Genomic DNA, 52281 nt, shown 5'->3' with positions numbered 1-52281 from the left:
AACCCGGTTTTGTGCCAGGCTGCTCACCGGTCCACGTTGGCAGGCAGCAGCCTATTTAATCGTGACACGCTGCTCGGGAAGAGCAACCTTGGTAGCAACCCAACATAAGCAACCCCTCCTACCGATGGCAACACCTGCCATAGCACCTGGCTTGTGCCGCTGCTCACCTGCCCACCGGGTGGCTTACTTGCCAAGGTGCAGTCTGTGGCAACCAGGTGAGAACCTAGGGCGCTGCACCACTGCTCGCCTGCCCACCGGGAGGCTGACTTGCCAATGTGTAACCGATGGTCACTGGGCGAGAACATGGATGCTAATTAGGCGGCACCGCCCCTATGCGCACCGAGCTAAGCGGAATGAGTAGGAGCAGTTAGGAAGAAAGCGTGATTCGAATGATGCTTGCACAGTTGCTGAACGGAAAAAGTTCGAGTGGTAATTAGGCCGTAGCCTGGAGCCTCCTGGTAGGCCATAGCTCCAAGCGAGAATTGACGTCATGCTAGCGCATGTATCCGCAGTTGGCCTAATTACCCAAATTGACTGTTTTTTTTTCTATTCTTGTTCCGCGCAATAAAGGTGTCCGGACTAGTGTTGAAATAGAGTTTATGGTTATTTTTCTGCTACGCTTATGAAGAACCACACTTTACTTACTGAAAATTCATGTTGATTTGAAAATTGGTTTTTGACAAAGGAAATGACACAGTATTTGTCTGACATCTCGGTGGACACTTGAACCGCGCTGTAAGAAAGGGATAAAGGGGGCAGCGAGAGAAGAAAGGAAGAAAGAGGTGCCGTAGTGGAGGGCTCTGTAATAATTTCGACCCTCTGCCTTTAACGTGCACTAACATCGCACAGCACACGGGCGCTTTTTGCGTTTCGCCTCCATCGAAACGCAACCGCAACGGTCTACTGTCGTTTTTTTTTGAGATTCTGTTTCTTTTTCGCTCCGATTGTGAAGCGCCGTTGCTACACACAGCTTTAAAACTAAACATTTTGACAGATTTGCCTGTCTGGTTGGGTTTGAAGGCTTATAATAAACTGCACATCTCCAACAAAAACTTTAATTTTAAACCCAACGTTTCGAAGCCGGCGCGGCTTCTTCATCAGGCGTGACTGAGGGCAGTAGCTTGCTAGTAAATAGCAGTAGCTAGCCAAGAACCACCCATCGCGTCGCTCGAGATTTAGGAGAAAGGGTGTAGCCTAAAGAGATGCCTCGCCCTCTCACTCCTTGCCTGGCCTCATGGATGAATAATTTCAGCGCGTCCATCATGGCGACCGCCCAGCAAATGAACTTCGAAACTCTGAATCTCTGTGGACTCCGTACTTGGCAGAAACAGGTGTAACTGCGTCGAATTTTTTTGGGCAGTCAGCTCGATTTGTCGCTGTACAGGAGACCAAGATAGAGAGAGATGACACGACATAAAGAACCATACGGCCTTTTCTAGCAGATTATGTTGTTTGCGTGTTAACAGTGTGGGTCTTTTGGGCGGGTTGTCTCCTGTTTCTGGAAAAGACCATACCCTAGTCTGACTTTTAACGAGTAGATAAGGAGGGGCGGTTCATGTGTTACGACTGGGATGTATGGCGAGTTGTGGGGATGGATTAATGTTGGCGCTTTCTGTGAGCAGGCAAGAAACGTAGCCTTTAAAAAAAAGAAAAACCTAGATTCTCTTCTTGAATCTGAGTGTCACGCTGGTTTGACGGGTGACCTTAAGTGCGTGTGTAACCCTAATGATCGCTCTGGATCGAACAGAAGTAGCGATAGAAGTTCTGCAGTGCAGTCTAGCATCACTGAAAACGCGGCCTACTATTAAAAGATTTTAGTCCCTCTTGAGTCCCATTCTACCTAATATTTTCACTGGTAGTCTGAATATCACAGTTCTGCTGCAGACGTTTACAAAATGTCACATTGCATTGATACCAGAGAGCACTGATAAACGAAAACTGCAATGTGTAGAGAGGTCCATAGGCCCATTACGCTATCTAATGCGGATAGCGTAATCTAAGTTGTTCGTCTAACTGAGCCGTTCGGCACAGCTTCGGGTGCCCAAATAAACGTTTCCCTGACTTATGGTTGAGGATTGGATAGTGTGGATCTACATCAGTTGAATATGTTGGCGTGGCATGGACGTGTGTACCGCTCAAGTAACTTGGCGTGCCACTAAGCGCATGCAGACACAGTGGTAACTATTGTAAAAATCTCATATCAGCTGTACAGCGCTATGCTCAGACATTTTTCTCAAGTGGTCTGTCAATATTCCGCTGGCCTATCGCCTGTAACTTGTTTCTAGCAACAAAAACTAATACTTTTATGTTTTGTCGATTTTTCACTGTTCCAGGACTTCTATTCATCGCTTTCATAGAGTTTTTGCAACTTTTGTTCGGGTTCTTTCGTGGAAGCCATGCGACGTGATTACCTTTTCTGACCTGTCAGCACAGGTGGGCTAGGTTGGTCCATCTTTGTGGGCGATAGATTGCCGCCCGCATTGTTTTTTTCGTGACATTTCCCACCCAATACTTCTAGCGTTCTTGCAGACAAATTTATCTAATCGTTTTTCCACAACGATTGTGTCCTCTAACTTCATTGACCGTGCTCATTTATGAGGGGTTATGCATGTGGTAAGTATTGCTGTGCGTTTTCTGGCAGTCCGTTTTTCAACAAAGTCCTTATCTTCAGTGTCGCGAGAACACTTGCACAAAGACTTCATTTCTACGCTTTTCCCTCCTCCTATTTATCGCTCGATGTACTTTGGATTGCCAGGACATGATGTCCTTACGCGGGCACAAGAAAAGTTACGTTCACTTTGCATGCCTAAGTCTCTCCTCTACATGTTTCATATGAAAACATTGCCCTTGAGGATTTGGCTTCCGGAAAAGGGCCCTGTCGTGTCGTACGTGACCTGCCGCGTCTGTGACATTCCTCAAATAATGAAACATTGCTTCATCAATTGTGAAGGCGCAATTCTGTTCTGGGATGTCTTGCAACGGACCTTGAAAAAGCGAATTTATTTGACTTCTGATGCCATTCGACACCTCACTGCAGCACAATATGTTGACGAACCTCTTGATATGTTTTAATAATTGGACTACACAGATTATGGAAAACTAGAATGATGGACCGGCACTGTGAATCTGTTGTTTCGATGAAATCGCTTTTCTGCCAAATGACTCCTCAACTGAAGGAAGCGTTTGAACATACCGACTCTGAACCGGAGTAGCACTCTGTCTTGGTGAATTGCTCAGCCTTACCTTCAATTTAATCTAATTTAATTTTTCTTTTACACCACTGTTTTGAACACTGTTGCTGAACAACGTCGACAACGCCCGGTTTCATTGCCAATGTGCCATATAATGTTTTCGCATGAAAAGGAAATGTGCTGCGTATCCAGAGCCATTGCAATTGACCATGATGAGGAGACAACGCATGTGAGACCCATATACGTGAGATCCACCCCGTTTTTCTGAGAGGAACAGTCCGGTAGATGGAAGCACATTGTAAAGAGAACGAGTTAGTCCAGACATCGAAGTGCTATCAAAGGCTGCGATGAGTTCTGCTGTGGGAGTACTCATAAATGCTCAAGAAACGAAAACGCTCCGGGTAGTTTCTCGTGTCGCGATGGCTCGACAGACAATTTTTAAAAATGAAAGCGGTAGAGAGAATGCTGCGTACCGCCCGTCTGCGACCTCCCAGGGCAAGGAAAAAATAAGATAAAAAACATCACCGGTCTGCTTTCATTCGAAACGCTCGCTGCTGCAACCACATGTATAGTTTCGGATTTGTCTCATAAAATGGGCAATAAAACTGTTCTTCACTTCGAGCAGCCCACTGGCGGGCACAGCGCGGGGATTTTTTTGGGGGGAAAGGGGGTGGGGTTCATTCGCGCAGAGGCTCCGGGAACTTGCGCTGGTTGCCGAAGAGAGTGTTTTTTAATTAGTTTTATGATTCTGGTCAGACGGGTGGCTGTCCCACCCGGCGGGCACTTTATTGAGGCGAGGTAGGTGTGGAAACTAAAAGACGCAAAAGCAGCTGGGAACCCGTGCGGCTATTTTAAACTGGCCTCGGAGGATTGCGGTGCTTGGTGAGTCTGGATATCTCAGGCTCGTAGGCGCTCGTTGCGCCTCCCGCTGGGCTGCGGCTCTCGAAAGTGGAGACATTCGCCTCCTTCCAGTCCTTCGCGCTTGCTTGAATTCGGCCTATGAACAACTGGCACTCACTCACTTCAGATTCAGAACAAGTTTCGCCTGTCAAGCCCATCTGTCAGGATGATTGATCGACCGGCGGGCGCCAGCCTTTGTGGAGAGAGGACGCAGTTTTCAGCGCTGAGCCCACTCGCATATGGGTGCATGCATGGATGAACGTCAGCAAGGGGTGAAACGCACTGTTGTCATCTCGTGACTCTCAATAAATTCTAGGCACTGGTGGAGCTGTCATCGTGTATAATATTCCTCGAAACATGCGACGCGCAAGTGCAAACTCGAAAGTTAGCTAGTAGCGTTGACGGCAGCTAAGCGAAGAAAGACCAAAGTGTGTCATGCAGAATCCTGCGAAAGGGAAATTCTGCAGGTATCACAGTTGAATAGATTACAGAGCTATCGCTGATAGAGTTGTTAAAGGGACATGTTTATTTAAGGATAAAATAGAAAAAAACGCGTTTTCATGTTTTGAAATCTCGTATCGTGTACTCGGGCCTTTTATTTGGATAATGGAATATGTGTGTCGAAGCTTCCGAAAACAAACGGCCAGTTTTGTACCAATTTTAATTTAGACCGTTTTTTGCTTCAATTTTTGTTGTTTCTTTTTGGGTGGGGGGAAGTGGGTGTTACAAATCGGCCTCCGTTGACATGAAAAAATAGGGGGCAGCCAATATCGTCGTTCAGTGAAGTGTTTTACTCATGGTGTGCCTTAAGCTGCGCTATTGTCAGATTTTCACAGATTAACGCACTATTAAACGCGTGCGTAGAAAAGCATGCAACTTTATACATTTAGAAAGAAAACTTCTCAATGGACCAGAAAACTCGCTGACAAATTCGCACATACTGCTCTCGCGCGCGCACTGTCGAGTACCGCACGCACACAATGCTTCTCGCTCGCAGCTCTTTCGTAAACATTCCGCAGTGCCTGCTTTTTCTCTGCCAGGCGCGCACTTAAGAACACCGACAAGTACACAAACGCACAGAGTAAAAAATTCTGAGGGAACATAAGTGTGCTTACGTGTAGGAATGCGAAAGCAAAGAACTTTCTAGAACGCGGTTTTTTTTCCACGGCGCCTGTAGGCATTGCATTTTTTCTGTTGTTTCTTTATTTTTTGTTAAATTGGTGTTTATGTATTTTTGTTCCTTTTCATTTTCGTTTAATTTCTTATTTATTTTCATAATTCTCTACTTTCTCGTTTTTAAATTTTCTCTTTAGTTTTATTTTTATCTTTTAACGTTTTGTTTTTTACTATTTACTTATTAATGACTAATCGCATCATTAATAATCACCCATTAGTAATTGCTAAGAGTATATGAGTTATAGCAATTATGCCATTGATGACGTCATAGTGTGACGGATTTCGCGGACGCACGGACTTCAGGGTTAACACGCAAACGCACACATGTAGGGGTTCAGTTTTCAAGAAACGTCGGAGGGCCCCGGGTACGCGGACCTGCCGTCGAACGCAAGGGACGACCGACTCCAGGGACGAAAGAGCGCTCACCGCCACCACCGTTGCCGCCTGTCCGGATGTAAAATGGCGGGGAGGTGCCCAAAGAACACGAAGACGCGAAAAGGACGCTCCCTAACAAGGGACGACACTCACGGAAACAAACACATAACACAAGAAATTCAAACCAGAAATTTAAAAAGAAGTCCCCTATGCATTTGGGTTTCGGTGACTGTTCGCTTCCGTCATGTATGTCATAACGAGCACCGCTTTTCCCTTCACTTCTCTGTTCAATTCATTAACGAGGGACTCGAATCTGGCAGACTTGGCACAATAGGCAGCATAAGAGGGTTCTCGCGCAGCTTCCGCCCTCACCGGTCGATCACGTTCTCATTTCGCCATAGCGTTTCTAAATAGTACCTAGAGGGAAAGCTGGCGCCAAACTAAACCCCCCAAAAACTAAACTAAACAACAAAAAATCCAATCCGTAGCACAGTCATGAAGACGCTAGATGTCAATCCGGTGTGCTGTCTTCCCGCCACGCCGCGGGCACCTATGGGCACCTATGGATGAAGTGAAAAGCCGCCAGCTTTCCCTCTATTATACAGTAAGAAACTTTATGTTCGGGGCACTCCCGGTATAATGGGACGTACCACGTCCGCCGCTATGGACGAGGGCGGCGCTGGTGAACACTCTCATGGTTCGGTTGTAGTATACACATAAATACCCCCGAAAGCAGATTAGACAGCCGTCGTTGTAACTCAGTGTGACGTATTTTTAGCATGTGTGTTGTGTTCTTCGCGTAGATTGGCTTGTAAACGACGTGCTGAAGTTGGCAATAAAGAAAAAAAAAGTCGTCGTCGCTCAGTTGGTAGAACACCGGATGCGAAATTCGGAGGTCGTGGTTTCAGATCCCACCGGCGGCGTGTGGTTATTTTTCTCATTTTTTAATCAATTATCTTGAAGCCATAAAATAATTAATCTCCCGATAATTCACGCCAGAATTAGAAAGGCCCCCATGCACCTGGGTTTCGGTGACGGTTGCATGGCTCCGCCATGTACAGTCTTTGTGAAAAGTACGCAGACCGAGGGGTCTGGTTCTGAGCCTTGCAGCGCGGCTTCTCTTGCATCCTCAGAGACGCTAACCTCATGAAAGCGGGAGGAGCGTAAGTCCTCAACCATCCCAAGTTTAGGACTATCAAATGTGCTAAAGAGCCCCGCTAGAGGGCTTGGGAGCAAACCCCTTGGGCTGGATATTTTTAACGAAGACTGTGCATAACTGAACAGGGCGATCGCTTAAAATATAGAGTAGGCGTTTTTTTTTATGTGTAGTTTAACTCCTGCACGTTTTTTCAGCCTGGCGTACCGCAGTAGCAAATACGGCCATATAGAGGCTAGTTTAGCTACCTTGTGACAAGGTTTTATGTGATATGGTATGCGCAGTTAAGCGTCCCAAAGCAGCATGTCGTCTATGAGGGATTCCGCAGTGGAGAGGTCCAGATTAATTTCCTGCACTTGGAGCTCTAACGTGCACTATAATCGCACAGCACATGACCATTTTCGCATTTTGCGTCTTCAAATGCGGCCGCCGCAGCCGGGCTTCGAGACCGCAACCTTGTGCTGACTGGCTGAACGCGACAGCCATTTGCTCTGAGCAGCGGGTTTTTGCAAAGTTTTTAAAAAAAGCTACAACATGCTCTAGAAGGATTTGACTGCTGTCTGGGATATTATATTTCTTAAATCCGTCTGATTTGCTATTTAGTAAAGCCAAATGAGCTAGCTCTTGTATCCTTAAATATAGCGCAAAATTCTGATTCGTAGGGCGATATGTCATGTTCACAAATGCCCACTACAGTTGTATCCTTGAAAGGAAATCCTGCGCGCCTCCATATTTTGACCTTGCAATAAAGACCTCATGATTTAAAAATTGCTACGCTGTTACGCGCAGAGCAAGACTCGGCCCGACTGACGAAACGCGGTGACGCAAAGCCGCAACGAGTGAATAGACTATATATATACCAACCCCAAGGCTGGTTGTGCGTCGAGCCCGGTGCTTCGTTTTGTTAGGTTTGATTTATGGAGATTTAACGCCCCGAAGCGAATCAGGCAATCAGGGACGCCGTAGTGAAGGTTTCGGAAATTTCGACTGCCTGGTGTTCTTCAACGTGCACTGACATCGCACAGCACACGGGCCGGGCCTGTAGCATTTTGCCTGCATCGAAGTGCGACCGCCGCGGCCGGGACAGAACCCACTTCTCTCGGGGGGTCATTAGCTGAGTGCCATAATCACAGCGTCACCGCGGTGGCTTTGCTAGAATGAGGCTCCAGGAAAAACGCGACCACGTCGTCACCGTATAAAGGCGCAGCGTTTTATTGCAGGGCACAAAGGCTTACGCATACGAAAAGTCCACGCTAGAACAGCTTCTTCACAATGCGCATGCGCCAGACTCTAAGCTGCGCGCGCACTCAAGTTGCTTGCGCTATTTAGCGCAAGCAACTGCGTAAGTTTAGCGTGCGCAGCCCTTGCGTGTGCTAAGAGATAGCATTGCGAACATGGCGACGCGCTTTGAAGCAATATCTGGCATCAGAGTGGATTAGTCCTAGTTTCTGGGCTTTTCATGACAAGTATGTTCACTGGCTACAAGTGGCACATCGCGCTTTCTATTCTTCTCTCCTCGCTTTAAAATACTGCATGAGCGACACATTCCCTTTATTTTTTTGTTTGGTTGATAATTTTGCCGCTCTTATGCCTACCGATAAGTGCCGATGTAAAAACCAGTCGGCGCCGAGTGATCGTGGCGTGTGAGCGCGCGTATATTGAAATATTGAAAACGCTCCGCGAAATGCCTGCGTTTAGAGCACGTATACATGTATACACCATTCTAAAGCTCTCATAACTCCTGAGCTCCGGCTTGGTTGCGCCTGTGCTGCAGAAAAACTTACTGGTCCGGAGTTGCAACTTGCGCTGATCGAGACAGGCATTTGGCCTATACATTCCTGCTGAAACTCACGCGCTCCCCATAGATGCGCAACAAAAATATGAAAAGCAATTTGCCCCTGAGGTGGCTTTGAAAATCTTTTTTTTTTTTGTGGGGTGGGGGGATGGGTGCGAGTGAAATAGGATCCTCATGAAAGTTTTGCCATAGCAGCATGAGAAGCTAATCGTCCTTTCAAATGACACGGTATGTAATACCCTCGTACGAGGACCCTTGGCCGTATTGTGAAATAAAGGAATAAATAAAAATATACTCGGGGACATCTTCAAGCAGGAAACTCTTTGCCAGCCAAGTATCTTATGGAAGTGCCCGTCAAAGGGTTGCAAAAATCAGACGGATACATCATGAACACAGCCTGAATGACCACTGCTTGAAAGTAGTACTAAGAATGGCAGTTTTACTTTTAGCAGCATGAATAGAGAGATTTAGTGTAGCGAAGACTTACCAGTGGAAACGTATGCCGGTTTACCAGACGCCAGCTGCTCACGCGCAGTGGTCCCGCCTGATCGCACGCATGTGACTGCGCATGCGCGGGAGGCGTCCGGTAAACCGGTATACGTCTCCACTGGTAAGTATTCGCAACACTAAATCTCTCCAACAATAGCGAATACTACGGTCTTTCCGGTATTCTCTTTACTTCTTTCTAAGTATGAAGAATCTGGCTTTCCATTCTCGGCAAGCTAAGGCGAACGTATGTTCCGGGAAACGAAATGTATTTAAAGCAGGTAATGAGGACGACCGTAAAGTTTATCTTATCTGAAGTGTTCTGAACCTTTATGCCTGATAGTATCGAGCTGAAAACGCTTTACCCTACTTTTTTCTCTGGCAGTGTTGCAACCATATTTGCTGCAAAGAGAGAAAATTCGTTTCCCGACTCCTTAGGCTAAGAGGCCGTCGCCGCATCCCCTTGCGTTGTGTGGAATTGATGACGATGATGATGACGACCTCAGGCTTAATGGCAGATAAACTCCTGCACTGTGTGTTGGAAAGTGCCATCTTCGTCAACTGCCCTGGTGGTTCTCTGCCGCTAATGTTTGCTACGGCCGTTGACGAGTGGACGAGCGCTGTGGCGTGTGAAACAGTGCCATAGCGCTTCTTTTTCGCTTGCCGTTTCGGCGGATTCTATGACTCACTGACTTGACTGAAAACTTTATTGGCCGAAGTATTTGCAGGGAGCGAGTGGAGCGGTCCAAAAGGGGCCGTTCCTTACAAACGCTAGGTGGTCTGCTCATTACATTAGCCCATTGGCTGTAGCTGCGGCTCTGGCACGTCCGACCAGGGCCTTCTGCATCGCTAAGTCATAGCAGCCGACCAGGGCCGCCTCCCAGTCCTCCCGGGTAGGGTTAGCGATAGAGGGAGGGTGCGGGGTTGATTGACATGCCCACACCATGTGAAAAATGTCTGAACACTTTTCCCCACAGTCTGGACACTTTCCTGTGCACGCAGGGTCGAAAAGATTTAGGACTGCTGGACACCAGTGTTTTAGTACAGAAGCGAGCAAGCAAACGCTCTTCCGTCTCCGTGAGGCTCTTACAGGGCTTAGGAAAGATTGGATGGCCAAATGTTGCTAACGTTGGGCGACTTCCTTAAAGGTAAAAGCCGAATTGGGGTCGGAGTCCACATCGGGGGAGGCGATGGCTGAAGAGTGAGCGCGCGGGCAGCGTCGTCCGCCGCTTCGTTGCCCTCGAGACCCGCGTGCGCGGGTGTCCATTTATTTACTTTTATTTATTTTACAATACTTCCGCTCTCAGCTGAGAGCCTAGCAGAAGGGCGTTAAAAGGATTTCTTGATCGCGTACAAGTATACGTGTGAGTGTCAAAAATAACGGAGAAACAGCACAATTCATCAAAAATACAAGAAATAAGGTAATACAAAATACAATAGAAAACAACGTAGAATACAATGAACAACAAATGTGCACGTCATAGAGATAAGCAGAAACGTGAAATTTGAATGAAGCAACTGGATTTTAATTCCACTTACTGAGAGTACTACTTAAGAGAGTATCGGGAACAAACATCAGAATATCTTAATAATCTTGTGATAAGCTCTAACTGTGAAACGAACCTGGATAATGAATTTGTCGTTGTTAATGACGAGCTAAGTCCATTCCATTCTCTGATTATGCTAGGAAAAAATGAGTACTTAAATGTTTTGTTAAAGAAAGAATGCTCATTTAGCGTATGCTCGTATTCATGCCGTGTTTTTCTTGCTTGCGAATATGAAATGTACTGCGTGGTATCATTTTTTACTGACGATGGATCATTTGAAAAAGGAACTGAAGTCGAGCTTGTTTTGCTCTCGTCGGTAGTGTGTTAAGGCCTGAACAGGCTAACAGACGCGAGGGTGGGTCAGTAGAACGGTATTTGCTGTGAATGAACCTTGCGGCCTTTAGTTGCACGCCTTCAAGTTCAGCTATGTTAGTTGCTGTGTAAGTAAACTAAACTGTGTTAGCGTATTCCAAAATAAGTCTCACAAATGTTTTGTACACCAGAAGCTTAATATTCATTAGAGCGAGCTTTAGGCGTCTTTTTAGATAAAATAGCTTTCGCAGTGCAGTAGTTGTAATATTAGTTGCGTGTTTCCCATCTGAGGTTTGATGTAAATGTTATGCCTAAGTATTTATGTTGATCGACCTTCGAAAGAGGCATGTTATTAAAGTATAGGTGAAGTGAGATGGCGGGTTTTTTTCTTGTTATCGTCATTGACGCTGATTTATTTACGTTAATAAACATTTGCCACTTGGAGCACCACTCGGCTAGCATGTTAAGGGAACCAGAAAAAACAAGATGGTCGCCATGGCTGGTAATTTCTTCATATAACGCACAGTCATCAGCAAGAGTTTGATTTTGCACCCTATATTTTTGGTTATATCGTTAATAAAAATATGAAATAGCAGTGGACCAATAACTGAGCCTAATGGTACTCCAGATATGACAGGCACGATATCAGATGGCGTATGATCGAACAAAAAACAAACTGGAAGCGGTCTGTTAAAAAATCTGTCAAGCGGAAACTTCTCCCTTCCCAATAGCTTGTTCTATTTTCGCAATGAGCTTGGCGCAAAAGCTTTAGATAAATAAAGTAAAATCATGTCAATTTGAGAACGATTATTAAGATTAAAAGCAAGGTCATGAACTACATCTGTTTGTTGAGTGATGGTAAATAAGTGCGATCGAAAACCATGCTGGTGGGGCCTGAGTATAGTTTCGCGTTCTATAAAGATTGTTATGTGTTTTAATATGATATGCTCTAGTACTTTGCATGAAGTGCTGGTGAGCGATATAGGTCTGAAATTAGAAACATTATTTTGGTCTCCTGTCTTGTGGATCAGTACTATTTTAGCCGTTTTCCAATCATGTCGCAGATTAACAGTTGACATTGACTAGCGAAAAATCTGCCCTAGATATCTACTGCACCACTCAGCGTATTTTTTTAGGAATTCATTTGTAATTCCGTCAGGACCGTTTGCTTTTTTAGGGTCAAAGTTGAGGAGAAGATTTTGGATTCCGGCGTCTGTTATTGTTAAGGGATCAAACACTGAGGCACGGGGTGGCGGGAGAGGGGGAAGTGAACCGTTGTCTTTCGTGAAGACTGACTGGAAGAAATTATTGTATTGATTAGCCATGGTACTTTTCTCGTCTTTGGTTAGTTTGGTTGTCGTTGGCTGAGTACTGCGCAGATGTTTCCAGAATTTTGGTGGGCTGTTTTTCAGGAAGCTAGGGAAAGTGACAGTGTAGTAGTATTGTTTCGAATCCTTTAGTTTTTGCTTGAACTGCATTACCGCAGACTTTCACTTCAAAGTTGTGGATAATTCTTGGCTGATCTTGTTAACCCTACGAAGCTGTTTTACGCGCCGTTTAGCATGAATGACTTCACGTGTGATCCATGGATTCTTAAAGCGCGGTTTTTTCTTTATCATTCGGATAAAATTTGTTACACAGTGCAGGATGATGCTCTTAAAAAGTAGCCATAAAGTATTTGAGCCACTAGATACTTCAGAACCTTTTTCCAATTAGGAATCGAATTCATGCGACAGATAGGTTAGTATGCTGGCATAATCTGCCCTATGCAAGTTGAAAAAACTTTACGGTTGACAGGATAGTAGTGCAATGATCAAGCTGGACTGTGCACGTACATGCGTATACTGCGGTCAGCTATCCCTTCAACTCCATTTTTGTTTCACTTATAGGGAAATGGTCGCTAAGAAATATGAGGTCGAGGATAATTTTTGCTAAACCTTGAATGCGAGTAGGACTAGTGACTAGTTGATGAAGGTTAAAATTGAGCATTATGTCTATTTGCGCTTCTGATGGGTGGTGCACTGTGGCACAGTCTATGTCGGCAAGGTTAAAGTCTCCCGCAAGAATAATCCTGGATTGATGGACATGACGCTGCATATATTCTTGAATTGCTGAAAAACATGTTATGTCAGAGGAAGGGCTTTGATAAACGCAGCCGGTTATAACCGACGTCCCATCGCACAATAGTTTGCAGAAAACTGCTTCAGCGTTGTCCACCTCAGGAAGAAGGACGAAGTGAAGAGAATTTTTTATCAGTAAGGCCACGCCTCCACCTCGTGAAGGCCGGCCTTTCCAGATGATTGTGTAGCATGGCGGGGCAATGTCGTGGTCGAATATAGCGGGTGATAGCCATGTTTCCGTGATGGCCACAACATCAGGACCGTAGTCGACTAGAAGGCTTTCTAAGCCTTCTGTTTTATTTAGGACACTGCGGGCATTTACATTTATCAATCTCAATTTTTTGCTAGTGCGGCTTGTGCAGTTTGACGGGTTACTCGGCGGCTTGTTTCTGTGTCGTTTCTTTTTTTTTGCATCGGTACTTTGTCGTTCTTTTCTTTATCCCAAATATATGCGCACTTGTTGATGTCATAACGAAGGGATACTTTTTCCTTTTTTTCGCGAGTTGATTTTGCACTGTCCCAAAGTTTCTTCCGTATGTCTCGTATTCTTTTAGAGAAGTATTCACCAATTTAATAGTCAGTTGTTTTGAGTTTGAAACCTTGACTTAAGATTGCAACTTTTTGTCTGTAGTCAAGTAACTTCATCATTGCTGTCGAGATTTGTCTCCAGCGGGCTTCTCCAACCTATGTATACGCTCGATGGCAACCTTTTCTAGCTCTAGAGTGTCTTCATTAATGACTTTGTTCACTGTTTTCTCTAACGACTCGCTAGTTTTATCTTCTTTTTTCTGGTCGGTCATAGATAATTAGGTTGGATCACCTACTGCGGTTTTCTAGACCGTCAATCCTTTGTTGAAGTGTGTCTATGACTTGGTTCATGCAGGCTATTTGTTGTTGAAAGGATTCAACTCTGCTTTCTCGGACTGCAAGGAGGCCAAGCTTGTTCTCTATGTCTACCAAGCGTTTTTCTTTCATATCTTGTCGACGGCAATATCCTTCAACTGTTTTGAAATTTGGGATAGATCGGGACCCGGGTTAGTTTCAATATCACCACCTAATAGCCGCAATTTTCTCAATGCCAAGCCGACATCAAGAACAAGGATATAAAATGGTGGGCACGGCAGCACTACCAGAAAAGGGTCATTTGAGCGGATGCAATTTCCGAAATGTTTCCTCGCCAGCACGATGAGAGCAAACGGGTTGTCAGCGCGCCGCATGCTAGCAGTGCCACCGTGCCCAGTGGCCGAGTTCATCCAGGACAGGGGCTTTATAGCGGTGGAGAGCAGTGGCGCTGAACGTAGATCATGTGCCAAGAGCTCCGAGCATGCTTCGTTCCGGTGTTGACGGTGCAATTCCCCCGATGTATACGGCGGCGGATCCAGCACGTGGTATTGAGTAGCGTTGAGCCCCTGCGCAGTCCTAGCCACCCCGGCTTGTGCAGTGTCTCCATGGCCGGCACGAAGCAGCAGGCCAAAGGACAGTTGCACGATGAAAACAAATGGGTTGGCAGCGTGCCGCATGCTAGCAATGTCACCGTGCTCATATTATCGTGTGAGACACGCTGGCCCCGAGATAATTGCTATCTTCAAGTATGCGGTACGCAAGATAAGGAATAAAGCCCCTTTCAATGAAAACACACACCGCACTGTCTGTGTGGCTTCGGCGATGAGCAAATAGTCCAAAAATCATGCGTTATACCGGCTCCCGTTACGCTCAGTAATCTTTCACACCGTTAGCGAAAACTTCCCCTTAATAGGCCGAGAACTCATTTGAAGCCGTTTTTCACTACAGTGGCTACAAAACTGCGCCAATTTGGAAAAAAGTGAGGCAATTTCCATTCTTAAAATTTCGGAAAACGCGCAAAATTCTATTTTCGCCCAATTTTATTCTTTAAAATTCCTGCGAAAAGGAAATTTTTTTGAATAGAACTTCAAAGTTTTTCTCAGCATTTGTTAAAGTATAGCACGGAGCGCAACTGTCAGTTTGGCTGCAATTTCGGGCGATGCTATATAGAGATCAATCAAGCGGGAGAAGCTAAAGCCATTTCATGCTTAAAAAGAAACAATAGTGCAACAACTATTGTTCAGGCTGCCGCATTGCACTGGTCCTGCCCCCGGATTTTTTTTTTAATGATACCTAGGCTTCGTGAGCTGCGAGCGCCAGAAGTGCGTCTCGGCCATCCGGTTGTGTATGCGCCGGTAGTTGTTTGGATCTGCATTATCATCGTCACCACAACAAGTATCACCGTCATCAGAGAAGAAGAGAAGAGGCCAACGGCCGCAAAGACAGCTCAGCTCAGTCTGCTTCTGCAAAGTATTTGTCTCAGTGACGCGTACCACGAGTTCATCCTTCCCGCTTACGCCGCTTTTCTCCCCAGACTCCGCCGTCACAAGGAGAGCAGCCCAGTGAGACCGGCGCCGTGTTATTCTGTTTTCATTCCTGGCCGTGGTCAGAGCTGCTGCGGTCGACCCCTCCTGCGCTTACGTCACTGACCATGCACGGCGACATTGATACCTCATTAACTGGAAACCAACTGAGGTACGGTCTCAACGTCTGCATTAGCTAGCAGGTAGTTTGTGGTGCCAGTATGCCGCACAGAAAACAAATCCCTCAAAGTGAAGAGCAGGCGCAGTACACTGCCATTGAATTCTGTGGATCTCGTATCAGTACACTCGGATAATATTTCTGTGGCTGGAGAGCGCTGAACACAGCCCCAGTCTCGGCCGTGGATAACCATGGCCTGCCACAGGCGACCACTTTAAAGCGCGCTGCATTTTGCGTACTCGCCACAAATCGTTCATGGTTCTTTTCCAGACGTTCTTCAGTGAGTCTGCCTCTCTGTGTCTTTTACAGCGCCATTTGATGCAGAAAAATATAAAAAACCAAGTAGCCGACTGACCAACTACAGGCACGCTTTTTAACACATATCCTAAGTTCGCCGGCTCCTGTACATCAGTCTGAGGTCAGGCCAAATTTTTCGAGCTTGCAGGCTGGGAAAGCTGTCCCGCTTTAATTTTGCGCCGTTCTTACACCCGTGTAGTGCATGCAGTTCTGGGGCTAGTCTGCAGCAAAATCCAAGCTCAGTTTGCAACTAGCACTGCACTTCTACCCATGATAGAATCAACTGGCACATTAAGCGATTTTTTTATCACGCGTTCAGAAGGCGTTGAATTATTGGAATGGGCTAACGATTTGTTCAGGTAAGAAACGGGGCGCCTGAGCCCCGCTTTGTATGGCTTGCCGAGTGAGAGCTCAAGCGTCGCAACTACCATGTTTGCTTGCTCTTCAACAAGTTCGCACACTTTTTTTTTCACGGGTGTCACATCTTCCACCGTAAGCAGCCATTTAAATTCTGCTAGAATGGCAGCGCTTGAAGCGGTATACATGGGCGCTGACTGACTTTTCGCCGAACGACGGCCGCTTGCCATATGGCGTGCTATGCGGTGACATCCCATTGTAGTGGCAAAGGATAGCGTAGGGTCCATTCTATTCGGAAATATCATTTTGGGTGATCGGTCACCGTAGCCGGACAAAAATCATCGTAGATGTGACTGATGGGATGGCGGTGGAACTCATAACTGGCATAACGGCAACCTTGCATCAAACATCCTAGTATTTAGCATGCTGCCTGGCTCGGTGGTTCCGTTCTGCCATTAGCGGCGTTGCACCAGACGACGGACGAAGACAAGCATATGAGACAGTTGAGTTGCGTTTGGTTTTTCAAGCGTTTACCAAAGCTACACGTCCCGTAATGACATCAACCATTCGTCAGACAGGTTGCCAGTAACTTATCTGAGAGTAATATTAAGCGCCCCACTCCAACCTTTTCGTCGGACTGGCAGTGTGCGCCTTTATCTGCTTTAGGAAACGAAGCAAGCTCTGAGCCGTACACAGGGCGTCTCCGATCAAAGCCGAACAACATCCGAAGGTCGAACCAGGAAGAACGTTTCCAGTGCTGGCAGCCATAGCCGCGTCTACAGTGTTTCTTTTTGGCGGCTTTGGACGCTGCGTTCGTCGCAGATGTAACATTATTACCATTGCCTAACACTGTTCTATTTAATGGCAGTGCACACAGCCTATGTATACCGTGCCAGTCAAAAGAGAAGTCATCTCAGAAAGGTTGAGGAAGGGGCCAGTAAGAGTGCCAATAGTTGGCCTTGGATGGCCGGCTTTATACAGGCCATTTATAACTATTCAATAGACATTTTTCTTTGAAAATTGCTCAAAGATACGGCAGTGCGGTCTTTGCAGGCTAATTAAACGGCATGGCGGGTGGTAATTAAGCGACTGGCTACAAAGGAAATACGAGTAATTAACGAAAATAGACCGATAAACCTTGTAAAATTCGAATAGAGCCCGGACACAAGATTGTACTGAGAAACTGAAGGCTTTCGACTCAGAAGGCGTGCCCACTTTTTAAAATTTCCTAATCAGCATCGTGCTTCGGGATATGTAGCGTAGACAATAAACGTTTCGCAGGCGTTTTAAGTTGTGGTCGCCACGTTACATGTTAAAAAGAAAGCGTTGCTGTACGTGTCATTGTCACGACAATCACGTCTACATCATCTGCGTCCTAAAAGACGTAAACTTCGTCTGCGATTGATTCAAGAGACGCCCATTTTATCAACAAGGAACGTGGGAAAGCGAACTTGAAGGGTATTCACGTATTTTCTAAGCATGGTGCCAGTTGTGAAATCTCGAAAACTGTGGTTGCCTTCGATTTGGACAGCATCAATGCATCAGTATAACCTTGTGCACTAAAACTAAATATATAAAATTAATCATTTAATTTGTGTTAATTATTAGTCACTTCATTGTACTCTATCACGTAATGTTCACCTTCACGTAAGATGAAACTACAGACACCACAACTAAGTACCTTTCGTAGGTTTTAAAAGAAAAAAAAAATCTCTATTCAATAATATGGAACACCCTGTATAGTGCCGCTTTATTCTGTTATGAAGCTAGTATACTCTGCATAGGGGTTCAGAAATATGCCGCTTTAGTGGCGTAAATCCACGCAAATTTCAGGGGGGTCCACGACTTTCGAGGCCCCACGTACCCCTCGTCCTAACATGTTCCAGATGCGGGTGTAGCCCGAAGTACCGACAGAGCCACCACCGTCAGCAGGAGCATAGCTGATCGTAGGGATGCAGAGGAGCAAATTGGAAAGTCGACGAGAAAAGACTCCAAAACATCCGCTAGCGAAAGGCCCCTTACGTCCAGCTACAAACCCTGTATAGTGCCTCATGCACAGTTAAATGTTGCACAATTTGCCGCTTTGCTCAACGACGCATGCTTTTCACTTGAGTAGAAAGGTACCTTCGCCTGCCTTCCTGACCTGCGAAAAGTTACTTGAAGACGCTTTGTATTTTATGACAACCTTTGCGGAACCCATGCGGATGTGGTCCTTTGGGTTGCGATTCCCGCTTTTTGGATTTGAAGAGTGTTTGGCCTTTTTAAAGCCGCCAGCCTTGCTCAAAGGCGAGCTCTCTTATTTGAAAACGATACGATTCCATATTTCTCACTGCTGTACTAAGCCCCCTCGCCATAGGAGTAGAGTTATAGGACCGCAATAATGCGCTCATAGTGCGCTAGGACGCTAAGCATCCTTGTGCGCTTACGACGGGAACAGGTTACGCTTGCGCTAAAGCCATGTTTTCAAAACTTTTTCCCTAAAGTGTTGCCTTACGAGCCACTGAAAAGGATGGCATGCCGTGCTCTCTTTATTACCAATTTTTTTTGGTTGTGCCGATGTTAAGTGAGCACTTGTCGTGGTATGAAGCCAATGTTACGCTTCTTTTTTCTGCAACTTTTTCAACTGCTACACTGATATCTGTTTACTGCTGTTGTATTCCTCCCCCCCCCCCCCCCTTTTTTTTTAACGAGCAAAATTTCGTGATGAAAAGCAAACGGGCTTGCGAGAGCGCGGCCGAATGAGCACCAGGCCTGGCCGGGCATTAGAAATTGATAGCTAGCCGTGGTCGGGTTCGGAGTTAGGGCGGAAGTAGCGGCGAGTAGGGCCTAGATACCGGCCTGTGCAGACCTCTAGCGGCGAGTGTAAAGTTATGCTTTGCAGCTTTCTTCGAAATTAAAGCCTGCGTCAATTGTGCCGTTTAAGCGTTCCAATTCAGCGGTTGTTCTATTTCTAGAGCATTTAACCAGCGTCGCTTTCTCTCTCTATAATCTCAGTCTCCATACTCCTTTATTTTTGACTCATAGGAGTGTTGGCCTGAGATGGAAGGGGCATTCGCAATTTTCTAATCGGACCGGTAGTTTCATGAAACTGAAAATGATGATGGTGGACATTTCTCAGTGTTTTCCTTATTTCCTTTTTTAAAAATAAATTTGACCAGCTTATAGAAGTAGTTTTATGCATGTCGGCAAGGGGAGAGTCGCATCTATCAGCGCCTGTCTCGCGCACTCTTAAAACGTTCGCCAGGTCTGAACAAGAGAAAGACCCCGAAGAAAGCTTCGAGGGTTTTCCCAGCGCCGTCCCTCGAACGTGCAGGACTAGCTTTTAACATCTGTCTCAATCACAGATTGACTCAATGCCAGAAAAGCACAGGCTTGAAGTAAAGGTAAAAGCAATCATGGGATATGCTTTAACAGTTTCCAGATTTTAATTATGACAGCGCTCTTTTTTGAACATCTGATTCTGCTGAGCCATTCTGTGGAAGGGAACAGGCCTTCTCGCTCCTGCTCCTTCCCCGTAACACATGCACTGCTCGTATCATTCGATGCCGACCGAGCAGTCACGAGACGAATCTCGGGGGGGGGGGGGGCGCTCGCATGCTGTGTCGCCGTCCTGCCCCCCCCCTCCGCGATTAACGCGACTGTATTGCTTCGTTCCCAAAGTCTTTGGAGTTTTATATGCGCTCCTCGGTCGATTCCAGACGTTCTAGACGCCACTTCCTCAAACAGTTCTCCAACTTCAGAGCACCAGGTGGCGTTGCTGTATTTGTGCAATGCCTGTTTAGTCTAGGAATGTAAGTAATAGTCTCACAAAAGTGAACAATACAGCGATATTATATTCCAGCGTATCTGCAGCGGCGTAGATTACTGTCAGCTTTCTCTGGTACACTTACATTAATTCGTTGCACTTCTCTCAGTCTCTCGCAATATCTTAATAACAGCGTCTTGGTGTAAATAACGGCTTTGCGAAGTTCACTCGGCATACAATCCGCCTGTCTTGAGCGAATATGTTCTCAAGCAGGAATGCTGCCAAGGCATCTGCATGGGCCACATCGATGGACAATGGCCCAAGTGGTTCGGAAACGAAGCTGTGGCCGAGGGGCACCATGAGGGGGCCGGCTTCTGCGAGTGGCACACAGACGAACCATATGATCAGCTCCGCCAATGGTCGGCGGCCCCACAAGTACGCTGCAGGTGCATTTTCTGTCCATGCATGATGAACAAAGAAGTTGCTGCACACGTACTTAAAAAAGTTTGGGGTTCTTTTAAGCTAATGAAAAGATGCATAATTTTTATAGATGCATAACATTTATAGGCACTTGTACATAGCGTCTAAAACTTGAAAGTACCTGCGAAATAAAGTGTAGCAAAACTTGGATGCAAGCTTTCGCATTGAGGTGCGTGCCCTTCACACCGCGTTTTGAGTTAGGATCCGCCGAAAGTTATTATAGTTAAAGCTGTTATTTAGGCGTGGAATGCGAGCACTATTTTTCTACCTTTTGATGACTTCCCGTGCAATAGTTAAGGCGAATTGATGTGAGCATGCATTACAGGAGTATGGCAGCACCCTGACAACTGAGAAGGTGACAAACGAGAGGAAATTTTCGGTTGGCTTGCTGCTGTGCTTACTTTTGTAAAGGCTGTTTCTCAACGGTGTCACAAAAACGGACCTGTACCCGTTGCCGTTGGTTTATGATCAGCTTGACCACCTGAGAGAAAAGTGCTGCTCTACGAGTGTAGACCTCAGATTGGTCCACTGCCAGATTCCTATCTGTGAATAGTAGAGACACAAAATTGTTTGTAACTCCGGGCGGCCAACGGCCGTTACGAGTTTGTTTGGATGTTATTTGGTTCGGCAATCGGAGCCGTCCTGGGTTCCCTGCGATGCACCGTGGCACTCGCCTACATGAATGACATCTTGCGGCCGACGACGACACTGAAAGAAGGACTCGACCACCTTTGGATGCTTTAAGATGTCTTCCGTGGGGCGGGTCTGAGGCTGCGTTCGAGCATGTGTCGTTTTTGCTACGAAAAAGTAAACTACCTCGGCTACGAAATTTCTGCCACAGGAGTGTAACCGACTAGCCTGAAGATTCAGTGCGTCGCTGTCTTCCCGAAGCCCATGAACGTACACAGGTGCGTCAATTCTTGGGGCTCACTAGGTTCTTCCGCAGATTTTTAAAAGGGTTCGCCAATATTTCGAAACCATTGACTTAAGTGATAGCTAAAAGCGAAGCTTGGAAGTACACTACAAGCACGATGCCGCGTTCACTGAACTGAAAATGAGATTGACAGGAAGGTAAATTTTGGCTCATTTCGCGTTAGACGCAAGAACTGAGGTGCACACGGATGCCTGTAAGGATGGCCTAGGAGCAATACTTGTGCAAGGACAATCAGATGGAGATTTTCATCTTGTCGACGCAAGCCAGCAAACAACTGAATATAAGGAGAGATACCACTCATATGAGCTGGAAACGCTTGCAGTTGTGTGGGCGCTGAAGAAACTTCGAGTGTAACTCGTCGGGGTTACACTCCGAGCAGACTCCATAGGCGCACTTCAAGCTTACGTGGACGCAAGCGCAAAAGATCATATATTGCACACCATTGTTCTCTGTCCAGCTCTAATGCACGCCAGGCATATGTTCTTGAGTCACAGAGGCGCCGTTTCTCTCCGTGATAGCAGAGGTCATTGCCATTCGTGACGGCTTGTCCACTTTAGAGGACCTCCTCTGTACTCCACCGAACTGTCTTCTCTTATATACCGACCCAACACAAGCACTAGAAGCTCTAAGGCATGTAGCCGCTCCCCTTTGCATTGTTGTCGATGTTTGAACCATCGTGGAATTTTATCCATGCCCTGTTCAAGCGGTGCGGGCTCGATGCAATACGCACCATCCTAGGGAAGCGAACAGTGCGTCCCTTCCACTGAAAGTACCATACCCACTTTTTATACTGAAATTTTCCGCAGGAGACACCGTACTGCCTAAAAATAAATGTCTCCGCCACTCCACGCGTAGTTTAATTCCACCGCATAGACCCAACCTTCCCGGCGATATACCTCACTGTGAGGAGGTGGCGTTGTGGAAAATCCGAGTGGATGCTACATGTGCTTATGCCTGCGGTCAGGGCCTCCTGGACATCACAGACCCCGCTTCGGAACTGCCCCTTCTGCCCCGCTTCTGCTACAGAGCCAACGTTACCTGATTTTATGCTAATTTGCCCCGGACTTAGGGAAGCACGCAAGCGACACCTCGCCATTCAGGGTTACCACCCCAGCTGACTACCGGACACTCGAATCTGGACCCATTGGCCCCGATACCGGCCTTGTTGGCATTTATAGCCGACACCGGCCTACCCATGTACCCATACCTTATGCAGAAGGGCATATTGGCGCAATAAAAAAATCCTCTTCGGGATTAATTTCAGAGTGGTCACTGATTTCAATGCAGTAATGGCGACGATGAGCAAAATTACACTTTTTCCGCGCATTAGTAGATGGTGGCTGCGGCTACAAGTCTTTACCCCCGATACAGGATATCGAGGAGGGACAACAATGACACATTTTGACGTTCTGAGCTGCCCCGCGCATGATAGCGCTGAAGAAGCAGACATTGTTTCTGGTCTCCATGTTTTAGACACGAACACAGCGTTACAAGAAGTCTTCGCCGTTGCACAGCGGAACGATCCAAAGGTTGAAGCGCTGGAGAAAAGGCTAGAAAGAAAAGACCACCTCTTCAAAGAAAACAGGCGCATCAAAACCTGTTTTGGTAGCGTAACAGAACAGTATTCAGGAGAAATGAATACAACTACTAGGACGAAAGATTTCACTGTGTAGTTCCAAAGCAAGCACGCTGGAGAATCGTCCAAACATGTCAGGACGACACTGCCTATTTTTCCGCGGAGAAAATCTTGGGGCAACTGAAGGAAAGATACTGGTTTCCCGACATGAAGCGCCAACATACAAACCTGGAGATGTATTGGTTGAGCCAGAGCCGGCAAGAAGCAGGGAGCGAAGGAAATTGAAGGAAAAATATAGGGGATCATACATCATACGAGATAGACTACCAAACTATCGTTATCACATCGAGCACATGCCAGAGGCAGAGCGAAAGCAAAAGACATACAGCAGTATCGCACCTGTCGATAAGCTCAAGATATGGGGCCTAGATTTGATCGAGACAGAAGAATATGAGTATCAAGATGACTCCGACCGGGACGGTCGGTAAGAAAGGACGACTGAATGTAAAGGCTGGCCTCCTTTTTTCTCTGTGAAGGCACCCTTCGGCATAGATGAAGAGAAGAAGAGATAATAAAAAATTTGATGTGGTTTAGCTCTGGTTAACCCAAGTTGAATTGCGAAAGCTTCGTTTCGTCTCATTCTGACGCTCTCCTAAACTTAAAGCGGTCTCTTCCGCTGTTGGAGTCATTCCGGGACGTGGCACGACTTCTAGCCGCATCTTTGTTGCAACGTTTCTCGAGTCGTGCGGAGCGTTCTTCTGGCGTCTCTTGAGCGCGTTGTCTCTTCCTCGCTTCGTTCTGTCGTTCCAGATCAGGTGTCGCCAAAGTCGCGTCGGCATTGAGAGCATGCATGATACTTGTAGATGCACCCAGATCAAGAGATGTTGAACGCATTCGCCTGGCTGCATAATATGCACGCCGTTTAGCTAAACGTTGTTCCCGCTCTTCATCTGTTTCTTCCGCATGCCGCTGCTTCTTAGCTGCAGCACATCGTTGCAGCTTCACCTTATACGCATCATCCGACATACCGTGAAGGATTCGCTGGGACGATCGTGACGAGCTGAGTTGTGGGGCCACTTTTCCACAGCTGGCATGACGTTACGTACAGCGAGCGCCCTTCGCGGCAGCGGCGCGCAGCTGCAGCATGTAGGATTCGCTGGGACGATCGCGACGAGCCGAGTTGGGGCCCCGCTTTTCCACAGCTGGTATGACGTCACACATATGTCACGCTAAAGGTCAATGGTGGATTCTCCGGGACGACGGCCAAGAGCGGAAACCTCGAGCAGTATTGCTTTCGCAATAAAAACGCCCCGCGCATGAATAGGAAGCTGCCTTCATGGCTCGGAACGGAGAAGCAAGAAGCTGACTAATCTCTAGCGCAGAAAGACGAAGCCACTGTGTCCTGTCCACTTCGTCTCTTGTGTCCTCGTCTTTCTGCGCTAGAAACTTGTCAAATAGGCACCAACAAGCCTCCGAGGATGTACTCAAAGGAAGAAGCACCCGTGATTCGTCTACGATGCGAGGAAGGCCGCTTCTCTAGGTCTCTGCATTACTTTAAATATTTGTTGTCAAGTTTAACCTAAAAGGAATTGTTCGTAATTTCTTCGGTCGCTTGATATGACTCACTGATCCGATCCGGCTAGCTTTTAACACTTGTAACAAAAGATGCAACTGTCTCACGCTTCCGTTCACATCGCCTCAATTCCTAACTGGCGGGAAACAGTCTCGCCAGAATGGTTGCAGTGTTTAGCCGTTCAAGCGTCCTTACGCATAACGAGGCGTTCGTTTTAATGAGAAATTTTTAGCGCCCGTTCTAGGCGCGTCCCGGGTGATATTGGCGTCAGAACGGAGGGAGAACCGAAGGAAGAAAAAGGAGCCGAACCTAGACGAACTTTAGCGAACCTTTCCGTGTGCCACCCGGTGCCTACGTGTTGCGATGTCGTCAATGCAGTGCATGCGTCGTGGAGGGAGGATAGCACGCGTCAATGAGTGCGTATCTCTAGTGCCGTGATGAGCGAAGCCAACGTGCGGCGCTCAGAAGCATGTGCTGTCCTGCAGCGCGAGCGGCGCACGTTCGTCCTGGTGGCAAGTGATGAGCGAGTCGACAGCGCCGTTTGAATTGCCGTCGATTAGTAAAGCGCGCGCAGGCCAGCCGGCGCTCAACGAATCGCGAACCATAGAGCACAGGTCACGTGGCGCTGTCCATCATCAGGGAGAGTAATTAGCTGTAATTTGCTCGTTCTATCACTGCTCGGCCATAGACAAAGTCAGTTGATCGAAACTGGTTTCTGTATGGCTCGGTGGTGACGCTCGGCTCCATAGTGCGCTGACAAGACGGATGCATTGAAACGAGGTTCCGATTGGCTGAGTCAGCTTTCAGGCTTTGTGTCGAGTCGTGGGCGTGTAAGCTTCTGCATCGATCGTTTTGCATTTCAGTGAGATCGCTGTGAGGACTACTTAAACCGAGCAAAGGAGCCAGTGGACAGGAGAGGTAGGAAGCGCCTTGTGTGAAGGGATCGCTTTACGGGTTATACTTCAGAGCAGAAAACGGCTCTACTGTGTCCACAGCGACAGTATTATGCTGTCGCTCAAAACGATGCTGTCGAGGAAAGCCAGCGCCTAGCTAAAGTCTGCCGAATAGCAGGCGATCCTTTCCATGCGACGAAGAGAAAGAAGCAACTTCATGCTTACATCTTTTCTCGATTACGGGAGAGGCAGTTTTGGGATCCGTGGCTGTTTAAAAATAATAGTTGTTTGTTTATGGGAAAGGAAAGTCGCAATGACTGTTGCACTTGTCAGCGTACATTACAGCCGCGCCGGGGGGCAAGGGATGAAGGAGGGCTTCAAAGAAAAAAAAACTGAGAAAAGGGCGCCGCAGTAGAGGGATCCGGATTTTGGACTGAAAACCTTTATTGCCCAACAGAAAGGGCAGTTTTTTAGGCTCCCCTCTTAGACGACGGCCAAGAGGTCTTGACTGCTGGCGGCGGCCTCTTTCAACCGTACGGCTTCTATTTGGATCTCTGAACTGGAGCTGAGTAGGAAAGCCTGCCATTGGTCCAGTGACATTATTTGGCGACTCTCCGGAGGGGCAAGAGAGCATTTCTTATGACCAAGGTTAGTTTCATTTTTACAGAGCTTACAGAGATTTAGACGCTGATTCTGGTAATGAAGGATGCTCATCTCCGGGTTCAGAAATGCATTGTTGGCTGGGGGGGGGGGGGGGGGGGTACCTAGTCCTGCTGAGTCTGTAATGTGTAATCTCTCGGTAACACGCATAAGGCTGTCCTGATTCCTAAACATGGAATGCGCCTTTTGATCGAGGGATCCGGAATAATTTATAACAGCCAGGGATATTTAACGTGCATTGACATTTGAGAACACATGGGTGTCTTTTGATAATTCGCCTTCACAGAAAGACGACCCCGAGACCAGGGTGGATTGTACTCAGCTGCCGAGCGCAGCGCCGCTCTGAGCCACCGTGGCGGATGTTCCTCTCGAAGAGCATGGACAGGACTCAGAGATTCGTGACTAAAAGAGAAATTGAGATTCAGGACAGAAATATTTTGCTTATTCTGGCATTTATTCAATGTTTATTTGTTGCAAGAAATATCGCGCTTTAGGCCTGGGCGCTTGCTGGTGCGGCAGTACATAGAACCGTTCCGCTAACACACTAAGCGCTTGCTTACGCAACTGTGCACGCAGTGGAAACAGGTCGGCTCATCTGCCTCTACTTCGCTGGCAAAGATTAGCATGTTCATCCGCCGTCAAACTTAAATGGAAGGCAACCCTACGAATAAATTTACTTTTCTTTGAATCCAAGGCCCAATGGTCGAGGTTTACTGGCGCACTGTGTAATTTAAACCATGAGAATTTGAATATATCTGTTCGAGGAAGCACGAAATCAAGGCGGTGAAATTGTTTACTATTATTGCCTTCCATTTACTTCTGATATCACTTGTGCTTTTGCGCGGTCCAAATGAATAACACCGGTTTGTTATTTAACCAGCTATGTACTTTGTTGCGCAGAAGGCGCTACGTGTGGATTCTCATGCTAAGGCTGCTATTCTAAAATGTCTCGCACAATATCCTGGTCTTTGGGCTCTACCGACTGAAATAATCGAATTGAAAAACAGTTTTCATAAGAAGATAACAGTTTTTCTCAATTCTTCAGCACTGATATTCCCTCCGTCTATGCAGAAGTTGAAACCTTCAGACTAGAGGGCTACACTGTTCTTACCTCGAGTTTCACTATGCCGCTGCTCTAATAATAATAATTGGTTTTTTGGGGAAAGGAAATGGCGCAGTATCTGTCTCATATATCGTTGGACACCTGAACCGCGCCGTAAGGGAAGGGTAAAGGAGGGAGTGAAAGGAGAAAGGAAGAGAGGTGCGTAGTGGAGGGCTCCGGAATAATTTCGACCACCTGGGGATCTTTAACGTGCACTGACATCGCACAGCACACGGGCGCCTTAGCGTTTTTCATCCATAAAAACGCAGCCGCTGCTCTAACCGAACATTGTCTTTTAGATCTTGTTAAAGGACAGTTGTGGTTGGGAACGGCCCCGTCAAATTAACGCCTTGTATAACAACCAGTGAATTATTAATTATTATGTAAACAAGATTAACAGCGGGTCAAACTGGCGAGCATTCTGACAGAAAACAATGAAAAACGGGCGGCAGGGATGGTCAAACCGAACAACCTATGCCTAATCACTTTTTTTCTCATAATCAATCTTTTGTTGCAACGGTTTTGCAGGGCCTCTTTTCTGTTTGGCTATGTGCATGCGATTTGTTTTTGGCTCTCTCTCTCTCTCTCTCTCTCTCACACACACACACACACACACACACACACACACACACACACACACACACACACACACACACACACACACACACACACACACACACACACACACACACACACACACACACGCACACGCACACGCACACACACACACGCACGCACACACACACACACACACACACACACACACACACACACACACACACACACACACACACACACACACACACACACACACACACACACACACACACACACACACACACACACACACACACACACACACACACACACACACACACACACACACACACACACACACACACACACACACACACACACACACACACACACACACACACACACACACACACACACACACAACCTTTCGCGCCTCTCCATGTTCTAGACCCGAATTGAGAAATTATATTTTTAGTACGTTAGTTGGCAGGGGGAATTGGCAATAGTCAGCTTTAAAACATGCAAGGACGAAGGTATTCAACCGAGCCAGGGTTAATAGAAAGAGCAGGCTGTTTTCATTACCAGCCGCACAAAGACTGCGAACGCATACCCCTAGCGCCTCTGTTTTCAGTGTCAACATATATTTGCTTCCGCGAGGTCAGCAACTTCGCGGTGAAGAAACAAAACGGTGACATACCCTAAGGCGCTTTTTGTAACAATACAAGAACTCGAGCTTTCTCACACTGCGTCATCCCTGTCGGTGATACTGAAAACAAACTTTTTGTTCCACGCGCAGATGGTGTGTACATAGAAGGGGTACAAATATAGCCTGCCTTTTTCAATGCGCTTTTAGTTGATTGTGCGCGCTTCTGTTTAGACCTGTTTCCCTTTGATGCCTAATTTTTCCTGTTTATGATTGATCACTGTATTCAGTTGCTCCCGACTTCGGTACGGGGCTTCAGCGCCGCTGGTTTCGGCTTAGCTTAGGCTTATGGTGATTTAACGTCCCAAAGTGACTCAGGCTATGTGGGAACGCCGCAGTGAAGGGCTCCGGAAATTTCGACCACCTGGGGTTCTTTAACGTGCACTGACATCGCACAGTACACGGGCCTTTAGAATTTCGCCTCGATCGAAATTTGACCGCCGCGGCCGGGATTGAACTCACGTATTTGGGGGTAAGCAGATGAGCACCATAACCACTGAGCCACCGCGGCCGCTTCAGCCTCTGGTTTCACTCATGGGAGAAGCTATTATTTTTATTTCATTTTATTGCCTCGAATTACTTCATGTCTCTCGCAGCCAGGAGTTTGAATTCACCTTCCGGCAGCTTCCGGGCCTCCCGCTGACTACGTCGTCCATGCAGTTGCTGGTCACCTTCGGAGCCATCGTACTCGCCGTGGCCATCACATTAATGATCTTCGGAATGGGTAACCCAGCCTTTGCCGCTTAGTTTTGCTCCTTCGCACGCAAGGTGTCCCAAGCAGAACAGGTAATCCGCCCAATATTGGAAACGCATGGGCAAAGGCCGGTTCAACAAAAGAGCAGAGTGAAGATATCCATTTGCAAAATTTGGCCGATTACCTGTGCTGCTTGGGGTGTTCTTGAATGCGCCCACCGTGAACGAGCGCATCGCTCTCGTAACAGGGCTCAAAGCTGCTTGAGGCGCTTCACGTGTTTAAAAACACAAAGCAAAATATCGGCGGTGGTTTAGCTCTGGTTAAACCTTGAGTGACGCGATAGCTACAGCTGGGCGAGTGGAACTTGCTCCGCTGAATTGCAAAGTCATTATTTCTCCGCACCGTTTCGCTGAACATTCCTTTTTCATCTTGGTCCCACTTGATACAGCGCATGCGCACAGCTGTGGCAGGTCGGTTTCGCCGGCGCTCCGCGCCGCCGGCAGCAGCAGATGCTCCGCACCACGTGGCTGGTCACGTGACCAACCAGGTGACGAACCACGTGATCAGCCATGGCGCCGCGCTGCCGGCAGCTGCTCCGCGCCACGTGACCAAGCACGTGACAGGGTGGCGGCGCCGCCACGCTGAAGGCACCAAATGCCTCCGTAATGTAGCTATCGTTACAAAAGAGAGCAGTCCTGGCGTGACACACGTCATTATGATAGAAGGTGTACTATAAATAGAAAGGAGTAAATGTGGAGTAAACTGGGCCTCTAGCGCACTTCCCTTTTATGAAAGGGAAGTGCGCTAGAGGGCTGGTGTCCTTTTTTACTGCCATATTGGTCTATTCGTGTTCTTGTGTGCGAAGTTTGAAAGGCAGGCACGCGGTAGGCCTTCGGGGTTTAACACCCAAAAACGTCTCATTGACAATAAAGACGGCCTAATAGAGAGTCCCGGACTAATTTGCACCACCTGGGGTTCTTTATCGTACGCTCATATCGCCGAACATATGGGCGTCTATTTTTTTTTTGTTTCATCTGCGTTGAAATTCAGGCGCCGTGGCAGGGGTGCGCACACTTGTTGGCCTGTACAGACACAAGGCTTGAAACGTTATTAATGCAGAATGGAGATGCATACATGTCTCAGGAGCCACCTAAAGAGAATAACCGACAAAGGTAGAACGTAAATTAATATGAAGGTGGTCATTTTGAGCTAAGACTAAAAGACTGATATATTGTGTGCCAAATTTGTAAGGAAATAGCGCGGAGAAAGCTGGCGTTATGGGTTTCTAAATGGTTTTGCAAGTCCGTAAGCATCTCAGCAGACGATGTAAAAGGTAGGACCCGCACGGAAGATTGTAGGGACAAGGAGAAAAAGATGAAACCTTAAAGGCTGAGCGGCGAATAAAACTGCGGTTATCGAAGGCCACAAAGTGAAATTAATCTGCGCTTTGCATCGGCGATGCCACGCTCTTCTTCTGAGAAGGTTATAGGTATACATTCTTGATGTGGCTGCTGCCTGACGCGTCCGGCTTCACTTGAAAAGCAGGCGCCAGGAAGTCAATCCAACAATCTTGCGACCAGTAGTAGAAAACCAAGGGCACTGAGCCACCGCGTCAGGTTAAAACTGAACATATTAAGGGTCATGTGGACAATATTGACGTGGCATCACACAGAAACGTCATGGTTTTGTATGATATGTGACAGAAAACTCATTTCACTGCCTTACCTAAGAACTGGTCACCCGTTTATATTCAGAGCCACTAACTAGAACAAAAGGGGAGCTCTTTGGCATTCTGTCATAAAACGAGAAACACTGCAAGGGCCCTAGAACAGAGCCGTGGTGCTCCTAGAGGAGCACAAGCAAGGAAATGTGGCGGCTGCATTCTCTTCATTTTAATGGCATTAAACAAAGCACCAACGCGTAATAATTGATTTTCATACTTGAATAATTTTTCTTGAAAGATATGTGCGAATAATGTTTAGTCGATTACTTTCAAGTACACGGATGGGTGCTGCATTTCCGAGACTCTCCCTTTAAGCATCCTTATTGATGTTTGCGATAGTCAGCAGCCTTTAACCGACACGGTTTACCGCTTATGCATGTGTGTGTGTGTGTGTGTGTGTGTGTGTGTGTGTGCGTGTGTGTGTGTGTGCGTGTGTGTTTGTGTGTGTGTGTGTGTAGCAGACAAGGCAAATGAAACGAAAGCTTGTTGAGAAACGTGTGAAGAAAACCAACAGTCACCGAAACCGAGCTGCACAGGAGAAAGTTTTTCTTCTTTTAAAATTTGTAATGGCAATCAGTGGGAGAATATATATATATATATATATATATATATATATATATATATATATATATATATATATATATATATATATATATATATATATATATATATATATATATATATATATATATATATATATTGATGTCCAGTGGGCAGGATATTCGACAGCCCCGAACCGGCACCCGAAGCGATGGACAAAGAGAAGCCCTCGATATACGAGACCAGGGTGGTCCCAGCGCTCAGCACCGGTAAGTCAGTTACTTGCATTTGTAGTGCTTTGGTGGGAGAAGATCGTTTCTATACTAAAGCGTGCTGAAGGAGGCACCATTCCCAATAGAGCACCACCACCATCGTTGTAATAGCCCTAATTTATCAGCTGCAGCAGCATCAGCCGCGACGTAGGCTGAAAGACAAGTGCCTCTCTCGATGATTTCGAATTTAACCCACCGTGCCGTAGCCGCTGCCGCACGATACAAAAAAATTCCTAATATCCTGTCCGTCCACAGTTTTCAGGAGCACTGATCCCATTTTCCTTATTTTGTCACATGCAAAATGCCAGAGTGTTGTTGACTCGCGTGGTCGGCCGGCGAGCTGCGCGTGAGTTTAGGTTTCCTGCTTGGTATTGGGGGTCGACGCCACATAGCGCCTTTCACCGCCGCCGCTGATCTGATGCTTTGCCGTCAACGTTCAGCGCGTCACAGCGGCACCCGTAACCGCCGAGCACGAGCACGGGGTCGTTCAAGGTGGCGGGTTGCATCGATGAAAGACGAAGCGTTGTTGGACGCGATAACCACTTTCTTTAGTTGCTAGAATGAAGTCTAACGTTTGTCTTATTCTATTAGCCAGAACATTCTGCTGCTTGGTTTCAGCAATTACCTTCAAGATAATACTTTTGTAGTGTTTTCAAGTATTTCATTTCTCCCTTTTTGAATTAGTGTCCTTTAGCTATTTTTATATACCTACGAAGGAAACATCGCTTCTAAAGAGAAGCAACTAAAAAAGAGCGATGTTTGTAAAATAATGGGCAGAAACGTTGTGCCATTCAGCTCAATTATTTTGCTCTTTTCCCATCTTCAATGTTTTTGGTGCATGCAGAATTTTGTGCCTTATATCTGCCGGCAGTGGTGGCTCCCATATGTCTTTGGTGAGCTGTCGGTGATGACGAATTACTCCAACCGTCTTGAATTGGTATTTTCCTCGAGACTCAGGTAATTTTCATTAAGAAGTGGTTTGTGATGGCTGGCAATCCGTGCTCGATCTGGTCTAACAAAAGGGCATTGGTTCGACTATGCTCAACAATTTAGCTTGTGCAACTTCATTTCATCGACGCACCCTACATTTTCTATGTCGTTTTCGCGCCATTGCTTTTGCTTAATCACGGAATATGCTCAACGAAATGAAACTAATATAACTTTAAAGGAGTTTGTATGAACAAGTTGAACACCGCGTGTAGTTGTTGCAGCTGGAGGAACATCTATACTAATAACACATGTCCTCAATTTCGGGTCAAGCACTTTACATCGCTATGAACGAAACCAAAACTGAAAGTGTGGCCTAAACACTGAGCTCAGACGTTCAGATTGTCCGCGCTGCGAGGTATCCAACATAATAATTCTTATGTTGAGAAATTGCTGGAAATCATGGCGCACAGCATAACGGAGGCCCCAAGATAAGTTCGCTCGGCTTAGCCTCTATCGTGCGCTGAAAGTTTAAATGACCGGGTCGGTGCCCATTTTGCCGGAACTGAAATGTGGCCTTAAGGCAAAACTTTTCCGCAGGTCCGTTTATCTTCTTCCGCAATGAATTCAGACAGTTAGCATTTAATTTTGGTCTCACTTGTCGAACACACTAGCTTAAGGTAAGTCTCAATGCATCCCAACAACCTCCTAATTCTTGGGTCCGAGGAAAGTGGCTTCTCATGCTGAGGCTGGAGAATCATAGGCTGTTCTCAGCCTGCTCGCTCATTGATATTGCCGTCGCTGTGATGAATAATAACGTCCGGTCGTCATGAGCAACCTCATGTAAGAATGGTTTCGTCAGTCTGCACTAGATCTAACGCTTACAGCCTGTGAAGAAAGTTAGCGACAATTCTGCTTTCCCTTGAGAGGCGAAAAGTAAGAAATCCTTCTTGCATAAAGTGAGCGCCCTAGTCCTTGCAAATATCATCTGCACCGTCATGCGCAGTGACTAACGTGGTTCGGGATCGTGCAATACGTGGCAAGTAATTCATCTCAGAGAAGCCGAGCATCACGCCAGACTAAAGCGTGTGCTCACTGGAAAACCGGTAGGCTCCCTCTGAGAACTAAAAACCAACATCGTACTTCCCGCATGCGGGGCGGATGTTCATACACTAGGCAAGATGTGCATTATCCCGGTGCACATCTTTTTTTTTTTGGCAGGCAGTTGAACACAACATCAGGGAGCGGGCTTAGGATGAATAAAAGGCTATAGAGGATTGCAGAAAGATTACACGTATGTTGTAGTCCTCGCGTAAGTGGGTGTAACCCAACTGTGCTGAAGATCGCGATGTCGCAGAGCAACAGAGGCTTGCACACTGCAGACGCTCGTGATGGGTGAATGAGAAGCCGCTAGCGTGAAGGAGCTTCGAGAACGATTGGAGTCTAAATCGGTGAATCCTTGGCATTCGGAATAAGATAGGAAATACAGATTAAGTTATTTCCTGCACGCCATCCGCAGCTCCCAGTACGATGACTGTGCTTGAAAGCAGAGACAGACGCAACGTGACCAAAGCTTCGCGTAAGCACCTGTTGAACGGGCACCGGAAGCATGCCACGCCGTCGCCTACGACCAGGCACGCCGCTACAGGCAAGGCGCACAACAGACGCCGGGCCCCTGCAGTGTCAACCACCCGAGGTAGAGGTACGTACGTATGCACGAGTTCGCGGATGGCTATAGCGCTAGCGGCTGCACAGTTCAACATGTGGAAAATTCCGCAACTCGAAATAACGCCAAGTATATACGCCTAAGATTGAGTAAAATATTCAGGACGACAAAAGAGCGCCTATGTTTATGCTGATTGGTTGCGCGAAATAATGTTTAATAAATATCCTTAACATCTAGTATAGACGCAGCGTTATAATGGCGCCATAGTGAGGGAGGCCCAGACAGCGAATAATAACGCCTCTCAGTGTGAGGGGAAGATTAGATTAGAACTTGATATAAGAACGGCTACATATTGTGTCATATATGTAAGCCGAGTGCGACGCGTGCTCGCGTTCTATGAATCTGACGCAGAATGTCATCATTTCGTGCGAATTACGCCTGGTCTCGAACCCACCGCTCTTGCCAGGTGCGCAGCGGAGACCTGGAGGCACCGGTGAATTAGTTGGAAGCAGCAGAACCTCCAATATCTCTTAGACACCACAACTTCTGAAGTAGCAAAAGGCGTACGTCATTGTGCCTTCTCCTGTGGCTACTCAAACTCAGGTAGAATGGAAAGCAGAAACGCTTCGCACAATGTATAATTAGGCACTTGATAGTAATGTACTTGTGTGCAAGCATGGATTCCATTGCAGTTACACGCAATAAGTAATGTGGTAATCATCACGCCTCCGAAGCGTATGACGCGCTAGCGAAGGGTATGATGCGATAAATGATGGTTTAATGCGCATGCATGCAGAATTGGACTTTCTGTACTTAACATCATAGGTTACTAGGCGTCGTCATACGGTTCCTGGCGCAGTGGCTGCAATGGTTAAGCGGTGCTGCCATTAGTGGATTAGTGGATTAGTGCATTAGTACGATCCCGGTTGTCCCGACCAACCTCGCGCGACCAATAATCAATTTAACCGCCACCATAATGATTGCATGTGGACGCCATCTTTCATGGGTGCCACCGAGCTAATGGGTCAATGCCTATACGTGCAGAATTGGTCTGTCTGTGCTTAGCATCATAGATCCGTGGTAGTCCTCATACCACTCCTGTTGCAGTGGTGCAACAGTTAAGCGAGGCGCCACTGCCCCGGGATGGCGTGTGCTGTCACCGGTTGGACTTGCGGTATCTACGTTGTTCCCAGCAACCTCGCGCGACCAGTGAATAATTTAACCGCCAACTGAACCGCCCCCCCCCCCCCCGGCACATGCACAGAGAGAGAGAGAGAGAGAGAGATGAGAGAGAGAGAGAGAGAGAGAGACTGGCTTTCGCTCCATGGTGCAAGTAAGGCTTACGCCTTAAATGGAGCTACGACCCAAGAACATCTTCGACCAGCACCGTGTTGTCCGTTTTTCGCCGCACAGCGCAGTGCACGACCGTCTCACATGAAAGAGCTGTGCACGTGCGCGAGCTTCCCGCGCTATCATCGTTATAAGGCGCTGATATGCCGCGGGGTGGAAATCATAAATTGATAAGCGCGAACATCAATAGAAGTACCAGTAATTGGCATTCTGTGCTGCGCTTTTTTTGTCCCGTATGTGTTGACCCTTTTGGAACTCTTATGTTTTACCTTTTTGTGGTTGTTAACCGCGCAATGGAGGCGCTCACTACTCGAACTCAGTGTCAAGTGCAAAGAACAGTCGCTCACGGTGTATAAAAGGCATCCAACAGGCGGAGAAGTGATGAAGGCACTCACACCTCCTTTATGGCAGAAACATCAGCGGCGAAGATCCAGGACTTGGCATCGCCTTGACTAATGGTGCCGAAATATTCCCTTCAGAGGAGCGTATCTGTTTGCAGAATTTACGAATGCGGAATATCAATTCATGATTGTGAATATATGCCACCGCTTCCCTGTGTACTGCCTTCAATGAAGGTGTGCTTGTTTATGGTCTTTATTTTTGTGCTGGCCTGGAGAAATCCGTGTCTGCGCAGCACGGCGGCAGCACGAACCTCTGCAACTGATATCTACAGAAGTGAGCGAGCTTGGGAGAGCTGGCAGCTGAGAAGCAAAGTGAGGTTGCGTGCTGTAATACTGTCACGTGGTGGTGGTGATGGGTGCGGCGTAATTTCAAACATAATCCTGGTAATTAAATGTTTCAGTTTCAGCCTATTGGACAGTACAAAATTTTCTAAATGTGTTTAAAAGCCAACCTTACATATTTTTGTTCTAAAATTAAAATTGGCTTCCTAGAGCCCTATATGCACTATTTGGGCCGAACATTATTTATCTAGAATCGAAAAGAAAAGTGGAGCATGAAAGATTCAAGCTATTCGCTATTCTCTACACTCTGACCACTGGGCATCCGGCTGGCAGCATATTTGATGCTCACGACTAACAATGTTTGCATTTAAACGTGTTCCAGGCTTAGAAGCTTCAACGCGGCACAACTACGGAAAGCCAAGCACCCGAGAGAAGGTGGCGACCGAAATTGACTACAGGAAACTCATATTAGAGTAAGAGGAAATCTCAATGTTCGTTTATTTTTACAGCATACTGTTATCATGGAAAACGCAGCTACATATGTCCTTCTTTTTGCATCATTTCACATAATTGGCACTGTACACACGGAAGCAGTTCTCGGCGCTAAGTGTTACAGTTTGTACGGCGCACTACTCGCTGCGCGATTGCTCCGCTCGGTCGATTGTGTAGCTGACGCCACCTATTGAAGCTTCCTGGAACCGGAATGACTTCCAGATACTTGTTGTAGTTAAAAAACGCATTTTAGTCTTTTTTCGGGACTCTCTAACTTTGAAAAAGTGGAGCTAGGTTAGGAGTATGCCTTAAATATTTTTGTTATTACTTTACTAAATTTTTAAAGAAGCTGCAACCGGGGACTCTGTGGGTGGCGCTTCTTTGTAGTGGTAGTAGCATATAAATTTATTTGCTGACAGATATAGAATGGGCTTAAGGCCAACCGCCTAGACGACGGCCTGGAAACCGTGGACTCGGGCAGCGTGCTCGGCCAGTCGGATGGTTCTAAGCATGAGTCTCAGAGTCTGAGCTGCGCATTTGAGTGTCCCAGAGTTCGTCTTTCTTAGTTTCCGTGTGAGTGTCGTATGTTTCGAGACAGCTGCGCATAATGTGTAGCAAGCCTGTACTACCCTGACACAGCCGGCATCTATATGAGAATTGTTCCGGTTACGACTGGCTAAAGCTGGCCGGGTTCGGTTATGTCCTCGTCTGTAAACGCCTCCAGATGTTTTCTTGATTCTTATTTAACTTATTATCCGCTGGCGGGTATTCTACCCTTCTGAGCCGATAAGGCTGCGCAATTTCCCTATAGCAGATTAATGTTTCTCCACCAAGGGTTTACTGAGGGCTCGAGCCCGCCCGGTAAGTAAGAACACGGGCAAGCTCATGAGCTCCCTAGTTACCGTGGAGGTTGTAGTGGGCTGGCGCCAATATTAGATGAATTATTCGGTCTTGATAATTTTGCGGAGTATACGTAGGGCGTTCGTTCTCGGGTTTTATTTTTTGCATAACATGGGGAGGTGGCGGGGGGGGGGGGGGAGGGGGTAAAAAATGCGCGATATTTTTTAAATTAAAACTCGTGTACAAATCGCGTTATTGGGCGAAAATCTGAATAATTCTCGTTTTTCTGATTTTGTTTTTGAGGCAAAACAGTTTACCATTAGAGCTCGTGTTTGTGCAGGGGACAAAACGCCCTAATATTTTGCTTAGCATATCACAAACAACATAAAATTATGTGTCGCGGAGAAAAAAAAACGCATATTTTTTCAATGTTGACAATTGTTTCATCGCATATACTCTCCATTTATGCACCACTTAGCCTGCATGAAATACGCGCCTTTCTTGTTGACTGCGAAAGCAGATAAGCTTCAGAGTGCCTATTCTAAGGGAGGTAGAGCCGTTGAGCAGGACGCAGTTAGCGTGCATTTCACTTGATAGAATTGTGCCAAATAAATGTTTCTTCAGTGCCCGTGTTTTGATCTTTTCCTTCTAAAAATTACATTTAGAACTTATCCTCAACGTACTGTGAAGAACGAGAACAAGAACAGTGAAAAACAACAGTGAAAACAGTGCGACAGTGAAGTTTTCAAGAGCAGTGAAAAACAAAACGCCTTGTACTATACTCTGATAGCATCCAAAAATGCAGCTGCGATTCCCCTCAAAGAAGGCCTTTCAGCCAATGCCGTCGAACGGTTCCATGACGTCGCTGTTGCAATGCAGCAGAGGCAAAGCAGGAGGGGAAAGGAGACGTTCTTTTGTCCCCGCGCCGTGGCGAATGGGTTATTTCTTGTTCTAGCTATGGGTGTGGAGGGGTGAAGGGGGGATTTTGAGGAAGGGTGCAGGGTCGCTACTGCTGAGGAGCCCACGAAATGGGGAGAAAGAACCTGTCTCGTTGTTTTTCCTGTCTGTCCGCCGCTACACCGCAACCGCGACGTCGTCCGAAGCGCTCGATGACATACATCAGATGGAGGGCCTCCTTTGAGGGGAATCCGCCGGTGCATTTTTGACTTTATCGTACTATAGACAGGGCCTGTTGTGCGCGGAAGTTTTGAAAGGTTGGTGCACATGATTAAAAAAAGATATTGAGGGTGGAAATATGTGATGGAGCGCCATAGATCGCATCATCTTGTGACTTCTCGTAAGCCCTCTTCGCTACACCAGACTGTTCATTTCGAGGACATTTCTATTTAAGCATCAGCTCAAAGCGTTCTAGCTTACTCGCCGAGTTGTTTCATTACTTTATTTTTGTCATGGCAGCAAGGATGGCGCCATATTGCGGCTGGTTTGCAATGAACAGGAGGCTGACTGGTTTTCTTTTCTACAAAGTGGGTGTCGCGAGAAGGGTAAATGGCTGTCCAAGATGGTGTCGTTCAGAAATGAGGACTGGATGCAGCAGAGGAGGAGGATGGGAGTTATGAAAAAGTGAAGAGCACGCAGCAGCCTAGAAAAACAGTGGCTCAGCGCAAACGACCATTTGGCTTTAATTGTACATGTGAAGCACTGTGTACATCGAAACAAAACGCTGAAGAGCACGGGAGGCGCGCTGCTACTTAGACGCGCTGAGAAAAATGTTCCTTTCAGGGAAAAGGCACCATATAATCCGATAACTTATTGCCTTTTGTTCTCTTCGCAGCTGTTTCAGTGCCGATTCCGTTTTGCGCAGCTCAGCGTCGTTAAACCAAAATTGAGCCTGAGTAAATTACCTTCGTGTTCCGTGCGCGTTAAATCCAATAATATATACCGACGCAGTGAACGAAACAGCAGGTATGCATGTTTTACGCATGTAAAGCTGGATACTGTACTTTATTTGGTGCGTAAAACGAAATACTTGCATTGAAGAGGGGCGGAATGGTATTACTGGTCATCAGTGTGCTGCGCGTGAAAGGGTATGCAAAAGAAAGCAAGTATTATAGCCTGTCCTGCAGTGGAATCTTTTAATCTGATGCCAGTGCTCTTTCAGACTTTCTGAACATAAGGACGCTCATGTTTTCAAACTAATTATAAAAGAATGAATGGATTCCTATGGCGTTGGTTAGCATAGCACACGCTATCCAATTACCCTTTATTCCGTTGAGGGAAGAGGATCGCAGAAATTGCGACTGTGTGACATTTCTTTATGATACCGGATACCGTGCAGGACACTTAATGCATATCTTACTTTAAGTCCCGCGTTTCAAACTTAGAGTTTATAATGGGACGCGACTGAATGCTACTGCAGCACAGTATGTACTTGAATCTTCTTTTTACCCCTGCAGTTACGAGAACGTTATAGCCGTATTACCTGAAGATTACGATCTGGACTTTGCAAACCTGCAAGCTCCGTCCACGGCGTCTACCAAGAGCGTTGTTAATAAAACCATCTAGAATGGCCTCTCAAGAATTGGTGCCCACGGCATATGATGGCATAGACATGTTTAATGCAGCGTAAACAAACGAAATAAAAATACTTTCAGTTTGTTTTTGATGCGTTCGAGTTTTTGTCCTTTTGAAGCATGTTCACTAGAAATAAAACGTAGCGCCGGGAAAAGGACAACACATATAAAGACGCCATTCTTTCTGTTCCGAATCTATTGTCAAGTGCTGCATGTCGGGCGAAAGTTTTCATTTTATTTAGCGAAGGTATCAATATGTAGACGCCGTACAAAATTTTCAGCTCTTAAGGATGGTTTCATGTTTTCATAATGCAAACTGTGGCTAGCCCAAATTGGCCGTCCTAGAGAATGTAAATCCTAATGAGAAAAAAGGTCAACCGTCGACAACATAAGTCTGGCCTGCTACTTCTCATGGGCTAAAAGGGACGGGAAGGAAAGAGAATCAGTCTGAAGGAAAAACAGATAGAGAGGTGATGCTACAGCTCCCGTTTACGAATTTATTTACGGGTGCGCATAGCTATGAAAGCGATGCTAATTCTTTTTTCTCGCCTGGGTTTGCTCCCGCGTGATGCCATCCCTTTCGTTCGCCTATCACACCCATCACGGCCTTCCGCAAGTACATCACTTGGCCCTGCCGACCAATTCCGGTGCTTTACAGGAGCTGCCGGAGAAACAGAGTAAACAAAATTTATTGAGAACGAGTTTGTATTGTCTTCCAGCCTTTTTCGCAGGGACCTCACTCGGGAGTTCCGTGGACTTTTGCAATCCCGCTGTCCCGTTGGACAAACCATCGCTCGTGCCGCAGGTTCGAGCTGAGCTATGCGGTTACGGTCGGGCGGCCATGGTCTGGGCTTACAAGGCAGCATATGATTTCGTTTATGTTTTATGGGCGTCATCATCATCATCAGCCTGACTACGCCTATTGCAGGGAAAAGGCCTGTCCCATGTCGCTCCAATAGACCCCTTTCTTCCTACGCCATGGTTCACGTTTCGAGGGCCTCAGCTCTCAAAGCTCAAAGCGCTCTCTGCAGCTCTCTATTACCAAAAATGGCATACCCTATCACCGCAACTTCCGTCTTAACGAGCTCTCCCTCCTCCTAGTCATTCCCCAGCAGCTGCTCGTTCTGTAATCTCAGAACTCCATGACCTGCCTGCAGCTGGACACCTTGGTGTGGCAAGAACTTTACTTACGACCGGATGCGGTGCCGTTTCTTCTGACCTGGATTATATCATACAGTCGGGCGTTACGTCACAACTTGCGACCTCTGTCAACGCAGGAAGAAGCCTTCGGCACTACCTTCTGGTCTTGTGCACCCTATAGACGTGCTCGTGGAGCCGTTTCACCGCGTAGGGCTCGACCTCCTTGGTCCATTACCGACCTCGGAATCCGGAAATATGTAGCTCACAGTAGCCACAGACTATGCCGCTCGGTACGCAATCACACGCACTTTGCCTACGGGCTGCGCAACTGATGTTTCTGACTTCCTTTTGCACAGTCGTATTCTACAACATGGTGCCCATCGTCAATTACTCACTGACCGCGGGCGCTATTTCATGTCCAGAGTTGTTGTCGACATCCTCCGTTCATGTTCTACCAAGCATATATAGACTGCCACAGCATATCAACCGCAGACGAACGGGCTAACCGAGCGTTTGAACCGGACATTGACAGGTATGTTGTTTACGTACGTCTCCCCCTACCACATAGACTGGGATCTCGTCTTGCCCTTTGTGACGTTCGCTTGCAACACCTCCCGGCATGACACAACTGGCTACTCTCCGTTCTATCTTTTATATGGAAGACACGCCGTCCTGCCTTTCGACACACTCGTCCCATCCGCTGACCATCCCATCATCGCCTATGCCCGTGACAACTATGCTCAAGCTGCAGACGCTCGCCAAATCGCCCGTAGTCGGCTCCATGCGTCCCAGCAAGTACAGAAGTCTCTGTACGACAATCGCCATCACCACGTCACCTACGAACCGGGGTCGCTCGTTCTGCTGTGGTCCCCTTCCCGCCGAATCGGTCTCTGAGAAACTTTTGTCCCCCTACCATGGCCCTTATCGCGTGGTGCGTCAGGTCACCAACGTCACGTATGAAGTTGCTCCTAATACGCCCGCATCCTCATCATGTAGACCGCCACCCACCGATATTGTTCACGTTATGCGCCTCAAGCCCTACCACGTCGCTCCTGTATCACTGACCTAACTCCGGAACGGCGCTCGTGCCGCCGGGGGTCTAGGTCCAGAGAAAAGGACGACGAATTGGCCTCTCGCGTGAAAAGGACGAACGGAGAAGAAGAGGTTGATGTGGCTTCCTGCTCGCGTTGGTGCTCCCCGCTAAGAACTCTTCATTCTAACCCCTAAGGCTAGTAAAAAAACGTAAATAGTATTTCCCCGTAACAATATTACGCAGTGTTGTGAAAAACGCACTTAATTACAACGCTATTTCGCCTGCAGCTGGTTATGGTGATGCGCATCGCATTGGTTCCGTAGTGGACTTAGCCTAGCTGGTATACGCTCTAGCAATGATATGTGTTCGTCAGTTGGAACGTAATCTAAACGAGAGAACTTAGAAAAAAACTTCCATTATTGAGAGAAAACTCGACCTGCCGAGCACCCTGCTAGTGCGCACGCTGCGTTTTCGCTCACGAGCACCAACCTGCGCTTCCTATACGGCTCTGCAGTCATTTCGGTGGAGAGCATTTGGGACGCAGTTACTGGTGTCGAAGTCTAAAATAACCCCTTTACCAACACGACCTTCAAATGCAAGGCTATAAATACTTTGCAAGCTGTTGGTAGCTTTTCAGTGCCTGCGCATTGCAAAGGTCAGGCCTGCTCTAACTAGGCGCACATAAATATCTCTAAATTGCGCGTTTGCTGTATACTTAAAATCATTTTTCCAGTTGTCACTTGCTAATAAGTCTCGATATTGAAGTTTCATTACTTTTGCCAACCAAGCCTGTTTTCTTTCGGTGCGCCCCCTTGTCACGTGATCTCGTGGCGTCAGATTGTTTGCACACAGAGAGAGGTCTAATAACCCTGTCTATTACCAGCCGCGCCCAACGCATGCCTGCAAACTTCTTCATCTCATCTCCCACGTAATCAGCCGCACCCTGCTACGCTTGCCTTCTCTTGGAATCCACTTCGTTACCCTTAAGGAACCCCGGTCATCTTCCCTTCGCATTGCATGTCCTGCCCAAGCCCATTTCTTCCTCTTGATTTCGACTAGCATGTCATTAACCCGCGTTTGTTCCCTCACCCAGAGTGCCCGCTTCCGTACTCTTAACGTTAAGGTCTTCTGACTCACTGAGGAGGTGAACTGCAAATCAGGACAAATGATTTAGACAAGCACAGCAGAACGGTGGGCCTAAAAATTAACATGCAGAAAACCAAAGTAATGCACAACAGTCTAGCAAGGGAACAGCTGTTCGCAATTGCTAGCGAGGTGCTGGAAGTGCTAAGGAAATACGCCTTCTTAGGGCAGGTAGTGACAGCTGATACGTTTCTTGAGAGGGAATTAACTAGTAGGATAAGAATGGGATGGAGGTCATCCCGGATTATGAATGGCTGTTCACCAATATTCCTCAAGAGAAAAGCCTACAACAGCTGTATCTTACCGGTACTCACTTATACAGGGCATAAACATAGAGGCTAACCAAAAGGGCTCAGCTTAAGTTAAGGACAACGCAGCGCACGATGGAAAGAAAATTGATAGGCACGTGTAACGTTATGGAGGTGCATTGTCCCAAAGCGACATCGGCTGTGAGGGACGCCGTAGTGAAGGGCTCCAGAAATTTCGACCACCTGGGGTTCTTTAACGTGCACTGACATCGCACAGTACACGGTCCCCTAGAATTTTGCCTCCATTGAAATTCGACCGCCGCAGGCGGGATCAAACCTGCGTCTTTCAGGTCAGCAGTCGAGTGAGTGTCATAACCGCTGAGCCACCACGGTGGCGCATGGCGGCATATCCTAAATGAACGCCAGAAAAATACGCATCCTGCTGCCGTATTGCCAAAGAATACGAAATTGTGAAGGCAACGCTCAGTACTCCTCCTGGCCTAACCGCGCCGGTAGTGAAGGCATGAAGGCGGCAAAATAAGTAATGCAAGTACGGCTGCCATGAGCGTCAAATGAAACGCGAATAGTATAGCAGGACTGTGAAGACGAGTAAAAAACGTATTTGCTGCTGCAGATCAAATGCAAGCTTTGTTTATTAAAACTTCCATGCAACTGTGTTAGTGACATCTAAGAACATTCAAATGCACTGGTATAAATTGTCCATCAGCTGAAATCTCCTCGTTTTGCTGTCTCCGTTTTTTTTGTGCTTTTTTTCACACTGATTGTACATATATACCGCGGACGACCCATTGCGTGCATGGTACAGTGTGGTCCCGTGCAAATATAGGTCTTTCTCCTTTCCCCAGTGCAGAATACCAAACCGGTTTATTCTTCGGGATAACCTTCCTGCCTTTTCTTCTCCTCCTCCTCTCTCCGTAGGTTGCTCCTCTTGAGCGGAGCTCAGATGTCTCCTCCAATCTTTGAGCAGACAAGGAAAGGAAAAGAGGGGTGTGGTTGTGTCATAGCTGACAGAAGCCCAGAGTCACCAAAAGCAAGGAACATAGGGGATGTTTTTTTTATAATTTGTGGTGTTCGCCAGTGACAGAATTATAGGGTAATTATTTTTTAGGATAATTGATTAGAAAGCAGAAGAAGAACATTCACATGCCACCGATGGGATCTGAATCCACGACCTCCGAATTTTCTTGTATATAAAGAGATTATTAGATGGAAGCTGAAGCACTTTTCGAAAAAATTGAGTTCCATGCGGCATTTTATAGTTTTTAGTCCGCTGAAAAAGAACATCGCATTCGAAAAGGGCGGAAATAAACGCAAAAAGTTGTTTTTTGGAAGAAAACGGGCACCAGCGTCTCAGGGCGCCGAGCGAACGCCGCGAATGGCCGGGTTCATTGTGACGTCATCTACGGGGATCTCCAGCCAGCACCGACTGTGTTGCTGCGTAGCGCGTTGCTTCAGCTGGCTTTTAAGAACTGCGATTTGGAAATTATGGATCCGTCGTTCACCAAAGCGCGGGCCGAAAAGCAGCGAGCAAAGCAGGACGGCCGGCAGACTACCCGTGAATGGCGTCACTTCCACCAGTCCCGTCCCCCCATTCGGCGCTTGTGGAAGCGAAGATGGGTGTGTCGGCGGCGGGTTTTTAACAAGCGATTGCGTCTCATTTTGCGAACAGAATCGAGAAAAAATTTACACACATGATTTTCAAAGTCTCTTCTTACCAACCACAGCGTTTCATGCAATTTGAAAACCGTTTCAGCTTCCCTTTAACAGCTTTTTATTTTTCAGTAACTGTTGTATGCCCTGGTTTAGGATGTTTGGGAAAACTTTTGCCGACATTTCTCGTTTAAATCCAAATTGGTTTGTTGGAAGAACGTTCTCTTGTATTAGATGGTAATGATTTATTTTATTTTGTAATTTTTTATGAATCTTGCCGAAAATATTTTGCTGAAGTCGGTTATGGTGTGGGGTTCGTTTTCCTATTGTTTGGGGATTAATATTACTTGTGCAACTTTCTGGAAAACAAGAGAAGGGCTAAAAATAGAAATAAAAAACTCTTCTGTCTGCTAATCACTGCGAGAATAGATTAGAATGACGAGCCGTTTCATTGACGGTAATCGCGAACTGACACTATTGCTGCTGCGCTATATTTTATTGTGTGCTCAGTCAGTGCTTCCAAATTTCATTTGCCAGAGTAAAGAGAGTTAAGTGCCGGATTATCGTCAAATATCTTCGGAGTCATACAGGCGCGACGAACATACAAAATTTACTTCCGTCTTGAACGCACCCAGCAATTTAGTATAAACGCATTTTCGACAGGAAACAGTTTGCGAACGAAATTTTTTTCATATATTGGACTATTTTGTTACAACATTAAACCTATCTTCAGAACTTCTCTCAGCAGGCTTACATTTTGTGCTGTTAGTGTTCTTGCTACAGTAATAAACCTTCTCCACTGGTTTTCTGAACCAGTCTTAGCACTCGATGCGAGCGATGGGAAAGCTTTAAAAGAAAGATTTTGTTATGCACCAAAAAAATGGTCCATTGACTTCAATATTTACATACCATTACCTTACAATATTCCAATAATAAAAACATTTGTCGAATAATGCTGGACATGAGTGTTCTCTCTCTACGCATAATTGTGTCGCTGGCGCAGCAAGAGCTATCGTGGCAGAGCAGTATGCCTCTGGGTGATGCGACGTTTCCTTCTTCCAAAACTCCAACACTATTAGCTTGTTACTTATTCTGCCACCTTTTCGAGGGCATCGAAGAGACCGGGTAGCTCCTCGACTGCCACTAAACGGTCACTAGCTGCTTGCAGGAGGTGTTCTTTCTCTTTCACAAACGCCTCAAGTTCATCTTCAACGCTTAAGCAGCTTCTAGGAAAATTCTGCAGCTGTCTGTCGTCGCACTTCATCAACTGCAACGTTTCTATGGAGCCAGCCGTTTTTCTCTACAGATTGAAATGGCGAATTCAAGTAGAGAGCGCGGCAGCCGCATTCCCTCGACGAGAAATCTTCTATGAGCAAGCTTTGCACGAGCAAAGCTTGTGCGTTTGCTCGTGACTCCAATGTACTTTTTTGAACCATCGCCCATATTTTTCCGCTACAAGTAACTTCCCCTTCCTGACGCCTTACTCATCGCACCCGTCGGCGTGACCGCATTGTTTGTGGCTAACCTGTTCTCTTTTCCTTCCGCCCTGCGTCGCGGTGAATGACTCGGCACCATCCAGCTCATCGATTCTATTCCCACCCGCGATGACGTAGAAGCTTGGATGCCCTCACTTTCCCTGTCCTCGCCATTGAGAGATCTAAACACGTTTTTCTCCGCTCCATTCGATGCCACTCTTCCTACGATTCGACGCTCTATGGCTTCTTGAGTTACTTAATTATTTTTTTCTCTTCGGTTCTCACCAGCCGCTTTGAGCCGCACGTCAACTGTGGCCCAACACATTGCCACTGTTTCTCGTGCTCCTCTGCACCAGTGCTCAAGTCTTGTGTCCGACACTGAGCGCCAGGTTACTGGAGGCCAGGTTGACACCACGCTTCACAGCTGCGTGACTCAGCCTTCTAACAACCCGTGCGCATTCCCCGTTGTGCTCGTGATTAAGATGGTTCCAGCCGATTTTGCGTTGACTACCGCCGTCTAAATAAAGTTACTTGGAAAGGCTTGTATCTTCTACCTGTAGTCATGGCACTCTGGAATGTCTATAAGGGGTTGTACTATTTTCTTCGCTCTATTTAAGCTCTCGGTACTGGAAAGTATACATCGCCGCCGCAGACCGCCCTGAAACCCACATTTGGTACACCTGACGGCCGATTTCCATTTACCGTGATGCCTTTCGGCCTCTGTTATGCCTCTTCTATACTTTATGGTGTACGATGAATATCATTCTGCGTGGCGTGAAGTGGAAGACATGCCCTTAATTATGTTTTAGGGCCAGCATTTTGGTCGTTGCTTAATAAACAAGCCGAAGAAATTCCGCTTTTCCCACCTTGAGATATTGAAATAGAAAACTGTTTTTTATACATTCTGAGTGTAGAACCTTCACAAGGTAATCTTTTGGAGCGAAGAAGTCGAATTTAAGCGGTGGCTGTAGAAAGGTTGCTAGACGAGTAACATTTACGAAACTTTCACTTCTACGTTCGGAGAAAGCAATGAGAAAGCTTGTACGGCCGCACACAGCTTCTTCATGCCGCAATCACTTTTCTCAACAGGGCAGGCATATTTAGATATCTCTTAAACTATTAAACGCTTGAAAACTAGCGCTACTTGTGCTTGTCTCTGCTTTTGAGGGCACGTTTGGTTCTAAACGTAATTGTGCCTTAGGAGACACCAGCACAGCGTCCCTGCCGTCTAAGAGATTAAAAAAAAAACCTGGGTTTGCAAAAGATTTTGGTGCTAATTAGGTCGCTCAGTGTAAAAATATATGTTATTATTATAATGCAGTAACTTATGCTTGGGAGTTATTTTCTAAATAAAAAAATAAGGTCAAGCATATGGCTCATCATTTTATTTTCAGCGCAAGGCTTTTATACAGCCATATAAGTCGCCCTCAGCCGGACCTCAGCCCACTGCCTTTTGAAAATAGACAAAAAGAAGCCTGGCCACAGTCAGGTCGGAGAGTCCATCGAAAGTACATGACTGCAAAAAACAGAAACACACAATTGTGTCAGCACATCATAAAGGAATCGGCCAAGTAATAATAATAATAATAATAATAATAATAATAATAATAATAATAATAATAATAATAATAATAATAATAATAATAATAATAATAATAATAATAATAATTGGTTTTTGGGGGAAAGGAAATGGCGTAGTATCTGTCTCATATATCGTTGGACACCTGAACCGCGCCGTAAGGGAAGGGATAAAGGAGGGAGTGAAAGAAGAAAGAAAGAATGAGGTGCCGTAGTGGAGGGCTCCGGAATAATATCGACCACCTGGGGATCTTTAACGTGCACTGACGTCGCACAGCACACGGGCGCCTTAGTGTTTTTCCTCCATAAAAACGCAGCCGCCGCGGTCGGGTTCGAACCCGGGAACTCCGGATCAGTAGCCAAGCGACCTAACCACTGAGCCACCGCAGCGGGTACCAAGTAACTCCCTGAGATGACATTGCCAAAAACATCGGCCTCCTTGTTTCGCAACTCACTTCAATCCCATCCGATTTATGGTGTGGCACACCAGGGTCGTGCGTTTTTCAAGGCGGTGCAAGGCATAAACTGCGGTTCTTTAACAGTTTGAACCTACAGCGGAAACATATTAATCATAATATAGCGTTTGTCCGTTCTTTGCGATCAATTTACAAGCATATTATTTGTGCTTAGAAAAGTGATAGGTCTAGCGATAAGAGACCGGAAGCGGCAAGAGTGGGTGAAGAAACAAACGAGGGTTAATGACGTCCTAGTCGAAATCCAGATGAAGAAATGGGCTTGGGCAGGGCATGTAATGATAAGGCAGGATAACCGCTTCTCCTTAAGGGTAACGGGGTGGATTCCAAGAGAAGGTAAGCGTAGCAGGCGGCGTCAGAAAGCCAGGTGGGTGGATGAGATTACGAAGTTTTCTGGGATACGATGGCCACAGCTGGCAGAAAAGGGTTAATTGGAGAGACGGAAGGAAGACCTTTCCCCTGCAGTAGGCGTAGTCATGCTGTTGCTGCTGATGATAGTGATTGTATGCCCTTTTCATCAGCATTGCTAAGCATTCAACACTCCATAGACTGGCGATTTACCTGTATGTACAAACTTAAGGATTTGCACTTGTTCTTTGGACGTTTCTATACTGAAGAAAGAAAGAGTGGGCTTGGAAGAAAATTGAATAGTTATTTCGTGCAGTCTTCGTGCGGCAAAGCAATTGGAGTTGAACATCAGCAGTTGAAGCTCTAAAAAGACTGCTGAATATGTTTCAATCACATGCAGTAAGGACAAAAAAAAGGCCACCCGAAAACACAGGCTGATTCGCTTCATTGAGCCCAGGCATTCGGGTAGCATCAGCAGAGCTTATAAGCCTCTTCGCCTGTATGCGGCTTTTCAGCACTGTTAGCAAATCACGGGGCAAATAGATAATCTGGAATGGCCTCCGACTCGCGTCGAAACTGCGGTGCCACTCTCAAGACTCAGACGAGCGAAATAAACCTGGACCCCGCCCCAACAGAGAGGAGCGATGGATGTCTTGAAATGCGCCCCCAATTGCTTTGGCGGTCACTGGGTCACGTGCATAACAGGCTGGGCAACGAGAAGAATTCCCTGGTGATAACTTTTGTGAGCTCAGCGTGGATGGTTAGAGGTGGTAATAGCAAGCTCTGGGTCGAAGAACCAGCAGCACACAAATCATCATGGACTCACGGCAGTCACGTGATTGACTGCCTGGTTACTGGCCGTTCATTGCTAGCTCGGTAGCGTGCGCTTCGCGGCGCACTTCGCCAGGCGGGGTGGGCTGACAGGTTGTCATGCCGCCTCAAACACTTGTGTTAAATGTTGGTACTACGCAGCTAAAGGCAGACCGAATTTATACTGGTTCATCTGTTTAAGAGCTCGTAATGTAGGTGGCCACGAACAGATAGGATGTTTCGCTGAAGACAGAAAAACTCTGCGTTTGATAGGCGAATTGGCCATTGCAATCTCAACATCACAATTAGGTTCCTTTCTTTTAGATGGTAACTGTAAAAACTGTTGCTTTCGCGTCAGCGTTATTGTTCACCGAAATGCTTGTGCGCGCGGGTGAAGTAAACAAATCCCGAAAAATGTTATGCACTGAGAAACTAACCACATGTTTCTACACGTACCCAAAAATAGAGTGAGCTAAAATAACTTGCCCCCGATTTGACTTAGGTGTCAAATGTATTGTTATGCAAGTAGTGTATTTATCACCTCGCCCTTTATCCTTTCTTATAGTTCTCTCTGCTCTTTCATTTCACTTCTCCAAACTGCCTGCTATCCTTTATTTCCGCTGCCCCAGCTCAGGTGTCGCCGTAGTGATGGCAGATGCCGGGGTTGGCAAAAATCTTTTACCTTCCTTTCTATTTTTATTTTACATTAAACACTACTACTACTACTAGTAGTAGTAGTAGTAGCTGGTTTGCCCTCGTTTAACTTTCATCACCTGCGTGTAGCTTTTCATAAACTAGAAATTTCGAGCTGCACGCAAAACATCCTGCAGTTGTATCTCTGCTTTCCTCTTGCCTTATCCTCCTAAGCTCATAGTTGCGATTCGAGTCGCCGTTTCCTTGGTTCAGTGACCTCGGAAGCCACTAGTACACGCCTATCGAATTCACGTTCCTCCTCATTCGGCTCTTCTTTCGCACTCTTCGCGTTTCTCGCTAGTCATATGTTTCCGCATTCCGTTTAGCAAGTTTATACTGTCTGTGCCACTCTGTTTCGGCTTGATCGGTTGACTCACGTTGGCGATCTTGTCATTTGCATTGACACTCAGCTCGCCGTGCACGTCGCTACGCTTCGGAATCTCTCGTGGGACCGACTTCGTCCATGCTTTATTATTGCTGCACTGCGTGTTCCTCCGGTGACAACATCCTTCGCCTATGTCTTCTTGGCCTCCATTATTATTATTTCTACTGTTATCATAATTGTTAGTGTTCGGGGTAAAAGCAGCGCTGACACAGGACGAAGCAAGGACACAACACAGGCGCTCTCGCTTTCTTGGGATCGAAAGGCGCACATTTTGCCAACTGAACCCGGCAGTGTGATTGGCGATTTGAAGTTCTTGTTGCAACCTCCGGTGGTAGCCTTGCGGCTGGCAGACATGGTCGCCCTTTGTCAGTAGTTCCTACCATGACCTTAAACCAAGAAGCCGAACTCTCCACTCTTCTGTGTATTCGTCGTGTTCTTCGCATCTACAGCTGGAGCGACGCTCCTCTGAGCTTACCCGAGTTACTCCCAGGTTTCATCCTCGGACAGGAGGGCTTTTTCGCTAACGAGATATTTAAGTCCTGGGCATTTTAAAAAAATAGCAGTGCGGTACGTCGTACGCCTATACTGCTCCACTTAAGGAATGCATTCGTACATACTGCGCCGTGTTTTACTGTCATCCAGACACCGTGCGTTGTCAGTAAACAAAACTTTATGCACCCATTTTGTTGTGGTTGTCTTTCGCGCCCTCGCCAAGGGCGGCACACAGTTTTGTAAAGATTTCGAGGCAGTGGTGCCGCTGCATGTCACGGCCAGCGGACCTGGCCGCGCGTCTTATCCGGGCGGCTGTGCTGCTGTTGCCACTTGGCGCTTCCTCAAAAGCTGGACGACGCTGAAAACATTTCTACGCGTTCGACGGCAACGACCGCGCATCACACCCGATGCATGCCAGCGATGGCGGCACGTTGGGCGAAGCACGGCTTGCCTGCACGTCACGGCGCAAGCGGCTTCGGTGGCGTCGCAGATGTGGCTCTTGAAGTGAAAAAGCTGCAGAGTTGACAAGAAGTCTCTTTTACCGATCTCATGCGAGTATTGTGCATTCGTAAACGGATAAAATTTATGTCTCGTGTTATCTCGCAACTGGTATGG

At 46.8% G+C, this 52281-nt stretch overlaps 1 protein-coding gene across 1 annotated transcript; it reads left to right on the top strand.

The window, feature by feature from the left end:
* The first annotated feature begins 15349 nt into the window (after positions 1-15349).
* On the top strand, positions 15350-40207 carry LOC144094879 (uncharacterized). The gene is made up of 7 exons (XM_077628753.1): positions 15350-15596; positions 20275-20436; positions 29056-29183; positions 31587-31685; positions 34135-34317; positions 36697-36787; positions 40061-40207. Exons 1-7 carry the CDS (start codon positions 15553-15555, stop codon positions 40167-40169), a joined length of 816 nt encoding a protein of 271 aa, XP_077484879.1. The 5' UTR covers positions 15350-15552; the 3' UTR covers positions 40170-40207.
* The last annotated feature ends 12074 nt before the right edge of the window (positions 40208-52281 follow it).

Source organism: Amblyomma americanum, chromosome 6, assembly GCF_052857255.1.
Source record: "Amblyomma americanum isolate KBUSLIRL-KWMA chromosome 6, ASM5285725v1, whole genome shotgun sequence".
In the NCBI taxonomy this organism is placed as follows: domain Eukaryota; kingdom Metazoa; phylum Arthropoda; class Arachnida; order Ixodida; family Ixodidae; genus Amblyomma; species Amblyomma americanum.
This window is presented reverse-complemented; position numbering and strand designations above follow the sequence as displayed.

Excerpts from the sequence above, each read along its gene's own strand:
- LOC144094879 (XM_077628753.1), top strand. The coding sequence starts at position 15,553 with ATGCACGGCGACATTGATACCTCATTAACTGGAAACCAACTGAG. Across the intron at positions 29,184-31,586 it reads ATTAATGATCTTCGGAATGG|TGGGCAGGATATTCGACAGC; the intron begins GTAACCCAGCCT and ends ATTGATGTCCAG. Across the intron at positions 36,788-40,060 it reads TACAGGAAACTCATATTAGA|TTACGAGAACGTTATAGCCG; the intron begins GTAAGAGGAAAT and ends TTACCCCTGCAG.